The following is a 72089-nucleotide window of genomic DNA, read 5'->3' on the forward strand; positions in this document are numbered from 1 at the left end:
CCCTTTTTACTATTCTTTCAAATTTTACCCAATCAAGGCCATTTTTGTCCAAAAAGTTATACAATGGTTTAATTATCATTTAAGGATCTCCCATTTAAAATTTCATAACAATTTGATACCTCTAACATGTAGAACTCAACTTTTGTATTTTTTACAATTTAGTCTTTTTTACGAAATTGAGTGCCCAAACATCGAAATTTTCGAACAAAATTTTCATGAAATCATTTCGTGAAATCGTAGACCATAAAAATATAATAAAAATGAAATTTTCCTTATTAGATTTGTGGTCCCGAAACCACTGTTCTGACTAAGCCCAAAATCAAGATGTTACATTTCTCTCCCCTTTAGGGATTTTCGTCCCCGAAAATCTTACCAAAAAAGTGGTTTTGGTTTTTCCACTTGGATTCCTCAATCCTATAATCGAGGTCAAAGAGCTTTCACTCAGGCTAAACTTTTACTCCTTGTCTCTTTAAATTTTACATACAAAAATCATAAGTGGTATTCACTTTACAATACTTTTACTGAAACTCAATCTCTACTAAAAAGCTCATGTACTCAAAAGTCCAATCCATACCATCATGTTACATATACATTCGCACCCGAATCCTTTCGGATTCAAATAGTAAAACTAGTCAGTTCATCTCAACCTCATAATCTTTAAAATTTCACACAGTCCAATTATTTGTTAATTCAACCCTCAGCTACTTTTTATTTCAAGCCTCTTCTGGCTTTCCAAAGAAATCATGATATCAAACTCGGATCTCAATCCGATTAGTGGAGATTAAAATTCCATGATATCCAAAATTCATAAAGACACGAAATTCTATGAATCTGGTGAGCAGACATTCGGGTATACCAGCATAATTTACACATCTCAATACGTTTAACAACGCTACATATCACTTTCCTCTTTCAAGGACAGGAATGATCTAGACAAGAAAATCCATATTAACCTTTTCTATTTCCATTCTAATTTTGAAATGGCAAAAATAATTCTGATGATTCTTGCTATACATCTTTAAAGTTTCAACATTTCAAGAATTTGTAGTCAAAGATAAACAATGATCATTTCAGCATTTTTTAATACCCAGATTATCTTCACATTATCAATATCAAATCTTCTTACTGTATATGATTCTTCTAGGAAACATACACTTCTTAATTAGACTATTCATCTTTTTACCCGTGAAGAAATAAAATCTTATTCTCAAGTATGCACATCTCATTAAATTCTAGACATATACTCCATACAGATTGAACAATCAAGTCGACCTTATTCACCCGTAATTGATATTTCAAGAAATTCTTTCTTCTAGTCAACAGAATGATTCAACATGTATCATTCCAAATTCACTCATCATACCAATCGAATACCTTAACAAATGCATTAACATAAGTAATACTGATACCTCAACTGAATACATTAACTCTAATTAACTTTCTTGAGAAAGGAAATCCACCATACACAATTTCTCATCGAATCTCAATAGGCAGAATATAACAATATACCAGAGAAAAAGAGAACCATGCAGATCATAACCCAATCAGACTGACAATATATCCATCTAACATTAAGATCATGGAACATTTTCATAATATAAGAATTCATCAGGGATTAGATAGCCCCAATAATATTTCTAGTATCAGGTAATCTCATACAATATCTCAATAGAGACAGTCACAAACTGTTCACTATAATTACCATGCTTGAACATTTCATATTTCGAACATTATTCCTTTAACTATTTCTGTAGTCCCAAATTCCATAATATTCCCTTTACTAAGAAAACTAATTCATGAGGGAATTTCAATCAATACATTTCTCGACATCATACCAGGATAGATCGTTTTACCAAAATTAACCTTTTTCGCTAACTGTGATGTTGCGAAAATTAAACAATCTTTCGGTCAATCCGACATCTTTCTAGCTCATGTCTGTACTTATCAAATCATTCTCAATCTCTAATCATGCTTATAACCATTCCATCATTGAACTCTTTGGTTTCTCACCTGGAAACTCATTTAACATAAATCTCAGGAATTTCCCTTATAAAACACCACTTTGGTAAGGGGGAGGGGGTCGTAGGGCCTCTGACTCAACTCTCATATACATGTAACACAGTTTTCATCATACCAATCATATTTCAATCATGTTATTCATTTCGAGTAACTAAAATTCATATTGATTTTACACTCACTTTCTAGTTATCTCATTTAAACAAGTGTACTTATACATGTATTTCAATGTTTCCTAGATAATATTACTTATCCATAAGGGCCAAGAACATAATATCATATAAGGGCCAAGCAAACATGGATAAGTCTATCACAGTCTAAACTTTCATCTTACACATCATCATATACATATCATTACAATCATATATATCAGTCCAAGCAATTTAATACATTTACTCAAGTTATACGAGCTTACCAATCATAATCATCCCAACCAATATACATGAATATTCATCTTATCAATATTTTTAATAAGTTACTCAAACACATGCATTTGTTCCAATAAATCGATCATATACATCATGGAATTATTTTTAATGATAGAAGCTCATTTCACCATGTACACATTTCATGAATCCTCATTCGTACCTTTCCAAGTTTCAGTTCGTCATTACTATACTTTACTCAAATATTTTAGCATCACATTCAACATGGTCGGTGTAGCTCGGTTAGAGAGTACCTTTTTCTAAACAAAGTGACTCTCATACGCGTCGCAGACATCACACTATCACGGATCGGTGACATGTATAGTTGGACTTTTACACATGTTAGGTTAATCCAAGAACTGACTAAACCATAGCTCTGATACCACTAAATGTAACACCCCTCACTTGTATCCAGCATCGGGATAGGGTTCGAGGCGTTAACAGACTTAAACATTCACAACAACACATAACATATTACCAACCATGCATGGCAAACAAGCATATGCACATCACCAATATCAAACATAACATAAATAGCTAGATTTATAACTCAGAATCATTAGCTCACTAAAGACCAATATATTTGGCCAAATTATAATAATACATGTTATAAAACTAGGTCCCTATATATGCCACTCACTTGATAATTCTAGCATATGTGTTTATACTGTCAAGGTGTTGGCTTGATAGTGTGATGCTGCCTCTGACGATCTCCAACCCTGAGCTAACCTGACAACACTAAAAGAAATGGAAAGGACGGGGTAAGCTTTACACTTAGTAAGCTCGCATGAAATAATAATAAGCAATTTACTAACATGCTTTCCATAGTAAAACTAACCCAATTGTACATTTACACATGTTCTGGTTAAGCTGCTTTCTTGAGTCACAGTCACTAAATCATTTACATATGGAGTTACAGAACTTAAAATTAAGATCCGTAAATTTTCCTAGAAACTAGAATCATATATATTTCAAACATAAAAGTTTTAGAATTTTTTGTCTATCCAATAAGTACAGTTTATTATTCAAAGTCTCCCTTGTTTTGCTATTTGACAGTTTCGCCCTTTCTTCAATAAAATTTATTTATCTCATAGTATGAGACTTGGATAATGTTCCCGTTTGTTTCTATTATATTTAGACTCATCAAAGATTATAAAAATATATATTGTAACCCATAATTATTTTTCTAAAATATTTAATGATTTTTACAAGTCAGAACAGGGGATCTCGAATTCATTCTGACACTGTCTCACAAAAATTAGAATATCACATAATATACAACTCTTTTGCTCCCCCTGTTTCCTTTATATGAAAATAGACTTATTAAGATTTATTTATATAATTTATTTGAAATTTAATTCAACTAACACAATTTTTGGTGAATTTTTAAAGTCACACAACTGCTGCTGTCCAACACTATTTTACTACTAAAATTCACTTTTCCATAATTTCACTTAATCCATTTTGTCTTATCGAAGTTCACTCAAATATCGAGCATATTGCTCAAAATTTTCTTAAACATATACCTGCACTTATTCATCATATAATCATGCTCACATGTATTTTTACTTAATCGATTTTCCAGTTGAACTCTTCAGAATAATAACTGATACTCAGTTGCCTGCACATATTTTCACACTTGTAGCCAAAGCTATCTGGTACGCATAGTAGCCTGTACTTAGTACTACACATGCGACCAATTATCCAGTACACGTATTAGCCTGCACTTAGTACTACACACGTGACCTAACCATCTGATACACGTAGTAGCCTGCACTTAGTACTACACACGTGATCAAAGTTATCAGGTACGCATAGTAGCCTGCACTTAGTACTACACATGCGACCAATTATCCGGTACACGTAGTAGCCTGCACTTAGTACAATACACGTGACCTCACAATAGATCATTTGTATCGTTTCAATTCCGAATGCTCAACCGGGAAATTCCTCACTTTCCAATATGTTACAATTTATTCATAGTCCTTTTTCAATTTGCAATTTACAACAAATAATCATTCTATAGGCAGCCACATTTCATATGATAACAAGATATAATAAAATAAAAAGAATCAATAAATTATTTACGTACAAACTTACCTCGGATCCAGAAATGGCAATTTACCATTCTAGTCCATAACCTTGTATTTTCTCGATTTAAGCCCAAATCTCGATTTCCTTGATTATTAAACTTGGAAGCTTGTCTAAACCCTAACCATGGCTGCTCTTGTTACATTCTACTGTAGCAAGAAGAAAGAGACACATTTGGAGTTTAAAATTTGTCTTTTAATTCATTTTACCCCTAAATAACCAAAATGCCCTTTTTACTATTCTTTCATATTTTACCCAATCAAGGCCATTTTTGTCCAAAAAATTGTACAATGGTTTAATTATCATTTAAGGATCTCCCATTTAAATTTTCATAACAATTTGATACCTCTAACACATAGAACTCAACTTTTGTATTTTTTACAATTTAGTCCTTTTTTACTAAATTGAGTGCCCAAACGTCGAAATTTTTGAACGAAATTTTCATAAAAACATTTCGTGAAATCATAGACCATAAAAATATAATAAAAATGAAAATTTCCTCATCGGATTTGTGGTCCCAAAACCACTGTTTCGACTAAGCCCAAAATCAAGATGTTACAGACTGGCCATGAGCAGTTTCATGGGTCGAGGTCGTATGGGGCCATGATGGGCCCAAATGGGCCATATGGGCCTTACAGGCTTGTGGGCCCAAATGGGTAAACCACACGAACGTGTGGAAGTTATTTGGCCAAGCTGTGTAATCCACACGGCCAAGGCCATGAGCCCGCATTATGGGTCTTGGGCTCATTTTCTCTTTTGACTGTTAAGGTTGCACGGGTCGCCCAAGATGATTGTGGACCTACTGTTGGGCCGGTAAGTGTACCTAGACCCTTAATCGATAAAATGACTATTATGCCCCTATAAGATGTATGATTGTATTTAAGCATGTCACTTTAAATATATTGAATACACGTATGATGTTATGACACGACATGACATGTTGCATGATATGCTGCATATGGATGGGTTATATTATGATTGGAGGAAGTGTACTGTACTGGCAGCTCTACTGCAAATACTGTTTAGTGCCACAACTGGTATAGTTTTGGAGTGTAAGGATTGGTAGGTTGATTATATCCCCACATGAAGTGTAGGGTTGGACGGAGATGGAGTGTAGAGGCTAGTTAGGTAGGATCTTTCATTGCATATATGTACTATACTATCTCTGAAATGGGCCCTGACCCAACTGATACTGATACTGAAATTGATACTGTAATGGGTTAAGACCCTAACAGATACTGAATTGTCACTGGATTGGGCTTAGGCCCATCCTGTATATACTCACTATTGGATTATTTTATATGGGATTTCACACTGAGTTTTTCATAACTCACCCATCTGTTTGTCTGTACAAGTAATCCCCAAACTTAGGCTGATCGGTGCTACGAGGGACTCAAAGGTGGCCACACAACTGCACGTACTTCCGTATTTAATTTTAAAATTTAGCAGTAATTTTATCTTGTGTAATTTATTTGTAATAAGTCCTCTTTGGTTTTATTTTTAATTTACTTTGGTTATAACTACTAGTATTAGGAACTCGAGTTTTAGAAAGAAACAACGTTTTTACAAAATAAACACAAAAACGCAATTATTTTAGAAAACTTTCGCTATAAATGATATTTTGGCATTCAAAGAAACTTTAAGGTAATACCTTTTGATTGGGACGCAAATGTAAAATGAACGAAATATTTTCTAATCATTATTAAGATCACACAATGAAGATAACAATGGAAAGGGCTTTTCAACGATTTCACACTTTGTGAAAAACACTTCAATGTGACATCGCTAGATTCGGCCATAACATCCAAGCCGGGTTTGGGGTGTTACATTTAGTGGTATCAAAGCCAGCTTACAAAACTCAGCTATGGATTTGGGTTTATTCTAAAATTTGAAATTTTCAAAAAGAACTGTTTTCTAATCATCATCAAGACAACGAAGATAACAATGGAAAGGGTTTTTTCAATGATATCACACTTTAAGAAAAACATTTCAATGTGACATCGCTAGATTCGACCATAATGTCCAGGCCGGGTTTGGGGTCTTTCAGTGTGTCTCCTGTATTAATAAATTTTTTTAAAGTTTGTGAAAGTTTTTTAAGTTATCGGTTTAGTCCCAAACCACTCCCAATGTATGTTTAGAGCCTCGTAGGCTTGTATTAGGGACAAATTGATTGAGATTGAATGAAAATTGTATGATTGGATGAAATGTATGTGAAGAGTATGTTTAAATGTGTTGTAAGTCCGGTAATGCTCCATAACCTATTCTGGCATTGAATACGGGTGAGGGGTGTTACATTGCCTCCCGAGAAGTGCTTATTTAAAGTCTAAGCTGGACTTACCTCATAGTCGCACGGTCACGGTGCTTTGCGGAGTTGAGACTCCTCTTTCTTACTGTTAATTCTTTTATTAAAATAAGGGTTGAGTCAAGTAATATTTACCTTAAAAGTGTCGAATTTAGAATGAGTTACCTCAACTGTACCGTATGGGAAGACATTCAGTACAGTAAAAAGAGTTTCTCCATTTGCATTAAGCTCTGTAGTGGCAATTTGAGGGTCCGTTCTAATAACACCTGATCCCCAACCTTAAATTTGTTTATTCCATCCTTATGCTCGTCATGGCGTCGCTTTGGTTCTGCATGTGTATTCTCAGTTTCCCCTTGACATGTGTTCACCATTCATCTAGTTCATCGATCTATAGCATTCATTCTTCATGAATTGTTCTATTTTGTTGCATGATTTGGAACATGGCTCTATCACATTTTTTTGAGGTGTTTCCTGTAAAGAATGTTGAGCCATAAGGTTACTTATATTAACAAAACTTGTATATTCATCTCGATCACTAGATGTCCTAGCAGAATCACGAGCTTGGAGTTTAATCGTATCATCACTTACACGAAATATCAATTCACCTGTACCAACATCAATGATAGTTCTAGCAGTTGCTAAAAAGAGCTGACCTAGAATTAAAGGTACGTCGCTATCCTCATCCATGTCTAAGACAACAAAATCGACTAGGAATATAAATTTGTCAATTTTGACAAGAACATCTTCAACAATACCCTTAGGAAATCTAATGGTTCTATCTGCCAATTGATTACTCATCCTAGTTTGTTTGGGTTTCCCAAGACCCTGTTGTTTAAACATTTTATAGGGCATGACATTAATACTTGCCCTTAAATCAGGCAACACATTATTAACATTTAAACTACCAATTAAACAAGGAATAATAAAACTCCCTGGATCTTTCAATTTGTTGGGTAGTTTATTCTATAAAATGGCTGAACAAATAGCGTTTAGCTCTACATGCGACGAATTATCTAACTTCCGTTTGTTTTCCAAAAGCTCCTTTAAAAATTTAACTGAATCGGGCATCTGCAAAAGAGATTCAAAAAATGGTAAGTAAATATGTAACTTTTTGAAAAGTTTAAGAAATTTACCAAAATTTTCGTTTGTGTGGTCTTTCTTTATCACGTTGGGATACGATACACAAGGTTATAATCCTTACCGACAGGTTTTTGTTCACTGTGGCTCACCTCAACCTTACCTTGACTTACCATACTTTCTTGCCTTAGTTCTGGTTCAGGTTCAACTAACCCTTCTTCATCTCGAACTGTAATTGTATGAAGCAGCTCTCTTGGGTTAGTTTTAGTGTTTCTAGGCAAGCTACCTTATGGTCTTCCAGAAATTAACTTAGCACGTTTTCCAATTTGGTTCTCGAGTCCTTGGATCAATGCTTGTTGATTTTTAAGTGCTGTTTTGGTGTTTTGGAAGCGGGTTTCTGACACTGAAATGAATTTTGTCACCATCTCCTCAAGGTTTAGCTTTTTCTCTTGCTGGTACGGTTATTGTTGAAAGCCTGGAGGGGGTTGTGGTCATTGATTTCCTTGACCATCCCAAGAGAAATTGGGATGGTTTCTCCAACCTGCATTATAAGTGTTACTATAGGGATTATTCTAAGGTCTACAATTATTACCCATATAGTTGATTTGTTCTCCTCTGTGCTAAGGCTATAGGATAGACATTCTAGATTGTTCATCCCTCTTCCATTCGTATCGCAATGCATCACTAGATATATCTACGTAAAACCATATTAACTATCAATTTTCTTACTCAAAAGTTCTACGTTAACATGGTGACTTGGCACTGATAATTATTCAGTGACATTTCCTCTATAAACTCATACACCGCTTCAGGTGTTTTATTGTTTAGAGTACCACTAGCTGCTGCATCGATTAACTACCTAGTTGAGGGGTTCAATGTAACATCCTGAATTAGGGCCTAGTTAGAACAGTGGTTTTGAGACCACAAATCCAAGATAGAAATAATTATTTTATGATTTTTATGGGGTTTATGTTATGAATGCATGCTTGTGTGAAAATTTCATGAAGAAATTCTATGCATAAAATGTCTAATTGCATTTCAGGGACCAAATTGAATAAAGTGCAAAACTTGCATTCTAGAAGCTTTAAGAATGAAATTGCATTAGATATTGAATTAGAGGGTCCTAATTAGTAATTTTACAAATTTTTATAATTTTGGACAAAAATGGACATGCATAGGACAAATGTGAAAGAAAAACCCTAAGGGCATTTTGGTCATTTGGAAATAAAAGAATAAAAAGGGACAAATAAGTCAAAATTGGTTTCCATCTTCTTCCTTCATTGCCGAAATTTTTTAAGACACCATAGCTAGGGTTTGTTCAACACTTTCAAGCTTGATTGTAAGTGCATCCTAGCCCCGTTTTTAATGTTCTTTTCATTTTTGAAGTCCTTGAAGCATGATCTAACCATTTCTAGCTATACTTTGAGCTAGGTTTCATGTATAAAATTTGACCCATGTGTAACATGCATGTATTTTGATGATTAATGGAGGAATATGAAGGTTTGATGTATGATAAACATCTTTTACAAGGTGATTTTTAGTGAAAACACCTAAACAAGGGACTTGTTTGTAAAAGTGTAAAAGTGAATAGTAATAATGTGGAATAATAGAAAATATGGGCTGATATAAGCTTAGTAAAGGCTCGACTAGGCTTGGGTAACCAAGAAAATGCATACATTTCATTTTACGAGTCTAGGGACCAAAATGCAAATATGTGAAAGTTTAGAGGTCAAAATTTAAATTTTCAAAAGTATGATTTATAGACCCATTTGAATAATTTGAGTAATAAATAAATTAAATTTGGCATTATAGATCAAGAAAAATTGAACCGGGACTTGATCGATGAAAGAATAAAGTATACGACGATTAGACTCGATTATCATCATTTTATACCGATGTAATTATATATACAAATAATGTGGTGTTGTAGTATGTTTTAATGCTTTAATATATTGTAATAAATGTTTTATTGTAATTATGAATTATATGCTTGTTGAGTGTTATGAAACCATAAATGTTATTATGGTCATTATCCACGATGTTACGAGCAAGTACAATGGAAATATTATATGCAAGTGAGGAAAAATCTCATTTGAACCTTAGGAATAGTTAGGATAAAAGTGACATGTCACTAGGAACTAAGAAGTCCAAACTCGTTGAGTGGTTCGAGTTCGTGAGATATGTGGCATCCGAGCTGGTTGAGAGGTCTGAGTTCATTATGGATGCGAGCATTTGAGCTCTTTGAGTGGTTCAGGCTCATAATGGGTGCGATTCATGTAACATCTAAGCTCATTAAGAGGTTTGAGTTCATTATGGATGTGTTACATGTTATATGGTCGCTTCAGCTACGTTTGTATATGTGGCACTTATGTGCAAGGTTTCCGTGTATCCAATAGTATTTCGAGTGTTCAACGGGTAATGTAATGAATGTAATGAGAGCCCAAAGGAGGACATATGAAAGAGGTATGGTTATAGATGCTTTACGATGAGTACAGGCATGTTTGCTAAACTCATAAGCAATGCCTTTACGAAGAATGACTTATGGTGAGAAGTTTATGTATATGTATATGAACATATGATAGGTATACAAAAAGGTTTGAATGATGAATAGTCTTTATGTATATGTTGCTATGTTTCTGCATGTTGATTCCTTACTATCATTTCATATTATTTGTATGTGGACTTACTAAGCTTTAATGCTTACTCCCCTCTCTTTCCACTCTTTATAATTCCGCCAAGCTAGCTTGGGGATCGAAAGCTGTCAAAGTATTCGATCACACTATCAAAAGACTATTGGGTATAGTGAAATTGTTATTTTGAGTATGACATGTATAGAAAACTTGGTCATTTTGTGATATGTGTCATGCTATTTGGCCAAATTGTGAAAGCCTATGGTAATGATGATTCATTTTGTATTGGCCATGTGATATGGCTCATATTTGATCATTTGGGTTGTAATCTAATTACCCATGCATGCATGCGCTAGTGCTTTGACTGTAGGATATCCTATTGCTTGGTGAGTGCATGATCATGATGTGAGACGTTGTTGATCGATGAATGTATGGTAAAGTATGAATCTAGTGATAAAGGATAAGGGGTGACCTAATAGCTTAAAATGACTATATGCATGAATGCTAAATTTGAAGTTATGGTAACAAGTTTAATAATGCATGAGATTGGTGTGGAATGCCGTTAAATGGTACAACAAATGAATGGGATATAGAATGACATTATGAAGATGTGAGAGTGTCATGGTGGGGAGTATTTGAATGCCTAAGTATGTGATGTTGCATGTTATAAAGTATGTTTGAATGTATGGGTGATTGTGGGTGACTATTGGCTTGGAAAATAGCCTTTAAATTGTCCACATGGGTAGACACATGAGCATGTGTCTAGACCGTGTGTGACACACGGTCTACCCCATGGGTATGTTGAATGGTTGTGTGTCCCCTACACCAAAAATTTCTAAGTCAGTATGCATGGTAGTAAACACACGGGTAGAGACACGACCGTGTGTCTCAACTATGTAGAGGACACCACCTAGCACACGTGCATGTGCCTTGGCTATGTGTCCCTAAATGAGCGATGACGTCATAAATAGAATGTCCAGGATTTGGGGCACGGGCGAGACAGGCGTGTGTCTAGGCCATGTGAGGAGCAAGGGCCAGGGACATGGGCGTGTGCTTGGCCATGCAAAAACCCCTGTAGGTTTGAAATGAAAAATAAATTCTAGAAATTTCACATGGGTATAGGACACAGGCGTGTCCCAAAGCACACAGGCGTGTGCATTACCTCCACACGGGCGTGAGAGGCTTAAACCTAGAAATTTTTCTTAGAATTTTCTTAAGTTCTTAGTTTAGTTTCGGATTGCTTTTAATGTATGATTTGGTCCTCGCAAGTCCATAATAAGGATAATATGATCTTGTTTGATCGGTTTTAATTTAGAATGAAATTTTATGATCCGTATTTTATGGAGATGCCCTGTTTATGTATGGAAATGCCTTGTACCTTGTCCCGATCTCAGATACGGGTAAGGGGTGTTACATTTAGTGGTATCAGAGCTATAGTTTAGTCGATTCTCGGACTAACCTTGTAACATCCCAAATTAGGGCCCAGTCGAAATAGTGGTTTCGGGAGCACAAATTTGACACAATAAACTTTTTTTTATTATATTTTTATGGTCTACAATTTCACAGGATGATTTTGTGAAAATTTTGTTCAAAAATTTTGACATTTGGGCATTCAATTTGGTCAAAAGGACTAAATTGTAAAAAATGCAAAAGTAGAGTTCTACATGTTAGAGGTGTCTAATTGTTATGAAATTTTAGATTGGAGGCCCTTAAATGGTAGTCAGACCATTGGATAATTTGTTGGACAAAAATGGACATGAAATGGGTGAAATAGAATATTTTTAAGTTAGAAGCATTTTGGTAATCTAGTAATTAAAATGAATTAAAAACAAAGTTAAAAGCCACTTTTTGTCCATCTTCTACCCCATGGCCGAAACATGCACGGAGAAGACATAGCTAGAGTTTTTTGAGCTTCCAAGCTCGATTTTAAGTCTGTTCTAGCCCCGTTTTTAATGATTTTTATGTTTTTGAAATCCTCGCAACAAGATCTACTCATTTCTACCCATATTTTGAGCTAGGGTTTGTGTTTAAAAATTTACCCATGGATGACATGCATGTGTTTTGATGTTTAATAGTAGAAAATGAATGCTCGATGTGTAATAAATGACTTTTACTAAGTGATTTTCGGTGAAATTATCAAAAAGAACCATTTTGCAAAAGTTACCAAATTTGTCATAAAAGTGTGATTTAGTGGAAATTAGAGGCTTCTATAGTTATGAAAATGATTCAGCTTGGCTTAAAATGCAAGGAAATTAGATAAAAATCATTTTACGAGCCTTGGGGAAAAAGTACAAATATGTGAATTTTAAAGGGCCAAAATGCAAATTTGTGAAAATATGATTTTTGGACCCATATGAATAATGTGACTAATTATTAAGCTAAATGTGATATTATAAATCAAGGAAAATGAGATTTGGGCATAGATTGGGAATGAATGAAATTATGGACTAAATCGGAATAAATAGTCGTGCTCGCATTCGAAGTAAGTTTGTATGTAAATAATATAATGATTCTTTTTATATTATTATATTTCGTTATTATATGAGATGTGGCTGACAATAGAATGATCATTTGATGTAAATTACGAATCGAAATAGACTATGAATGAGTTTGTTAAATGTTGAAAAGTGAGGAATTTCCCGGTTGAACCTTCGGAATAAAAATGATACGAATGATCCATTGTAAGAACACATGTGTAGTACTATGTGCAGGCTACTATGTGTTTAAGATGGTTTTAGGTCACGTGTGTAGTACTAAGTGTAGGCTACTACATGTACCAGATAGTTAGGTCGCATGTGTAGTACTAAGTGTAGGCTACTACGTGTATCAGATGGTTAGGTCTCGTGTGTAGTACTAAGTGTAGGCTACTACGTGTACCAGATAGTTAGGTCACACGTGTAGTGCTAAGTGCAGGCTACTACGCGTACCAGATGGCTTCTGTTACAAGGGTGGTAATATGTGTAGGCAATCATGTATATGTTATTATTCCGATGAGTTCAACAGGAAATCGACTAAGTGAAAATACATGTGAATATGACCATGTGATGGATAAGTGCTGGCATATATTTGTGGAAATTTATGAGCAATGTGCTCGATTGTTGAGTGAACTTTCGGTAAGATGGAATAGAGTAAGTGAAATTATGTAAGAGTGAAATTTGTAATAAAACAGTTTTGGACAGCAGTAGTTGTGTAACTTTGAAAAATCACCAAAAATCGTGGAAATCGAATTAGACGTTGAATAAGATATGAAATTAAATATTTTTGAGTTTATTTTCATATAAAGGAAACAAAGTAAGCAAAATAATTTCATATTATGAGATATTTGAATTTTTGTGAGATAGTTTCAGAATGATTTGAGAATCCCCTATTTTGACTTGGAAATATCATTAAAAATTGTAAAAAAAATAATTATGGGTTATATTTTATATGATTAAAATGATTAATGAATCTAGTTTCAAGAAAAATAGACAGAAACATTAATCGAAACTTGTACTATGAGATAATTGCTTTTTAGTAAAGAAAGGTCAAAGCTGTCAAGTAGCAGAACAATGGTAAATTTAAAGAAGAAACTATACTTACTGGCCAGACAAATAATTTTGGAAATTTTATGGTAGAAAGATATATGAGTCTAGTTTCAAGGGAAATTTGCAGATCTTGATTTGGAGTTCTGCAGCTCCACATATAAATAATTTAGTAACTATGACTTGAGAAAATAGCATGACCAGAAAATAAGTAAATGTGTAATTATGATTATATTTCGATGGAATCATGTTAATAATTTGCTTATTATTTTCATATGGACTTACTAATCTTTAAGCTTGCTCCCTCTTTTCCATTTTTTTTACTGTTGTCAGGTCGGCTCAGGGTTGGAGATAGTCGAAGGCGGCATCACACTATCAAGTCAATACCTTTGGAATATTGTTACATATGTTAGAATTATCAAGTGAGTGGCATGTATAGGGACCTATATCTATGACATGTGTTATTATGATTTGGCCAAATGTATTAACCTATTTTGAGCTATTGTATATGGCCATGAGATATGGCTCATATTGATTATGGCTTGTAAGTATAGCTAGTCAAGTTATGATTTATTGCTTATGATGTGAAGATATGATTATGTTTGTTTGTCATGCATGGTTGGCAATATGTCATGTGTGTTGAATGCATGTTTTATTACCATGAATTAAATGTGTAATATGGAGATAAATAATAATGCTTTGAACATAGAAGTTTGATGATAAGTTGAAATAAATTGGCACAAAGATAACTATGGTATGGCTAGTCTTGGCTTAATGTGGGAAGGTGTAACACATGTATGTTGATAGGTAAATGATATGTTTGTATAATAATTCAGGATGTTTAATGCCACTGGATTCATGTATATGTGTGTACATGTAAGGGTAACAAAAAGGCTTGAAAAATGGCCTAAGAGTTAACTACACGGGATGAGACACGGCCGTGTGTCTCAACCGTGTGAGGGACACGGCCTGGTGACACAAGCGTGTGGCCTGGCCGTGTGGTTCAATTTATTTGCTGACATCATAACAGAGAGTTACACGACCTCAGGACACAGGCATGTTGATGGCACATAGGCGTGTGACCCTGTTTCATGAGAAATATTTCTAAGTTTTTCCCAGAGCTTTCCAAGGTTCTCGGTTTAGTATCGAACCCTTTCTAAAGTATGTTTTGGGCTTCGTAAACCCAAATAAGGGACTATGTGCATGTGATTGAATGTTTTAGAATATGAATGAAATTTTATGGCCTGGTTTGCATGATTGTTTGCGTTTAAGTCTGTTAATGCATCATATCCTTTCTCGGGGTTGGAGACAGGTAGGGGGTGTTACAAAACTAGCGTATTTTAGTCTAACTATACATGCAATACGTATATATATATAAGTAATGACAGTGTAATGACTCCTGAAAATATTAAAATGTGTTTTCATATAGCAAATGGATCCCGACAGAGCAGTGGGGGATGACGTAGAAAGTAACGCGCCTACTCCAGCAAAAAAAGAGGTGCCATCTAAAAGTAGGCTTGAAACTGTCAGTAGAGGAGAAGGTGGCAGAGAAGCCTTTCTCCACATTGATGAATGCATGGTATACGAAGTTTGTTTGAACGAACTTGAATGCTCAACCTCCCCCACCTTCCCCAAATCCTCAACCCGCACCTGTGATGCTTCAACATATGGATTTCATGAGATTTGCTAGAACACCTATTGATAGAATTCGGAAACAAGGTGCCAAAGAATTTAGGGCAAATGCTAATGATGACCTCGAAAGAGCGGAGTTCTGGTTAGAGAACTCGATACGGGTATTTGATGAATTGTTATGTACACTAAAGGAGTGTTTAAAATGTGCCATATCCTTGTTGAGAGATGCAGCGTATCACTGGTGGAGAACGCTAATATCTGTAGTACCACCAGTGAGGGTTACTTGGGAATTCTTTCAAGAGGAATTTTGAAAGAAATACATTAGTGAAAGATTCATCGAACAAAAGCGTAAGGAATTCTTGGAATTGAAACAGGGTCATATGACAGTTAGTGAATATGAGAGAGAATTTGTCAGACTTAGCAAATATGCTCGGGAGTGTGTACCTTCCGAAGCTAAGATGTGTAGAAGATTTGAAGATGGGCTCAACGAGGATATTAAGACATTAGTGGGTATTCTTGAGTTGAAAGAATTTATGGTACTTGTTGAACGGGCTTATAAAGTCGAAGACTTAGTTAAAGAGAGGAAGAAGGCCGAGTCTGATGTAAGAGATACAAGAAAGAGGTACATGTGTAAGTTATTGCCATCCCAGTCTAAGAAATCTAGAGAGATGTATTCTCGTTCACATGTGTCAGCTGGATATTCATACGGGAATCATAGAAAGCAAAATTTGGGTTTTAGATCTCAGGCTACGTTTGTGGCAAGCATAGGTAACGCTAAACCTTCCAAGGCTGAATGTCCATAATATGGTAGATGTCATTTTTGAAACTGTAGAGTGAGGGAAGGATCATGTTTTAAATGTGGTTCTTTAGGCCACTTTATTAAGGACTGTCCCGAGATGATGGAAAAAGAAAGATTTCAGAGTCCCAGACCGAGTGGCGCAGCTTCTAGGGGACGACCCTCGAGGAATGCCAAGGATGAATCAGGTAGTAAGAATGTGACGCGAGATACAGCAGTGAGGTTTGAAGCTAGAGCTCCGGCTAGAGCCTATGCCATATGTGCACGCGAAGACACAACTTCTCCTCATGTGATCACTGGTAAATTTTCTCTCTATGATACTAATGTTATTGCTTTGATAGACCCTAGCTCCACTCATTCGTATGTGTGTATGAAATTGGCATCAAGTATGAATATACCTATCGAGTCTACAGAATTTGTAATTAAGGTGTCTAACCCGTTAGGAAAGCATGTGATAGTTGATAAAGTATGTAAGAAATGTCCTTTGATGGTTAAAGATCATTGTTTTCCAGTCGACTTGATGTTGTTACTGTTTGATGAATTTGATGTTATACTGGGTATAGATTGGTTACATTACATGAGGCTATAGTGAATTGTAGATAAAAAGTTATGGAATTGAAACGTAAAAATGGTGAAATTCTTCGGGTTGAATCAGATGATGAGATAAGTCGCCAATGATGATTTCTTCAATGATTGCTCAGAGATACTTAAGAAAGGGGTATGAAGCTTATTTGGCATATCTATTGAATTCAAAAGAATCTGAATTGAAAATCAAATTAGTGTCGGTTCTGAGTATGCGGATGTATTTCTGGAAGAATTGTCAGGTTTGCCTCCAGTTAGAGAAGTGGAATTCAGTATTGAGCTAATGCTAGGGACGACACCCATCACTATTGCCCCACATAGAATGGCCCCGACTGAATTAAAAGAATTGAAGTCACAGTTGCAAGAGCTGACCGACAAAGGTTTTGCGAGACCAAGTTTTTTGCCGTGGGGTGCTCCCGTACTGTTCATGAAAAATTAAGACGGCTTTATGAGATTATTCATTGACTACTAGTAACTCAGTAAAGTGACAATTAAAAATAAGTATCCTCTTCCAAGGATTGATGACTTGTTTGATCAGCTGAAGGGTGCGACGTGGTTCTTTAAGATAGACTTGAGGTCCGGATACTACCAGTTATGTGTAGAAGAGTCTGATGTGGTTAACACTGCCTTTAGAATGAGGTATGACCACTATGAGTTTCTTGTTATGCCATTTGGACTAACGAATGCTACTGCTGTGTTTTTGGATTTAATGAACAGGATTTTTCGGCTATATTTAGATAAGTTTGTTGTAGTTTTTATCGATGATATTCTGATTTATTTTAGAGATGAGGCAGAGCATGCCGAGCACTTGAGAGCTATTTTACAAACTCTAAGGGATAAATAGTTATATGCCAAGTTTAGTAAAAGTGAGTTTTGGCTTCGAGAGGATATGTTTTTAGGCCACATTGTTTCAGGGGATGGTATACGAGTTGATCCCAGTAAGATTTCTGCTACTGTCAAATGGAAGCCGCCAAGGAATGTAACTGAAGTTAAGGGATTTTTGGGTTTAGCCAATTATTACAGACAGTTTGTGAAAGGATTTTCGATGATAGCCACCCCAATGACGAGGTTGTTGCAAAAGGATGTTAAGTTCAAATAGACGGAGAAGTGCTAATAGAGTTTTGAGAAACTAAAAGTGTTGTTAACCGAGGCACCAATGTTAGTACAACCAGAATCAGGGAAAGAATTTGTGATTTATAGTGATGCATCCTTGAATGGACTAGGTTGTGTCCTTATGCAATAAGGTAAGGTAGTACCTTATGCTTCGAGGCAACTGAAGCCCCATGAGAAGAATTATGCATGATTTAGAATTAGCCGCTATTGTATTTGCTTTGAAGATTTGGCAGCATTACCTATTAAGGGAGAAATGCCATGTCTATTCAGATCATAAAAGTTTTAAATATTTGATGACTCAAAAGGACTTGAACTTGAGGCAACGAAGATGGCTTGAATTGTTAAAATATTATGAGCTTGTGATAGACTATCACCCCGATAAGGCAAATATGGTTGCCAATGCCTTGAGTAGAAAGTCTTTATTTGTTTTGAGAGCTATAAATGCACGGCTAGCCCTATTTCATGATGGTACTATTCTAGCAGAGTTAAAAGCTAGACCGACTTTTCTTCAACATATTTGTGATGCTCAAGAAGTTGATAAAGAGTTGCAAGCTAAGAAAGCTCAGTGTGAATCGAGCAGTGAATCAGATTTCCAAAGAGATCCTGATGGTTGTTTGAGCTTTCGTGGAAGGATTTGTGTTCTAAAGAATGCTGAGTTAATTTGAAATATTTTGCATAAGGCTCATAATGGAGGTATGTCAGTTCACCTGGGTAGCATAAAATTGTATAATGATTTAAAGAAAATGTAATGGTGGAATGGCATGAAAAGAGATATATCGGAATTTGTATCGAGATGCTTGATTTTCCAGCAAGTAAAGGCCAAACACCAGGTAACTTCAGGTTTACTTCAGTCTTTCTTAGTTCCTGAAATTGTGACAGGCTTGCTGTTGACACCAAGAAAGAAAGATGCCGTATGGGTAGTGGTGGACAGATTGACTAAGTCGGATCATTTTATACCGGTATGTGTTGATTATTCACTTGATAAGTTAGCCGAGCTATATATTTTTGAGATTGTGAGACTTCATGGAGTACCTTTATCGATTATTTCGGATAGGGATCCGAGATTCACTTCGCGATTTTGGAAGAAGTTACAAGAAGCTTTCTGTACAAAGCTAAATTTTAGTACTGCTTTTCATCCATAGACTGATGGACAATCCGAGAGAGTAATTCAGACACTTGAAGATATGCTTAGATGTTGTGTTCTTGAATTCCAAGGTAGTTGGGAAAAGTACCTACTTTGGTTGAATTTGCTTATAATAATAGCTATCAGACGAGTTTAAAGATGGCACCTTATGAAACATTGTATGGACGTAAATGTTGTACACCATTGTATTAGACTGAGCTCAAGGAGAATAAGATTCATGGGATAGATTTGATTAAGGAAACTGAGGAAAAGGTGAAAGTAATTCGTGATTGTTTGAAAACGGCGTCAGATAAACAAAAGTCGTATGCGGATTTGAAAAGGGAAGAAAATGAGAATCAAATTGGTGACAAGGTATTCCTAAAGTATCACCATGGAAGAAGGTTTTGGGATTCGATAGAAAAGGCAAGTTGAGTCCTCATTTTATAGGACCGTATGAGGTTACCGAAAGGATAGGCCTGTTGCTTATTGAATGGATTTTTTGGCTGAATTAGAAAAGATTTACGATGCATTTCATGTGTCCATGTTGTGCCACTATAGATCTAACCCTTCACATGTGATTGTACCGGCTGAAGTTGAAATCAGACCGGACATGACTTATGGTGAGGAACCTGTTAAGATCTTGGCTAGGGAAGTCAAGCAATTGAGAAACAAAAGTGTTCCTCTTGTAAAAGTTTTATGGAAAAGACATGGGCTTGAAGAGGCTACATGGGAGCCCGAGCAGGCCATAAGGAAACAATACCCAAACCTTTTTACTAGTAACATTTTCGGGGACGAAAATCCCTAAAGGGGAGAGAGTTGTAACATTCTGAATTAGGGCTTAGTCGGAACAGTGGTTTTGAGACCACAAATCCGAGATAGAAATAATTATTTTATGATTCTTCTGAGGTTTATGTTATGAATGCATACTTGTGTGAAAGTTTCATGAAGAAATTCGATGAATAAAATGTCTAATTGCATTTCAGGGACCAAATTGAATAAAGTGAAAAACTTGCATTCTAGAAGCTTTAAGCATGAAATTGCATTAGATATTGAATTAAAGGGTCATAATTAGCAATTTGACAAATTTCTATAATTTTGGACAAAAATGGACATGCATAGGAAAAATGTGAAAGAAAAACCCGAAGAGCATTTTGTTCATTTGGAAATTAAAAGAATAAATAATGAAAAATAAGTCAAAATTGGTGTCCATCTTCTTCCTTCATTGTTGAAATTTGCAAGACACCATAGCTAGGGTTTGTTCAACATTTTCAAGCTTGATTGTAAGTGCATCCTAGCCTCATTTTTAATGTTCTTTGCATTTTTGAAGTCCTTGAAGCATGATCTAACCATTTCTAGCTATATTTTGAGCTAGGGTTCATGTATAAAATTTGACCCATGTGTAACATGCATTTATTTTGATGATTAATGGAGGAATATGAATGTTTGATGCATGATAAACATCTTTTACTAGGTGATTTTTAGTGAAAACACCTAAACAAGGGACTTGTTTGTAAAAGTGTAAAAGAGAATAGTAATAACGTGGAATAAGAGAAAATATGGGTTGATATAAGCTTAGTAAAGGCTCGGTCAGGTTTGGGTAACCAAGAAAATGCATGCATTTCATTTCACGAGTCTAGGGACCAAAGTGTAAATCTTTGAAAGTTTAGGGGACAAAATCTAAAATTTTAAAAGTATGAGTTATAGACCCATTTGAATAATGTGAATAGTAAATAAGTTAAATTTCGCATTATAGATCAAGAAAAATGTGAACCAAGACTTGATCGAGGAAAGAATAAAGTATACGACGATTAGGCTCGATTATCATCATTTTGTACCGAGGTAGTACATATGCAAATAATGTGGTGTTGTAGTATGTTTTAGTGCTTTAATTTATTGTAATAAATGTTTTATTGCAATTATGAGTTATATGATTGTTGATTGTTATGAAACCATGAATGTTATTATGGTCGTTATCCACGACGTTACGAGCAAGTACGATGGAGATATTATATGCAAGTAAGGAAAAATCCCGTTTGAACCTTAGGAATAGTTTAGGATACAGGTGACATGTCACTAGGAACTAAGAAGTCTGAACTCATTGAGTGGTCCGGGTTCGTGAGATATGTGGCATCTGAGCTGGTTAAGAGGTTCGAGTTCATTATGGATGTGAGCATCCGAGCTTGTTGAGTGGTTTGAGTTCATAATGGATGCGATTCATGTAACATCCAAGCTCGTTGAGAGGTCTGAGTTTATTATGGATGTGTTGCATGTTATGTGGTAGCTTCAACTATGTTTGTATATGTGGCACTTATGTGCAAGGTTTTCGTGTATCCAATAATATTCCGAGTGTTCAACGGGTAATGTAATGATTGTAATGAAAGTCCCGAGGAGGACATATGAAAGAGGTATGATTATGGATATTTTACGATGAGTACAACTATATATGCAAAACTCATGAGCAATGCCTTGATGAAGAATGACTTATGGTGAGAAGTTTCTGTATATATATATATAGGAACATATGATAAGTATTCAAAAAGGTTTGAATGATGAATATTCTTTATGTATATATTGCTATGTTTCTAAATGTTGATTCCTTACTATCATTTCATATTATTTGTATGTGGACTTACTAAGCTTTAATGCTTACTCCCCTCTCTTTCCACTCATTGTAGTTCTGCCAATCAAGCTCGTGGATCGGAAGCTATCAGAGTGTTTGATCACATATCAAAAGACTATTGGGTATAGTCAAATTGTTATTTTGAGTATGACATGTATAGAAAACTTGGTCATTTTGTTATATGTGTCATGCTATTTGGGCAAATTGTGGAGGCCTATGATAATGATGATTCATTTTGTATTGGCCATGTGGTATGGTTCATATTTGATCATTTGGGTTGTAATCTAATTACCCATGCATGCATGCGCTAGTGCTTTGACGGTAGGATATGTTATTACTTTGTGATTGAATGATAATGAAGTGATACGTTGTTGATCAATGAATGTATGGTAAAGTACGAATCTGGTGATAAAGGATAAGGGGTGACCTAATAGCTTAAAATGATTATATGCATGAATACTAAACTTGAAGTTATGGTAACAAGTTTAATAATGCATGAGATTGGTGTGGAATGCCTTTAAATGGTACAACAAATGGATGTGAAATAGAATGACATTATGAAGATGTGAGAGTGTCATGGTAGGGAATATTTGAGTGCCTAAATATGTCATGTTGCATGTTATAAAGTATGTTTGAATGTATGGGTGATTGTGGGTGACTATTGGCCAGGAAAATAGCCTTTAAATGGTCCACACGAGTAGACACACGGGCATGTGTCTAGACCGTGTGTGACACATGGTCTACCCCATGGGCATGTTGAATGGTCGTGTGTCCCCTGCACTAAAAATTTCTAAGTCAGTATGCATGGTAGTAAACACATGGGTAGAAACATAACCGTGTGTCTCAACCGTGTGAAGGACACGGCCTAGCACACGGGCATGTACCTTGGCCATGTGCCCCTAAATGAGCGATGACGTCATAAATAAAATGTCTAGGTTTTTGGACACGGGCGATGACACAGGCGTGTTTAGGCCATGTGAAGGACATGGGTAAGGGACACGGGTCTTCCACTGTACTTTGTTGACTCTGTCTTGCTTCTCTACAGTTTTTGCGAGCTATGCTTTCAATCTCACTATCGAATACTAAAGGTCCTAACGGGTTTCTTCTAGTCATAAACTAAAGGAACCTACCTGAAGCAAACAAAAGAAGAATTAGACAAAAAAACTAAAAACAAAATAAAATGCAATAAAAAATAAAAATGGCTGAATTAGTAAAAATCTAGTTTTCCTAATATTTTAGTTCCCTGGCAATGGTGCCAAAAACTTGATGAGTCACTAAATTAACTAAAATCACGACAAAGGCAAGTGCACCTATCAAATAGTAGTATAGCTATGGTGACTCGAGAATATCGTATCTACGAGGACTAAAAGTACGAGTAATTACTATCTTTTTATTATCTAGCTGATAAATTGATAGAATTGTTTTTAATCTAAAATTAACTAAACTAATTACTAAGAACATGACAAAGAGCAAATTGGGAAAATATTTGAAGAAAACCAATGAGATAGACAATACCCAGGAAAGAATCCACCTAGACTTCACTTATTATTCTGAATCTAAATTAAACGATTTATTCATTTGTGCCTTGATCCATAGAAATCCCTAAATTATGTTAATATCTCTTTCGAGAGTAAGAACAATTGACTCTAGGTTGATTAATTGAAATCTCCTTCTAATTAAAACTCCTATTGTCATATTAACTCGATCTATGGATTCCCCTATTAGATTTGACTCTAACCTGGTAGATTTATGTCATCCTATTTCTAGGATTACATGCAACTCCACTCAATTATGCCGGGTCTACTCTGATGCAAGGATTTTTGCTCCATTAAAATAAACACATCACACTTGAATTAATATCCTGAAAATATTAAAGCAAGAAATAAGCATACATAATTGAGAACAAGAAATCAAGTATTTATCATGTAATTTAGAAATTAAATAACAAGATCCATCATAGGGTTCATCCTTCCTAGGTATCTAGGGAATTTAGTTCATAATCTGGGATGGAAACATCCCAAAATTAGAATAACAACAAGGCATAAGAAACCCAATAAAACTTCGAAGGAAATTTTAAATGGAGATCTTCAATCTTGAAGAAGATCCGATTCTAAGTTGATTCCGACGGTGTTCTTCGAGTAATTTCTTTGTTCTAATCTGTGTCCCCTTTAAGTCCTCTTCTAGTGTGCATTTATAGACTTTAGAATGCTTAGAAAACCTAAAAATTGGGTTTTTCAACGTGTTTGGGAAACAGTGGGTGATATCGACACGAGCCGGCACATGGGCGTGTGCCCAGGCCGTGTGGTTCCTGAAAATAGCTCTTTTTGTCCTATTTTAGCGTGTTTTTCTCTTCTTTCACTTCTCTATGCTCACCTAAGTATAGAAACATATATTTAAAGGATTAGGAGCATCAAATTCACTAATTCACATAATAAATCATCCAAAAACATGCCAAGCATGAGATTAAAACATGTTACTTTTATGGTTTATCAACGGAGGTGTAGCTTGGCCGTGTGGGTCAAGTCAGTGAGTTACAGGGGCACAGACACGGGCTGAGACATGGTCATGTGTCCCTATTTCGAATGCCCACACAGCCTAAGACACGGCTATGTCTCTTGGCCGTGTGAGTCACATGACCTGGCCATATGGCCGTGTGACCCCTGTAGCTTTGAAAAGTTTCAATGTTTTTTGAAAAATTCTCTAAGTTTTTTATTTAGTCCCAACTTCTTTCTAATGCAAATTTTAGGCCTCAAGGGCTCGTAAATGGGACAATATGAATGATTTTGATTCATTTTTTATATGAAAATTGATATATTATGACATGTTCAAAATTTTGTTTGTTTGTACTGTAAACTTCGATAATACTTCATAACCCTATTTTGGTGACGGATACTGGTTAGGGGTGTTACATTTATTAGTATCAGAGCCAGGTTTAGTCGATTCTTAGACTGAACATAACATGTATGAGTCTAGCTATACATGTCATTATATAACCTGTGATAGGGTGATATCTCCTGACCGTTTTAAAACATGTTTTTTTATAGCAATGACATCCAACCGAGCTAATTCTGATAAAGTTGTGAGCAACACTCAAGCCTTTGTTCACAGAGAAGCTTCGAGTTGTACGAGGCCCATATCTGATCGCCGGGGAGGAGAGGCTAAGGAAGCCTTCTTATAAAGGATGAATGAATGGTTCACGGAGTTCGTACAGATGAACTCGACTGCTCAACAACCTCCACTCCCTCCTATTCCCCAACCAGTTCTCGTTATTTCTCAAGGTATGGAATCAGTCCAAGTTAGTAAGCCTCTCGTTGATAAGATAAGTTGAAAGGTACTACAGTACTCTCGAAGACTCATCTTTGATCTGGCTATTATCAACTACGAGTGAAAGATTTGGATGTGCCGAAAACTACATTTAAAACCAGGTACAGACTGTAACAGCCCGATTTTAGGCCTAGTCGGAACAGTGGTTTCAGAACCACTATTCTGAGGCCAGAGAAAATTATTTTGATATTTTTTATGTGATATAACATGTTTATAAAGGTGCATGAAACTTTTGGTATATTAATTTTAGCGATATCTAGTCCAATTTTGAAAAAGTACTAAATTGCGTAAAAGGTAAAAGTTGTATTTTAGTACCCCAATATGTCTAGTAGCCAGATTATTAAAATTGGGGGGCTTTAAAGTGAAACTAGACCCCTAAATATGGCTTGGCCGGCCATGGGACATGAAATTTCAAATGGTCAATGTATTTGGTAAGGTTATGTCATATTAGGTGATAAAATAGTACCCTAAGGACTTAGCTTCAACTTTTTCATTTTATTCCTTCTTCTTTGACCAAAAATACCAGAAACATAAAGGTTATGTCATATTAGGTGATAAAAGCTTTTAACTTTTATCAAAGAAACTCCCTTGAGAGTAAGTGATTTTAATGCTTTTTCTTGAAGATTTTTACATTTTTGGAACCCCTAAAGCACGAGCTTTCATAAGAGTGGATTATTTTGCAAAATGATTAAGAGTCTAGGATTTTTCCATGAAATAATATGTGTTGTTTTCTGAGCTTTTATGGAATAAAATGAGTCTTGGTAGTGTTATAAACATTTTTTTTGTGAAGGAAGATTGCATGAAAACTCGTAAAAAGGGGATATTTTACAAAGTAGTATAATAAGTGTAAGTGTATGAAATAGTTGATATTGTCAGTTTCTATAGTTATGAAAATGGTTCATCTAGTCTTAAAGAGTAAAGAAATTGAATAAAAATCATTTTACGAGCCTAGGGGCAATTTGGTAATTTTGGCAAAATAGAGGGGAAAAATTTATAATTTTGCCAAAGTGTGTCAATGGACTAATTTGATCAGTAAATTGTTTTAATTAGTTAAATGTGATGTTTTAGATGTTGAAAAATGCGATTTGGGCCTAGAACGAGAAAAATCAATTTATGGACGATTACGCCTTTTTCACCTTTGTGGTATCGAGGTAAGTTCCTATGTAAATAATACCATGCTATCCATGTATTTTTAAATGCTATCATCACATGAATTGTACAAATATTAATGTGTATGTGATTAATATAAATATGATGAGACAAAGCCTTGATAAGCGAGGAAACATCTCGTTTGAACTTTAGGAAAAAAATAGGATACGAGTGACATGTCACTAGGAATTATGAGTCTAGATGACTAGCTCGAGAGTGAACATTTAAATGTCATGAGATATGAGGTAGCTTTAGCTACAGTTGAGGCACTTATGTACAAAGGTTTTTCCGAGTATCCAATTAGTATTCTAAGTGTTCAATGGGTAAGCCGAGGAAAGAGTTGATGATGGTCCCAATGAGGTAAGTCATTGGTGAGTATGCACCTGAGTTATGTTACGAGTTGTGCAGGTATATACACTAAGCCTATGAGAATGCCTTGGTATGTGATGATCTATGATGCATAAATATGTGTTCTTACCATGATGGATAAAATGATGTTGTATTAAATTTGTGAACAACGATCATGAATGAGTAACTTATCCTTGACATATTTAAGTTACTGCAGTAGTGTAACTTTGAAAATACACTAAAAATAGTGAAAATGAGTTAGAAGCTGAATAAAATATGGAAATAAATCTTATTGAGTATAGTTTCTGATAAAAGAAACCGTGTAAGCAAAAGAATTTCATATAATTAGCTATTTGAAGTTGCATAGGATTGAGTTAGATTGACTTCGAAATCCCCTATTCTGATTTGAGAAATCATTATAAATTGTAAAAAAATGGTTATGAATTATGATTTATATTTCTAGAATTCTTAATGAGTCTAATTTCAAGAGAAATAGACAAGAACATTATTCGAGTCATGTGCTATGAGTTAATTGAACTTTAGGCAGAAGGGTCTGAACTATCAGACAGTGAATCAGGGGTAAATTTGAGGAATAAACTATACTAATTGGCTGAACCAAAAATTCTGGAAATTTTATGGTAGAAAGATACATGAGTTTAGTTTCAAAGAAAATTAATGAAACTTAATTTGGAGTTCCGTAGCTCCAGATATATATAATTTAGTGACTATTGCTCAGGAAGACAACTTGTCGTGAATTTGAGAATATGTTGTAAACATTGATAAAAACATGTTAATGAATTGTTTATTGTTTTCATATGAACTTACTAAGCGTAAAGCTTATCAACCTTCCTTTCCCATCCTCCCTAGGGTTGCCAGGTTAGCTCGGGTTGGAGGCCGTCAGAGATATTATAACACTATCGAGTTAACGCTATCGGCGTAAGTAAATCCTAGTGTTTTGAGTCTATGGCATGTATAGGATTTTAATGTTGAGTATGTGATATTATGATATAGCCAAAGGCATTGGCTTGTTCTTAAGTTAGTATATAGTCATGTGAATGGGCTTATGTCGGCTAATGACATTATGGGCCTATATGATTATTCTTATGCATGTATGTTATTATCTCTTGTGATGTGGCTTACAACATGTATGCCTAAAGATTGAATTGAGATTTATTGATGAGTTAGTAACTGATGCAAGATTAAGTGATTGGTAAATAGTTAATAATGCCACATAAATGGTTTGTGGATATGATTATGCATGCCTAGTGATGGACATGAGGTTTGTGACATAATGATACTTATGACAAGTATGTGGTAATGATGTGAGTAAATTCTATGATATTTATTGCATAAGAAATTGACATGAGCATAACATGTTTGTAGATGTTTAAGAGCTCATTTATGCCATGTTGTATATCTTGGATAAGTATGTGTGCATATGTTGTGAGGGTGACAAATGGCTTGGAAAATAGCCTTGTAATTGTCTACACGGGTAGACACACGAGCGTGTGTTTAGACCGTGTGTGACACACGGTGTGCCCCCATGGGCGTGTGCCATGGCCGTATTTTAAAGTCAGTGTTGCACACGGGCTAAGGGCACGGGCGTGTCCCAAGCCACACGGGTGTGTGTGACTACACGGTCTATATCCACACGGGCGTGTGGAGCCTTAAAGCATGAAATTTTTCAAGTTTTCCTTAAGTTCTTGATTTAGTCTCGAATCTCTTCTAATACATGTTTTGGGCCTCATGAGCCCGTTTAAGGGACAAAATGTATGTGAAATGAAAAGTTTTAAATTGATCAAAATTTTACGACCCGATTTTTGTGTGATTTTTGAGTTTAAGTCAGGTAACACCTCGAACCCTATCCCGGCATCGGAGACGGGCGAGGGTTGTTACATTTAGTGGTATCAGAGCATGGTTTAGTTGATTCTTGGACTAACCTAACGTAAGAGAGTCTAGCTATACATGCCATACTATTACTCATAATAGTGTGATATTTCCCGGCTTTAACAAAACTATTGGTTAAAACAGAAATGAGTTCCAACCGAGCAAACCTTGATAGAGATAAGAGTAAAGTTCAGATTATTGAATCATGCTTGTGATATGCTGAAAATGGGAAAGGTATGAAAAGAAATTCATGATTTTTACATGAACTAGTATTCATTATATGAAACTCTTGAGTTAAAGAATGTGAGATAGTGGAATAAAACAAAGATAAGTTGTGAAAAGCTCTTATATGCATGTTAGTATTCATACGATGTTAAATGTCCAACTTGATTGGCCAAGTGTTTATAAAAGAAAAAAATTGCTTGAAATGACAAAATGTATGTATGAATGCTTTTATTGCATGATTAATAATCAGTATATACATGAGGTTGACATCTATGTCTAGATTAATGAAGTCAAGATGCCGTAATGTTATGCTTTATAATCTCAGTTACAAAATCATAAATGTCACAATAGCATGAAAGTTGTAATGAAAGATCAAATTGGGTGGAACGTAGGGAATGGGTATGATCGTTCACTAATGAATTAACAGAAAAGACCATGTTTAGACCATGGCAATACATGAGGTATGTGCGCCAGTGTTAGACATGTCTGGGACATGCATCGGCCACATAATGAGAGCCAGTGTAAGACCATGTCAGGGACAAGGCATCAGCATTGACACGAGTGCTAGTGTAAGACATGTCTGGGACATGCATCGGCCTCGAGATGTTAGCCAGTGTCAGACATGTCTAGGACATGCGTCGGCTACGAGATGTGCTAGTGACAGACATGTCTGGGACATGCATCGGCATGGTTACATGTGTCAGTGTGATAAACCGTAATTTATACATATTTTTACTCCATGTCTAACGCACTTTATGGATGATTTTCCATTAAAATTGGTGAATTTGATGCTTCTAATTCTTTAATTTCATGTTTTATACTTAGGAGAAAATAGGAGAGCGAAAGGAACGAGAAACGGGCTAAAAATGGAGAAAATGGGCCAGAGTACGAAATCAACACGGCCTGGACCTCCTCACACCGGCAGACCACACGGTCGTGTCAATTTTGCAGGCTTGAGCACACCTAAAGTAATCGAACACGGGTGTGTGCCACATGCGTGTCCCTACCGAGCCCAAGTTGAGTCCAATTCAGAGAATGCCACTTTTGAGGGCTCATAGGCATTCCAAAGCTTATAAATACACCCTAAAAGAGGAGAAAATGGGGCACACATAATAGGGAGTAAGGAATTACTCCAAGGAAGCCGATTGATTCATCTCAGAAGCCGGATTCATCATCAAGACTAAAAATCTCTCCTCAATTCCCCTTCAGGAGTTTTTAGTTTTCTTTATGTTTTGTATTCTTTATTTTTCTAAGATGTTTTCTTATTTAGTTATAAACTAAATCCCCTAAATACCTAAGGGGAATGAAACCTAAGACGAATCTTGTTATTATTTTCTAAATTGTATGATAAATATTTAACTTGTTCTTAATTATGTGTTCTTAATTCTTGTTTTGATATCCCAAGATTCTAATTCAAGATAAGCTCTTATTCAGAGGGAATAGACCCTGGCTAAGAGTACATTTATCATAATTAAGAGGAGTTGATTTCACGCCTAGACATAGGGATCCATAGATCGAGTTAATGCAACCCTAGAGTGTTAATTAGAGAAAAGTCTCGGTTATTCAATCTAGGGATTAGACGTTATTAGTCTTGAATAGGGACAATAACGTAACTTAGGGATCTCTACAGAACAAGTTGAATGAATAAATCGTCCGATTCGGAGCCAGAATAACAAGTAAAGTCTAGGTGAATTTTTCCTTGGGTATTGTCTTCATTCAATCGATTTTCCCAAAACCAATTCCCCAATTCTATTCTCTGTGAGTTCTTAGTTTAGACAATTAGTTAGTTAAAAACAAAACCCCATTATTCTTAGGCTAGATGATAAAAAGACAGTAATTACTAGTACTTTTAGTTCCTTTGGGTTTGACAATCCGGTCTTGCTAAAACTATACTACTGTTCGATAGGTACACTTGCCTACATCACGATAATAGTTAGTTTAAGAATGAGTAATTATAAATATTTAAAACCTATCACGAAACAACGCGATCATGTTTTTGGCGCCATTGCCGGGGAACTAAGATATTAGGAACACTTAATTTTTATTACTTTAGCTATTTATTTTTCTTGCAATTTAATTTAATTTTATTATTATTTATTAACTTATTTTTTCCTTCTCTTGGCAGGTTTTCATAGTTTATGACTAGAAGAAACCCGTCAGGGCCACTGCTTTTTGGCGAAGAAATCAATCTCACAGTTTGTAGAAACCAAAGAGAAATATGACAAAGCTTAAGATACACAGAGAGCGAGTAAGAAGACGATACTCAACCCCCAACCGAAGAGATGGCTAAAAACCAAGGCAATCAGCTACCTCCTGCAATTGCGGTTAATCAAAATCCTACTCCACGCACTATGTATGATTATGCTAAACCCTCTTTAACAGGAACTGAATCGAGCATAGTTAGACCTGTTGTAGCTGCAAATACTTTTGAATTAAAACCTAACACTAATCAAATGATACAACAATTTTTTCAGTTTGATGGTTTGCAGGATAAGGATCCCAACACTCATTTAGCCAACTTTTTAGAACTATGCGATACATTTAAAATCAATGGCGTTTCTGATGATGCCATTCGTCTTTGGTTATTTCTATTTTCATTGAGGAACAAAGCTAAACAGTGGTTGAACTCGTTACCACGAGGATCAATTACTACTTGGGAACAAATGACCGAAAATTTTTACTAAAATGTTTTTTACCGGCTAAAACGGCTAAATTACGTAATGATATCTCTTCTTTTGTGCAGATGGATTTAGAAACACTCTACGATGCATGGGAGAGATACAAGGACCTTCTGAGAAGGTGCCTTCACCATGGGTTACCGCTATGGCTCCAAGTACAAACATTTCACAATGGTCTGAATCCTTCAACTCGGCAAATGGTTGACGCAGCTGCTGGCGGAACCGTCAACAATAAAACACCGGAAGATGCCTATGAGTTTATGGAAGAGATGTCACTAAATAACTATCAGTGGCAAGTCATGAGGACAAAGCCAACGAAAATAGCCAGCGTTTATAACGTCGATTCGGTCACCATGCTCTCTAATTAGGTAGAACTCTTAAATAAAAAGATTGATGGTTTTCTTAATTCTTCACATGTTCACCCAGTAATGCAGTGCAAAGCAAGTGGAGGTGGAACAAACCATTCGGAATACCAACCTTATGGCTACAACATGGATAACAAGCAATTAAATTATATGGGTAATAATCCTCGACCTCAAAACAATCCATATAGTAACACTTATAATGCAGGTTGGAGGAACCACCCAAATTTCTCGTGGGGCAGTCAAGGAAATCAAAGACCATAACATCCTCTAGGCTACCAACAACCACCCTACCAACGGGAAAAGAAGCCAAAGCTTGAAGAGATACTCTCAAAGTTTATTTCGGTGTCAGAAACTAGTTTTCAAAACACTGAGACAGCACCTAAAAATCAACAAGCGTCGATCCAAGGGCTCGAAACTCAGATAGGCGAGCTTTCCAAACTGATCTCCAAACGACCACAAGGTAGTTTGCCAAGTAATATTGAACCTAACCCAAGGGACCAACTCAACGCAATTAATATTCAAGATGACGAAGGAGTCGTTGAGCCTGAACCAGAACCGAGGCACGAAACTGTGGTAAGCAAAGGTCAAGGTAAGGTAGATTATAATAAAAACAAACCAGTGACTGTCGAATATAAACCTCGTGTGCCATACCCCAACGCGACAAGGAAAGACCGCTCAGATGAACAATGTGGTAAATTCCTTAAACTCTTAAAAAAATTACATATTAACTTACCGTTTATTGAAGCTCTATCGCAGATGCCAAACACAATGAAATATTTAAAGGAGCTTTTAGCAAATAAGTGAAATTTGAACGAGGCGTCGCATGTGAAGCTGAACGCAGTTTGCTCGACCATTCTCCAAAATAAATTATCCAACAAACTAAAAGATCCAGGGAGTTTTACGATTCCTTGCTTAATTGGTAGTTTAAACATTAATTATGCATTGGCTGATCTAGGGGCTAGTATCAACGTCATGCCTTACAAAATGTTTAAGCAACTAGGTCTTGGGAAACCCAAATAGACTAGGATGAGCATTCAATTAGCAGATAAAACTATAAGATTCCCTAGGGGTATTATTGAAGATGTCCTAGTTAAAATCGATAAATTTATATTTCCCGTTGACTTTGTTGTTCTAGACATAGAAGAGGATAGCAACACTCCCTTAATTCTAGGAAGGCCCTTTTTAGCAACTGCTAAAACCATCATTGATGTTGGCGCAGGTGAACTTACACTCCGAGTGGGAGACAAAACAATCACCCTTCAAGCTCGCAATTCTGGCAACATATTAGGAAATGAAGGTGATCATTTAAATCATTCTACTAAAACTAACCACATGATACAATCCACTTTGCAGGAGATAAGTCTGAAGGAAGTACACGAGTCATTCTCAAGTAAAGGACCTGTTCATGAAGATCGAAGACTACATATTGAGGAGCTCGATGAATGGCGAATGCACAAACCAAGAACACCCGACAAACCGAAACTATGCCAAAATAAGCTCGATACCACTCAAAATCAACTTAAGGTTGATGATAAGGTCTTATTAGATGCCGCAGAGCCCCACATTATCACTACCACACCGAATGAGAAAATCCCTCTTACGGTAATTAGTATTTTTCCATTTGGTATGGTGGAGGTGAGTCATCCCAAGTTCGGCACTTTTAAGGTAAACAACACTCGATTAAAACCTTATTTTGATGAGATTGACAACATGAATGACGAGTATAAAATCCTCGAACCACCATGATCATACAACGAAGCGGTAAGTCGAGCTTAGACTATAAATAAGCGCTTCTCGGGAGGCAACCCGAGCACTAACAATATTAATTTCTTTAAATTTTGGTATTTAACTCCTAACTTACTAATAGAAATCTTGAATACAGGTATTTCCACAAAGACACGGCCAAGCACACGGGCGTGCTTAAGGCCGCGTGAAAGCAGGGTAAGGATTTCCCCAACACGGGCTATGATAAAACGCCATGGCCATGTGATATGGCCGTGGTCGAGCCTGCCAAAATAGCATGGGCATGTGACATGCCCGTGTCGAACACCCGTGGTCGAACCTGCCCAATTAACATGGGTGTGGAGCTTGAACACACGGGCATGGGAGAAGCGAACGAAGCTAGACACAACCGTGCGACACGGACGTGAGAACCCATACGCCCGAGAAACACGGGTTTGTACTAAATGTCAAACACGCCCAAATTTGAAATTCGCGAATCACACGGGCTGGAATTGGAGGACACGGGTGTGTGCCTTGGTCGTGTGCCCCAAAATCTATAAATACCCTGCACTATTCACTTTCTTCTCCATTCAAAATCCCTAATCCTAGCCGTTGCAACTCCACGCGGCCCCCCCTGCCACACCCGTGCGCCACCTACAACCCCATTCTCGATGCCCACTCGCTTCCCTTAGCGTTTTTTACTCCTTTTTCTTTTATTTCACTAATTTATAATGCTATTTATCATATTAATCTATGTTATTTCCATATTGATAATCACAAAAATTTCATTTATCAAGCAAGTTATCATCTTTCTCATGTTTAAAATCTTACTCATTACATGAGTCCTACACTTCATGTAATTAGTTAGAAGTAAATATTCATGGCTAGGATAGTTGCAATAATTGTGCATATTGTGTTGACATCTCTTTTTATTCATATAGTATATTGCATTCCATTCATTGCCATTTTTACTTATATCACCATGCTCATGCCACATCGAAATGGGTCATTAAACTTATTATTTTAATTTAGTAATTATGGCTGAATATATTCATGCATTTTCCTTTTCGAATTTAGTCGCATTCCTCTTATATATTATAAATTGTCCACTCATCAAAAAGACGAATTGATGTTTCCACTTGTAGGTACACAATGTCGTCTTCAAGGGGAAAGAAAACTGCCGTACTAGCCTCGAACAAGAGGAAGGGAGCGTTATCTTCTGCGAGTCCAACCGTGGAAATTCGTCACCCTCTCCTACAGTTCCCCTGAGGGCCCCAAGAAGAGCTTTTTCAAATACTTCAAGCCTGACCCTTAATTGCGGGCCGCTGCATCGACTGGGCTGCCATAGAACAAGTTTAGATGGCTGACGCGATTCGGGCTCTCCTAACCACCGACCCTTGGGAGCTATTCTTCAGGATTATCGAGCTGACATACCTCGAACTCACAATGGAAATTTGCTCAACGTTCCATCTTCAGACCATAATGACAAGGTACAATGATCCCGACACGGTCCAGTTTTGCTTAGGTGGGTTATTCCACCAGCTAAGTGTCCCAGAGTTTGGTGCTGCACTAGGCTTATATACATAGGAGTTCAAGGAGGAGAATGAACCACATGCTCTCAATCGCCACATACATTTCTCTCCCTTGAAGTGTTGGCACACTTTGGCCCCTAGCACGGCCTCCTATAATCCTATCTGCTCAAAGGTATCAGTTCTCCCACCATCCCTGAGGTACTTACACGCTATTTTAGGTCACACGATTACATGGAGGCGAGAGAGCATTAGCGTCATCAACACCCATGACGTCTACTTCTTATGGTGCATGTCACAAGGGCTTGTCATCGACCTTGCCTACTTCATCACCCTCGCGATTCAGCACCAGACAGAGTGGCATAGGAAGGGGGTCATATCCATTGGTCCCTACGTGACCTGGCTGGAGCGACACTTCGGGCTCCTTAACACCGCGGCCCAAGAATCATCCCTCACCCTCATCGGCCAAATGTCTTCACAAAACATCTCGAGCATGCTTAGTATGAAGAAGATCAAGAGGCGCCGAGGAACCTACCCTCCCCAGTATCATCTCACCCAATCTACTGAGGAGGAGGCCTATGAGGACATTCCTGATGATGTCCCCCACAACACGAGGGCCCAATCTAGTTCATGCGATGGCTTCATATGCTGACATCTCTGAGCGCCTCACCCGATTCGAGCAGCAGTGTTTTCAACAATTTGACAACATTGATGCTACTCTTCAACAGATTTGTCAGCACCTCCACATCTCATCGTCAGTCCCACCTCGCGAACCATCCAGCGATGAAGATGTTTAAAAACATTTATTTATTATTTTATGTTTTTAATTTTTATTATATTTTAGAAATTTTATTTTTAATTATTAAATTCGGTTATTCCTTTTTGAGTAATTATTCTTCCTAATATCTCCTAAAAAGTTCCTGATTTTATCACAGTTATATAGAGTTCTTAAGCTCATCGTCACATAGGAACTAAAACTCCACTGGGAAAGGTTCTCCACGACTGCCATATCCTGATCAACCACAACCATAGCTACCACTAGATATAATATTCTCTTGGCACAAGACTTATGGACTAATGAACCTCTACGACCACCGGAGTATCCTTCTCCACTCTCGAACCAATTACTCTCCAAAACTCCAGTTCGAGAAATTCATTATACAGGAAGTTTCACTTCTCTCCCTATCTTATTTTTATATTCTATAATACCTATCTTTGTATATTGAGGGCAATGTACATCTTAAGTGTGGGGGGGGGCATTCATTTCATTAATCAGAAAAATCCCTGAATGATTACCTTATTCTCTTGAAAAACTCTCATATCATATTTAGGAAGAATTTTAATTGATTTATGATTTTGATTGATATATCTTGAATTAAAACATAGGGATTTATGCATTGATGGTTTAAACTTTAAGACATTACAGAATCAAGCATGATAAGTTGATTTTTAAGAATTTAAAATTATACGTTGTTTCCCCATGTAACATCCCAAAATAGGGCCTAAACGGACCAGTGGTTACGAAACCACAAATCTGAGGTAGAAAAATTTATTTTATTATTATTTTGAGGTTCATGATATGATTGCATGATTGTGTGAAAATTTCGTGATGAAATTCTATGCATGAAGTGCTTAAGTTGAGATTAGGGACTAAATCGAATAATTTGCAAAACTTACATTCTAGAAGTTTTTAGTATGAAATTGCTTTGGAATATTAATTAGGAGGGTTTAAATAACAATTTGACCAATTTCTAAGTTCATGCACAAAATAGGACATGGATGGAATTTTTGAAAGTTTAATAAGGAAGGGCATTTTGGTCATTTGGATATTAAATGAAATAAAAAGGGAAAAATAACACAAAATTCATCAACTTCTTCATTAGCACAAAATTTCAAGGGTTCTCCATAGCTAGGGTTTGTTTCAAGCTTTCAAGCTCCATAGTAAGTGATTCCAAGCCCCGTTTTTAATGTTCTTTACGTTTTCGGAGTCCCGGTAGCTCGATAAAGCTTATGCTAGCAATAATTTAAGTTAGGGTTCATATTTGGAAAAATACCCATACGTGAAAAGTGTTTATTTTGATGTTTTATGATAGAAAATGAGGTATTAGATTATGTTAGACAACTTGTGCTACTGATTTTAGGTAAAAATGAGTAAAAGGGCTTAATCGGTAAAAATACCTAATAGTCATCAGTATATATTAGAGTGAGAATTTGATTTTGCTATACATGGGAAAAATGATCAGTATGTCATAAAACATAAGAAAATAGGCTGAAGTTTAATTTATGAGATTTGGGGCAAAAGTGTAAATATGCAAAAGTTTAGGGGAAAAAATGTAATTTTTCCAAAGTTTGTGTAACACCCTTCGCCCGTATCCCTCGTCGGAATAGGGTTCGAGGTGCTACCAGATTTAAACTCATCCATTTATATAAAACCAGACCGTAAAAATTTTTGATCCATTTTAAACTTTTCATACACACGTATATTATCATTTAATCGGGCTTACAAGGCCCAAATATTCATGAGGCATTATTAAATATTTACCAATATCTTAGTCTTGTATCATTTACTTACTCAACTTTACAACCCTATACATGCCATAGACTTAAAACACTAAGATTTATTTACGCCGATAGTGTAGACTTGACAATGTGATAATATCTCTGACGGCCTCCAACCCGAGCTAACCTGGCAACCCTAGGGAATATGGGAAAGAAAAGGGGAGTAAGCTTTACGCTTACTAAGTTCATAAGAAAACAATAAGCAACTCATTAACAAGTTTTATCAATGTTTACAACATAATCACAAATTCACTACAAGTTGTCTTCCTGAGCAATAGTCACTAAATTATTTATAACTGGAGCTACAAAACTCCAAATCAATTTCCGTTAATTTTAACTGAAAATAGACTCATATATCTTCCATCCATAAAATTTCAGAATTTTAGGTTTTTCCAATAAATACCATATTTTTCTTAAAGTTTCCCCTATTTCACTGTTTGACTAATCTGACCACTCTTCACTACGAATCAAATTTCTCATTGTACAGAATTCAAAATATGTTCTATTTGATTTCATTTGAAACTAGACTCATTAAGGAGTCTAAGCAAATAAATTTTATCTTATAATCATTTTTGTAAAAATTATAATGATTTTCTAAATACAGAACAGGGGACCCCGAAGTCATTTGACTCTATCCCACGCCACTTCAAATATCTCATTATCAGAAATTTTTTTGCTTACACGGTTTCTTTTATAAGAAACTAGACTCATTAAGCTTTAATTACATAATTTATTCAGCTTCTAACTCAACTCCAACAATTTATGGTGATTTTCCAAAATCACATTACTGCTGCTGTCTCAAGCAGATTTATTACAAATTTACTCTTTCACACATTCTTTGCATTCACATTATTTAAACATGTATATCACCAATCAATTTCGTCACATATCTATAATTTCACTCAAGCATAATCTCAATACAATACATCATGCTCAATGATTCGCACACAATCGTTCAAATTAGCAATTATAAGATGGTTCCGCACATAGTCCACCCTTATCGATAATTTACGATGGTTTTGCCCTTACTCACATATATGACATAGGCATTTTCACCTATGCTTCTCATTTCACACTCATGATTCAATTCCAATCGATCTAACATGCATAAGAATATATCACATACCTGGCCAACTTAATGCATTGAACAAATTCAATTGCCGATTTAACACAAGGTCTCATAGTCTTAGACTTTTATCAAATACCGGCATTTAGCCTGCTAGGTTTTAAACCCGATAATATTATTCACCAGCTTAAAGCTTGCTAGGCTCAAAGCCCAAATATCACCATTATAAAGTCTTCTCATAAACAATTCATATAATATAGCATGTATACCTGTTCACTTTGCTCTATTTAATCATTCAATCACAATTTATAATTTCTCTTTGAATCATTCAATATTTTGCACACTAAGTGTCATTCTCAATATCTCGCACACTAAGTGTCATTCTCAATATTTCGTACACTAAGTGCCATTCTCAATATTTCGTACACTAAGTACCATATTTGATTGCCCCGCACACTAAGTGTCACATTTTGTCGATATGTCATCAGACGTTAAAATATTCACGTATATACAATTTATACGATATTAAAGCATTAGAAACATAAATTTAACAATGCTTATTGCATACGAACTTACCTCGTTCGCGGTAACGATAAATTAGATCGATGAATCCGATACTTCGTTTTTCCCTCGATATAGACTCGTACGAGGCTTAACTTGATCTAATCAATCAAATTCAACTATTACAATTCATATTCTATTCATTTTAACTCAATTTCATATTTTGGTAAAATTACTAATTTACCCCTAAAGTTTTACTTTTATTCAATTTAGTCACCGAGCTCAAAAAAATGCAAATTAACAATTTTTAACCATAATTAAGCTTAACCGAATATTCATGGTATTAAATAGCCCATAAATTACTTTATGGCAAAATTACATTTTTGCCCCTGATATTTCAACTTCTTTACAATTTAGTCCCTAAGCTCGAAAAATTAAATTCATTCAATTTTTGGCCAAAGCCATGCGTAGAAAAATTTACTACTACTTCATAACAGCCCATATTTTCATTTATTCACACTTTCAACCACATAATTTCAATAATTCACAATTTAATCCAAAATTGACATATTTACCAAAATTCACTTTACAAAACATGTATATCCAACAACAATAATTTATTTTCCATCATCAACTATCAAAATACTCATGCACTCAACAATGGCAACATTTAAATACTTTAACAGTTTTGAAATCAGAGATACAGGCTAGCTAAAATACGAAGCAACGATCTCAAAAACATAAAAATTATCAAAAACCGAACACAAAACATACCTAAATCATTCATGCAAATGCCGGAACTAAGGAAGCTTCAATGGCTTTCTTTTCTCCTCCATATTCGGCCAAGAGATAAAATTTGCATGGCCATTTTATGTTTTATTTTTATTTAATACATTTTAATATTCCATTTACCTTTTTGGCCTTTATAATAATACATAATTTCATATATGCCAAACCACCAATCTCCACTATCATAAAGTAATGGTTTAATTGATAAATAGGGACTTATACTTTAGTAGATCATGGAAAATAAACACTTAAACAATTAGAATGTAACTTTTTCATTTTCCGCGATTTAGTTTTTTTTGCTTAATTAACTATCGAAACGATAAAATTTTTCAACGAAACTTTAATACCATCTTTTTACCACTCCGTAAATATTTATAAAAATATTTACGACTCGGTTTATATAAATGAGGTCTCGATACCTCATTTCCTAAACCCACTTGACCTTAGGGTCATACCACTTGAACTTAATAAATCACTTATAAAACAAATATCACAATATCAAAAACATTTTTAAAATCACAATTAACTCGTAAATATTAAATATAATATTTACAAACCTACTCGTCGGATTTGGTGGCCCCGAGACCACTGTTTCAATTAACCCTAAAAATGGGCTGTTACAGTTTGAGTAAAGGACTGTTTTGATAAATGTGAATATTAAATAAGTTAAATTTGCTATTATAGATCAAGAAGAGTGAAATTCAAGAGTAGATCGGGGAAAAGAAAAAGTAAAGGACTAAATTGTAAAATTTAGTCACATTTTGTATCGAGGTAAGTTTATAGTAAATAAATGCAATATTCTTTTATTTTACATTATTATTGTCAATTTCCAGCATTTATATACTTATTTTTTGAGAATATTTAAAGTCGAATTAAAGGCGAAGTGACAGAGAAAAAGCATTAGGAAGCCCCGTTTGAAGCTTAGGAATGTTAGGATATTGGGGTTGATAGGACAGGACAGGACAGAAATGAGCCATGTAAGTCCATATCAGATATATGGCTTTGGAGACAGGAATGAGCCATGTAAGCCCATATTAGATATATATATGGCATTAGAGACAGGAACAATTCATGTAAGTCCATGTTGAAGACATGGCTTTGGCAGGATATTAATAGACAGGAACGACCCTAGTATCCATAGTATTCCGAGTAGTTCAACGGGTCATTGTACACGTTAAATTACAGTGAATTATCAGCAAAAGGGAAGGTAGATTATATTTATGAATAGTTAAAGGTCAGGTAAGAAAGAAGGTAAGTGAGTAAAGAAGAAGGTAGAAAATGAGAAGTAAAGAAAGTTTATGAGGCTAGGTGACATTATGTATAATTATTCATTATGTTGAATGTTGTAATTTATTTGCTTGTAACCTTACTAAGCCTAGTGCTTACTCTCTTTATTTTCTTTTTCTTATAGTTTTTATCTAGCCACTCGGGGATCGAAGGAAACGTCGGAGACCCGATCACACTATCGAAGAAATCACATTGGTATAGTTAGACGTTTCGTTTTGTGTATGGCATGTATAGGAACTTGGTTTCTTTTGATATGATATGATCAATGAATGATGTGTAAATACTTGCTAGTGATTAGCTAATAGAGTGGCTGATGATATACATGCTTAATAGTATGTATGATTAAGTAGTAACTATCACATGAAAACTAAGAAAAATGTGAAAGTAACTTAAAAACAGATTCAAGTATCAGAAATAACGGGATTTTGAAAAATCACAAGAAATTGTAGAGACATGGGTTGATGGTCAATAATATATGAAATTAAATCTCGTTGTGTCTATTTTCATATGGAATAAGAAAAACAGGTAAAGGTTTTGTATTTTATAGGGTATCTGAGTTTTGGTGAAATAGGGCTAGAGCGATTTCTGGATCCCCTGTTCCAAATTTAGAAATTCACCATAAATTTTACAAAAATAATTAGGTGGTGTACTTCATATGGTTAGAATCCTTATTTAATCTAGTTTTAATAGAAACAAATGGTATAGTCATATGATTTTTGTACAGATAGAAAAGTGGTTCGTAGTAAGTAGAGGCCAGTGCAGTCAAATTCTAAAACAGGTGTAAATTTAACTAATAAACTGTACTAATTGGCTAAGTAAACAATTCTAGAAAAAAATTAGTAGATAGATATATGAGTCTAGTTTCTGTAAAAATTTACGGATCTTAATTTCGAGTTTTTAAACTTGAGAAATGAATTTTTAAGCAACCATGATGCAGAAAAATAGTTTATTCCGAAAATTAAAATAAGTGGTTTAGAGTTGTTTAAAAGGTAAGATAAGTTTAGTAACACCTTAAGCTTGACTCCGGTGACGGTTTCGGGCGTGGGGGTGTTACACCCCAAGTCTAGGTATTACTTTGAATTGCAATTCACGAGTCTAAACATCAAAAAGCCATAATTTTTTGTGAGATTTTTGAGCCTTTTGAGCATCTATTAATTCTTTCATGCTCACTTTTATTATTGCTTTGAGTGCGTCAGGATTGAACTGTTATTTTAGAACTTGCCTGATTATGCATGTCGAGACCACACCATTTGATTTGGTATATCAAAATGATTAAGGCACTTAGGATTAACCCACTTATGCCATGAAAAGCCTACCTCCACGATTAACCCCTAGTAAACCCCCTTGAGCCTAACAAGCCATTTCTTATATTACCCTTAATATTGACCCTTAACCCGTTATTGTTGAAATCCCCTAAATTAATTTGATCCTTTTTTTTGTTGGGATTTGAGTTGAAGAAATTGCTTAGCTATGTGTTGTTTGTAATAAGTTAGCCGATATATTTAACTTGTTCTTAAAAAAAAACTATGTATATATATTAGTAATTCCATATTCTGAGAAGAAGCTCTGTTGTATGCAAGTGAAGATTAACTCTTTTTCTAGTTAGACAATTTTTCAATTCAATCTCGATTCTAACATTTTCTTTCAGCTTGTGACCACACCCCCTAACCAAGCCACACTACAACCCTCTAAAGACCTTTTGATTGATGTATCATCTTAAATTATAGTGGTGGAGATTTGATTTTCATGCAAGCCTATGGTAATGACTTTTCATTATTGACTATTGAGTGATTCATTTATTGTCCTTAAGCACCTCGAGTGATTTGAGTGAATCTTTAGTGAGGATGTGGAACTCTGTGATATTCTGAATCAAAGGTAATTACTTATATGCGGAGAGACACCTATGTTTGCATGATTAAATACTCAACTTGGAATGTTTGAAACTTTTATGTTCTTTTAGTTGACTTCTCAATGTATGATTACCTATGGATTATTTTAAGATATTATTCATAAGAATTATAAGTTGTGGAGAATTTATTTTGATTATGAGTTGAGGATTTTGCTTGAGGACAAGCAAATGCTTAAGTGTAGGGGTATTTGATAAACCGTAATTTATACATATTTTTACCCCATGTCTAACGCACTTTATGGATGATTTTCCATTAGAATTGGTGAATTCGATGCTCCTAATGCTTTAATTTCATGTTTTATACTTAGGAGAGCATAGGAGAGCGAAATGAATGAGAAACGGGCCAAAAACGAAGAAAATGGGCCAAAGTACAAAATCAACAAGGCTTGGACCTCCTCACACGGGCAGACCACATGGCCGTGTCAATTTGGTAGGCTCGAGCACAGCCTGAAGTAATCGAACACGGGCATGTGCCACGGGCGTGTCCCTGCTAAGCCTAAGTTGAGTCCAATTCGGAAAAGGCCACTTTTAAGGGCTCATAGGCATTCCAAAGCCTATAAATACACCCTAGAAGAGGAGAAAATGGGGCACACAGAATAGGGATTAAGGAATTACTCCAAGGATAAGGAATTACTCCGAGGAAGTCGATTAATTCATCTCAGAAGCCGGATTCATCATCAAAACTGAAGATCTCTCTTCAATTCCCTTTCAAGAGTTTTAGGTTTTCTTTATGTTTTGTATTCTTTATTTTTCTAAGATGTTTTCTTATTTATTTATAAACTAAATCCCCTAAATAACTAGGGGAATGAAACCTAAGACGAATCTTATTATTATTTTCTAAATTGTATGATAAATATTTAACTTATTCTTAATTATGTGTTCTTAATTCTTGTTTTGATTACCAGGATACTAATTCAAGATAAGCTCTTATTCAGAAGAGGAATAGACCCTGGCTAAGAGTACATTTATCATAATTAAGCAGAGTTGATTACGCGCCTAGACATAGGGTGACAAGATTTTGCCGTATTAGGGTAAAACCTAATAAGGGGATCCATAGATCGACTTAATGCAACCCCAGAGTGTTAATTATAGAAAAGTCTCGATTATTCAATCTAGGGATTAGACATTATTAGTCTTGAATAGGGATAATAACATAGCTGAGGGATCTCTACGGAACAAGTTGAATGAATAAATCGTCCGATTCGGAGCCAGAATAACATGTAAAGTCTAGGTGGATTTTTCCTTAGGTATTGTCTTCATTCAATCGATTTTTCCAAAAGCAATTCCCCAATTCTATTCTCTGTGAGTCCTTAGTTTAGATAATTAGTTAGTTAAAAACAAAACGCCATTATTCTTAGGCTAGATAATGAAAAGACAGTAATTACTAATACTTTTAGTTCCTTTGGGTTCGACTCCGGTCTTGCTAAAACTATACTACTATTCGATAGGTACACTTGCCTACATCGTGATAATAGTTAGTTTAAGAACGAGTAATTATAAATATTTAAAACCTATCACGAACCAATGCAATCACAGTATAAGACCTGTTTGGGACACGTCATCAACACAGATGGACGAGAGCTAATATAAGACCATAGTTGGACTATGGCATCAAGTAAGCGATATACTCAAAACCGTAAGACGTTCTCCAATTTGATAAATACTGGCAAGTGATTTAGAATAAATGTAGGAACTTGATAAGACATTAATGATAGTTCGAGTAAAGGAAATGAAAATTTGTATTGTGATAAATTCATTGATGTTTGGCTAGTATTCATGTGTAATAAAGTTGCATATGTTACTACAATATGTGAAAGTGTGTTTATAACAAGTTATAAATTTGAAATATTTGAATCAGACGTGCATGATGCTGTGATGCTGTTAAATGTGTATTTGTGTAAGAGATGAGAAGTTTAAGGCTTTACAATCTTCACTCCCTTACAAGAATAGAGTTATATGACAAAATTCAAGAGAGATAAGTTGCATGAGTTTGCAAATGTGAACTAAAGAATGCAATAATAGTTAGTGAGGACAGGATTAATTAGAGGAATGAGGTTGGATTTGCAAAGATGCCTGTGTATGACGTATTCAATTAAGTAAAATTTTAGCTACCTCTCTCTTTTAAGTATTCTGTATTTTCCTCTATATTTGGGAATATGTATGGTTGTCCATTCCTAGTGAAAATTTTATTGTATGAGATTGTTAGCAACTGTGATATTAGACGAGAATTTTTGTTAATCCGGTTGGTTATGATCAACATTCATTATATTTCGAAATTCTTTTCTGATATGATGGAAAGAAGTCGAAGACGAAAATTTAGGTGAGATCATTCTGTTGTTTCTATTGATTATGATTTTAAATATATATGGAAATATATTCTCCCTATTGTGATGGAATTCCAGAGCGTATAGATGGTAGTTTCCTTCTGGTTTTCTCTGAGGGATTTTTTAGATTTTCCTCATTATTTTCTTCTGGATTATATTCTCAGATTTCTGGTATAGTCTTATATCTTGGAATTTCTTATATTGGTTTTTCTCTCGTTCTTATTTCGAGAATTATCGAGCTTGGCTTATCTTTACGAGTAATCTTTGACTTGCGATATTAGAATCTGTTATGATTATACTTCTTGGTAGACTATAGATGTGCGGGGATTTCAGTGTCGAGATTTCTTTAAAATTCTTGGGGTAAAGAATGGTTATTCTGCAAAAGTAAATCTGAGTTATGTGCATCTAAGTTTATTCTCTAGCCCGGGAATAATGTTGCACATTCATTGGTAAGTAAATGTGTAGTCGAAAACGAAGGAATTGTATTCTTAAAAGTATGATATAGAAATATATTAGTTGGATTTTTCTTATTCAAGTGATGTGATTATAAGTATAGTTGTCCTGATTAATAAAGAGACTACATCTATGAAGTTGAAATCATTTGATTCATGTTAGTAAAGTTTCTACACAGTTGATGACTAGAGTATAAAAATGTGGCTATAAGTGGTAAATTAAACTAGTACAGCATGATTCAACTTTCAATTTGGAATTTTAGAGAGGATCTAATTTTTGGTTTCTGTTATTATTATTTCCGAGTAAGAATTGAGTACAAAGTTCACAACAGTATCTTATCTATTTTTCCAAAGGATGTTGAATTGTCTATCGAGTAAACCCAAATATTGAATGTATTAGAGATTATTACTATCAGTGATGACAGTGGAAAGAAAATGAGAAAGGGTTATTACGAATTTCGTATTGGGATATCTCTCATCCCCAAGAAAAAGGAGGGATGCAAGTTGAATTATGATAGATTGATGATGAAATTCCGCATTGTTATGGTATGTACAAATATGTTATTCGACAGATGTAACTGAATCATATGTTTTTGAGTTTATAGTTCCTAGAATGTCAGCCTCTAGTGTTGCAAATTAAGTCGAGGTTTATGCTGCAACTATAAAAAGGCTACAAGAAATCTTGAGTATGAGACTAAGTTGATTTGTAGTCTTGAGAAAAGAGTGGTAGTAACTTGTGAAAGTTGAAAGCAACTTCTTCTGGTAAGATTTTCGGGGACGAAAATCCCTTAGGGGGAGAATTGTAACAGCCCGATTTTGGGCCTAGTCGAAACAGTGGTTCCAAAACCCTGTTTCGAGGCCGGAGAAAATTATTTTGATATTATTTTATGTGATATAACATGTTTATAAAGGTGCATGAAAATTTTGGTATATTAATTTTAGCTATTTCTAGTCTAATTTCGAAAAAGCACTAAATCGCGTAAAAGGTAAAAGTTGTATTTTAGTACCCCAAATGTGTCTAATAGCTAGAGTATTAAAATTGAGGGCCTTTAAAGTGAAATTAGACCCCTAAATATGGCTTGGCTGGCCATGGGACAAGAAATTTCAAATGGTCAATGTATTCAGTAAGGTGATGTCATATTAGGTGATAAAATGGTACCCTAAGAACTTAGGTTCAACTTTTTCATTTTCTTCCTTCTTCTTTGACCAAAAACACCAGCAAAGAAAAGGTTTTTTAAGCTTTTAACTTTCATCAAAGAAACTACCTTGAAAGTAAGTGATTTTAATGCTTTTTCTTGAAGAGTTTTACATTTTTGGAACCCCTAAAGCATGAGCTTTCATAAGAGGGGACTATTTTGCAAAATGATTAAGAGTCTAGGGTTTTGCCATGAAACCATATGTGTTTTTTACTGAGTTTTTATGGAAGAAAATAAGTCTTGGCAGTGTTATAAACACTTTTTGTGAAGGAAGATTGCATGAAAACTCGTAAAAAGGGGATATTTTACAAAGTAGTATAATAAGTGTAAGTGTATGAAATAGTTGATAGTGTGAGTTGCTATAGTTATGAAAATGGTTCACTTAGTCTTAAAGAGTAAAGAAACTGAATAAAAATCATTTTACGACCCTAGGGAAAATTTGGTAATACTGGCAAAATAGAGGGGCAAAATTGTAAATTTTTCCAAAGTGTGTCAATGGACTAATTTGATCAGTACATTGTTTTAATTAGCTAAATGTGATATTTTAGATGTTGAAAAATGTGATTTGGGCCTAGAACGGGGAAAATCAATTTATGGACGATTACGTTTTTTTCACCTTGGTGGTATCGAGGTAAGTTCGTATGTAAATAATACCATGCTATACATGTATTTAAATGTTATCATCACATGAATTGTACAAATATTAATGTGTATGTGATTAATATAAATATTATGAGACAAAACCTTGATAAGCGAGGAAAAATCCCGTTAGAACCTTAGGAATAAAATAGGATACGAGTGACATGTCACTAGGAATTATGAGTCTAGATGACTTGCTCGAGAGTGAGCATTTAAATGTCATGAGATATAAGGTAGCTTTAGCTACAGTTGAGGCACTTATGTGCAAAGGTTTTTTTCGAGTATCCAATTAGTATTCCAAGTGTTCAATGGGTAATCCGAGGAAAGAATTGATGATGGTCCCAATGAGGTAAGTCATTGGTGAGTATGCACTTGAGTTATGTTACGAGTTGTGCATGTATGTACACTAAGCCTATGAGAATGCCTTGGTATGTGATGATCTATGATGCATAAATATGTGTTCTTACCATGATGGATGAAATGATATTGTATTAAATTTGTGAACAATAATCATGAATGAGTAACTTAGCCTTGACAGATTTGAGTTACTACAGTAGTGTAACTTTGAAAATACACTAAAAATAGTAGAAAATGATTTAGAAGCTGAATAAAATATGGAAATAAATCTTATTGAGTCTAGTTTCTTATAAAAGAAACTGTGTAAGCAAAAGAATTTCCTATAATGAGATATTTGAAGTTATGTGGGACAGAGTCAGAATGACTTCGAAATCCCCTGTTCTGATTTGAAAAAATCATTATAAATTGTAAAAAAAATGGTTATGGATTATGATTTATATGCTTAGAATCCTTAACGAGTCTGGTTTCAAGAGAAATAGACAAGAACATTATTCGAATCCTGTGCTATGAGATAATTGAACCTTAGTGCATAAGGGTCTGAACTGTCAGATAGTGAATCAGGGGTAAATTTGAGGAATAAACTGTACTAATTGGCTGAACCAAAAATTCTAGAAATTTTATTTTTGTACGACTAAGTAGATTATTATGATATATATACATATGTGTGATGTTATGAATATGTTATCAAAGGTTGCTATTGCCTAAGCCAATCCAAGGGTTTATAACCACCTATGCATGTAATGGTATGCCTTGTTAAATGATGAATTTGCCTACTTTAAATGCTTGAATGGTTGGTATTGGTTGTGTGTTCAAATGCAGGTATTGGGAAAAATTTTGGGTGAGAAATGAGGCTACAGATGGTTTCAATTTGCCCACATGGGCAGACACACGGACATGTGTCTATACTGTGTGTGACACAAAGTATGGTAACATGGGCATGTGGTTAGGTCGTGTGTTCTCTGCACCTTAATTTTGAGAAACAGAATTCTTAGAATTGGGAACATGGGCAGAGACATGGGCGTGTGTATTGGCCGTGTGAAATTTGCATCTAATTTTGTATTGAACTAATTAATCACATGGCCTAGCACACGGGAGTGTGGCATGTCCATGTGTACAAGTCAGAGAGTTACATAGGGTCGAACACAACCTCTAGCACGGCGTGTCCTAGGACAACACAGGTGTGTCCCTTGGACCACATAGGCGTGTCCCACGGTCACACCGGTGTGTCCGTTGGACCACATGGGTGTGTGAGCCCTGCACCTTGGAAAATTTTTATAATTTCAAGGAACTTAGAGGTCCAGATTAAGTCCCGATTCGATTCTATTGCTCATATTAGCCTTGAGGGTCCAATCAAGGGGCGTTATATATGATCTCGGTAAATTAATAGCAATTTACATAAATTAATTGAAAAATGTTCTGAATGTTTTGGTAATGCTCTGAAACCCAGTTCCAGTGACGGGTACGAGTTAGGGGTGTTACATTTAGTGGTATCAGAACTACGATTTAGCCAATTTTCAGATTTTACGTAGCGAACATGAGTTTAGCTATACATGCCATTTTATTACTTGTGATAGTGTGATGACTCCTGATTATTTTAAATGTGTTTTTATATAGTAATGTCATCCAACCAAGCTAGAGTTGAATCCGAGGAAGCTGAGAGCAATGCTTCAGCTTCAATTCAAAGAGTTGCGTCTGCGTCTAGTAGTGAAAAGCCTGTGTCTGAGGGTCGAAGTGAGGAGGCAAAGCAAGCATTCTTTCAAATGATGAATGAATGGTTTACCCAGTACTTGAGAACAAACCCTACTATACAACGACCTCCCCCACTTGCTCTCTAACTGATTCTTGACGTACCACAAGGTGCCAAACCTTTTAGAATTAGTAAGCCTTTGATAGATAAAATCTAAAAATATGGAGGAGAAGAATTTAGAACTACCGCAAATGATGATCCAAAAAAGGCTAAGTTTTGGCTAGAAAACACTATCTGGGTATTTGATGAATTGTCTTGTACACCTACAGAATGTCTGAAATGTGCAGTATCCCTATTGAAGGATACAACTTATCATTGGTGGAAGACCATAACTTTACTATTACCAAGGGAGAATATTACATGGGAATTCTTCCAGGCTCAATTAAGGAAGAAGTATGTTAGTCAAAGATTCATGGATTAGAAAAAGAAAGAATTTCTAGAGCTTAAACATGAAAACATGACTTTTTCTGAATATGAATGGGAATTTTTTCAGTTGAGCAAGTATGCTAAAGAATGGCTTCTAACTGAGGCTGAAATGTGTAAATGCTTTGAAGAGGGCCTAAATGAAGATATCAAGTTATTGATTGAGATTCTCAAAATAAGAGAATTTGTGGCCGAGCACACAAAGCTGAGGAACTAAGTAAAGAAAAGAAACAAGTCGAAAGAGAGGCTTAGGTTTCAGGAAAAAGAACTATGAGTAGGTCACAATCATTTGCTTCTAAGAAATTAAAAAACTATTATGATCGTGTGACCACTTTTACGGGATATTCTAGAAGAGAGCGGGGCTTTCAATGTTCTAACCCGAGGTCTTCATTTCCGTCTATGACAAGTGTGGGTAGTGTCGGTAATCCCAAACTAAAATGTAAATATTGTAACAAATTTCATCATTTGGAATGTCGATCTAGAAGTGGAGTTTGTTTCAGATGTGGTTCACTTGACCATTTTCTCAGAGATTGTCTAGAAAGAGTTGAAAAGGAGATAGAACCAGCTCCAAAGCCTAGTAATCCTATTGTGAGAGGCAAACCACCCCGTCACCCTGGTAATGTTAGTGGTAGTCGAGGTACTACGAATGATACATAAATTAGATCTGAGGCATGAGCACCTGCAAGGACATATGCTATTCGTGCTAGAGAAGATGCCTTTGCGCCAAACGTCATTACTAGTACATTTCCTCTACTTGATACTGATATTACTGCATTGATTGATCCTGATTCCACACATTCATACAGATGCATAAACCTAGTGTCTGTTAAAAAATTACCTATAGAATTCACTGAATTTGTGGTTAAAGTTTCAAACCCCTTGGGCCATAGTGTTATGGTGGATAAAGTTTGTAAGAATTGTCCATTGATGGTAAAAGGTTATTGCATTTCGGCTTACTTGATGTTATTTCCATTTGATGAATTTGATGTGATCTTGGGAATAAATTGGTTAACCTGATATGATGCAGTGGTGAATTGTAAACAGAAATATATTGTATTGAAATGTGAGGATGGTGAATTACTTCATGTTGAATCTGATGAACTGGATGCATTACCTAATGTGATGTCAGCAATATCAACACAGAAATATGATAGAATGGGTGTATGATGCCTATCTTGTATATGTGATGGATACCAAAGTATATGAGTCAAAGATTCAGAAAATGCCAGTTGTATGTAAATTTCCTAATGTATTCCTAGAGGAATTACCTGGTTTACCACTGGATAGAGAAGTGGAATTCTCTATAAATCTTGTTCCGGGTACAACACCTATATCTATAGCACCTTACAGAATGGCTCCTACTGAATTGAAAGAGTTGAAAGTACAGTTGTAAGAGTTGATTGACAGAGGTTTTGCTCGACCTAGTAGTAGTTTCTCATCTTGGGGTGCGCCAGTTCTATTTGTAAAGAAGAAGGATGGATCGTTGAGGTTGTGTATTGATTACAGACAGCTAAAGAAAGTTACAATAAAGAAAAAGTATCCATTTCCTCAGATTGATGACTTATTTGACTAGTTAAAGCGTGCTACTATATTTTCGAAGATTGTTCTCCATCTTGGTTATTATCAACTACAGGTAAAAGAATCGGATGTACCAAAGTCAGCTTTTAGAACTAGGAATGGACACTATGAGTTTCTTGTGATGCCATTTGGCTTGACAAATGCACCAGCAATGTTTATGGATTTGATGAACAGAATTTTTAGCCCGTATTTAGACAAGTTTGTGGTGGTATTTATAGATGATATTTTGGTTTACTCTCGAGATGAAAATGAACATGCTAAACATTTAAGAATAGTGTTGCTAACCCTGCGAGAGAAACAATTGTACGCCAAATTCAGTAAATGTGAATTTTGGCTACGGGAGTATCCTTAAGCATATTGTGTCTGCTGAAGGTGTCAGGGTAGACCTAAATAAAAGTTTAGCCATTGTTAATTGGAAGCCACCGAAGAATGTGTCTGAAGTCTGAATTTTTTTGGGATTAGTTGGTTATTATTAGAGATTTGTAAAAAGTTTTTCAATGATAGCTTCTCTGATGACTTATTTGTTACAGAAAGATGTGAAATTTGAATGGACTTAGAAATGTCAGTAGAGCTTTGACAGATTAAAGGCTTTATTGACAGAAGCACCTTTGTTAGTCCAGCCTGAATCAGGTAAGGAATTTACTGTTTATGCATCATGTAATGGTTTAGGCTGTGTTTTAATGCAATATGGTAAGGTAGTAGCCTATACTTCACGATAGCTAAAGCCACATGAAAAGAACTACCTGATACACGATCTTGAATTGGCAACCGTAGTGTTTGCATTGAAGATTTGGCGGCATTAGTTGTTTGGAGAAAAATGTCACATATTCACTAATTATAAAAGTCTAAAGTACTTGATGTTATAGAAAGATTTGAATTTGAGATAGTGCAGATGGCTTGAATTGCTGAAATATTATGATTTTGTTATTGGCTACCATCCGAGGAAAGCCAATGTAGTGGCAGATGCTTTGAGCAGAAAATCCTTGTATACTCTGTGAGCAATCAATACCCAATTATCATTTTTTGATGATGGTTCAATCATAGCTGAGTTAAAAGCTAGACCAATGTTATTGCAACAGATCTCTGAAGCTTAGAAAAATGATAGTAAGTTGCAAGCAAGACGTGTACAAAGTGAATCGACTCTTGACTCAGAATTTCACATTGGGGTTAATGGTTGTTTGTTATTTAGAGGCAGAGTATGTGTACCGAAAGATTCAGAACTAGTATAGAAGATCTTAAATGAAGCTGACAATGTTAACATGTTTGTACATCCTAGTAGTAATAAAATGTATAATGATTTGAAAAAGATGTACTGGTTGCCAGGAATGAAAAAAGATATTTCTAAGTTTGTATCTAAGTGTTTGATATGTCAGCAAGTAAAAGCTGAACATCAATTGCCTTCTGGACTATTCCAGCCAATCACGATACTAGAATGGAAATGGGAAAGAATTACCATAGACTTTGTAACGGGATTACCCTGTCTCTAAGGAAGAAAGATGTCATTTAGGTAATTGTTGATCGTTTGACTAAATTATATGTTTCTGAGATTGTCAGATTGGATGGAGTGCCTGTCTCCATTATTTCAGATAGAGATCCTCGATTTACGTCTTGATTCTTGAGCAAATTGTATGAAGCTCTGAGAGCTCAGTTACACTTTAGTACTGAATTTCAGCCCCAGACAGATGGTCAATCTGAACGGGTGATATAGATCTTGGAAGATATGTTTCAGTGTTGTGTACTTGAGTTTGAAGGTAACTGGGAAAAGTATTTGTCTTTGGCTGAATTTGCTTATAATAATAGTTATCAATCTAGTATTAAAATGTCACCGTATGAAGCTTTATATGGACGCAAATGTAGAACTCCATCGTACTGGACAAAACTCAATGAGAAAAAGTTACACAGAGTTGACTTGGTCCGAAAGACTGAGGGAAAAGTGAAGGTAATTCGAGACAGCTTGAAAGCAGGCTCTGATCGTCAAAAGTCCTACGCTGATTTGAAACGAAAAGAAATAGAATTTCAAGTCGGTGACAAAGTATTCTTGAAAGTGTCACCTTGGAAGAAAGTTCTTTGATTTGGACGCAAAGGAAAACTGCGTCCAGGGCTCATTGCCTTATGAGATTACAAAAAGAATTGGATCGGTTGCATATCGGTTAGCTTTACCCCCAGATCTTGATTGGATTCATAATGCTTTTTATGTGTCTATGCTACGGTGGTATCGATCCGACCCTTCACATGTTATCTCTCCGGCAGAGGTAGAGATTCAGCCTGATCAAAATCTTAGCTCGGGAAACAAAATGGTTAAGAAATAAAAAGGTAGCATTAGTTAAAGTTCTTGGCAACGACATGGTATTGAAGAGGCTACCTGGGAGACTGAAGATACTATGAGGAAGCAATACCCGAATCTTTTTACTGGTATGAATTTTAAGGACGAAAATCCCTAAATGAGGGAGAATTATAACAACCTATTTTTCAGTAAAATTGAAACAATGGTTTCGGGACCACAAATGTGACACAAAAATATAATATATTTTTATTTTATTATATAGTCCGTAATATAGTAGACATGTCGTGCAAAAATTTTGATATGAAAATTTTATCAATTAAGTGTTTAATTACGAGAAGGACTAAATCGCATAAAATGCAAAAGTTGAATTCTAGTAGCTATAAGGATCAAATAGCTATGGATTTCAAATCTATAGGCCCTTATATGGTAATTAGACCATTAAAGAAAAGTATGTAGATTTTTGGTGACTTATTCATGGAAAAATTAGAAAAGGTCAAGGATTAAATTGGAATTTGAAATAATTAAATTAATTAAAAGATGATAAAAGAAAATATCATCTTGTTATTGTGATCTTCAACCTCAAATTTTATGGAAACCCTAGGAGAGAGAGGGGAAACTTTCAAGGCTTAATTGGCTAAGTTTTCTTGTCTCGTTTTTAGTAATTTCGATATTTTTGAAATCGAGATAGCTTAATCTCTCTATTTGAGGGATTAATTTGAAAATTTATCAAGGTATGAAAATGAGTCATGGATGTATTATGCTGGAAATTAGATATTCTAGGTAGAAAATGAAAGATTGTTTGTAATATCCTGAATTAGGGCTTAATCAGAATAGTGGTTTTGTGACCACAAATCCGAGATAGAAATAATTATTTTATAATTATTTTGATGATTATGATATGATTGCATGATTGTGTGAAAATTTCGTGATGAAATTCTATGCCTAAAGTGCTTAAATTGAAAGTAGGGACTAAATCGAATAAGTTGCAAAACTTGCATTCTAGAAGTTTTTAGTATGAAATTGTTTTGGAATATTAATGAGGAGGTCTTAAATATCAATTTGATCAATTTTAAGTTCATGGACAAAATTAGGACATGGAAGGAATTTTTGCAAAGTTTAGTAGTAAGGGTATTTTGGTCATTTAGTTATTAAAATGAATTAAAAATAAAATTAAAAGCCAATTTTTGTCCATCTTCTTCATTAGGCCGAAATTTCAAGGGTTCTCCATAGCTAGGGTTTGTTTCAAGCTTCCAAGCTCCATAGTAAGTGATTCCAAGCCCCGTTTTTAATGTTCTTTACGTTTTTGGAATCCCGGAAGCTCGATTAAGCTTATGCTAGCAATAATTCAACCTAGGGTTTATATTTGGAAAAATACCCATAGGTGAAATTTGTGTATTTTGATGTTTTATGATAGAATATGGGGTTTTAAATTATGTTAGGCAACTTGTGCTACTACGTTTTGAGTGAAAACGAGTAAAATGGCTTAATCGGTAAAAATACCTAATAGTCACAAGTATATGTTAGAGTAAGAATTTGATGTTGCCATAGAAGGAAAAAATGATCAGCATATTATAAAACATAAGAATAAGGAATAAAGTTTAATTCCCGAGCCTAGGGGCAAAAGTGTAATTATGCAAAAGTTTAGGGGCAAAAGTGTAATTTTTTTAAAGTTCGTATTAAATGCTGTTTTGATAAATGTATGGATTAAATAAGATTAATTTGGTATTATAGATCAAGAAAAACAAGATTCAAGTCGAGATCGAGGAAAAGAAAAGATTGTGGACTAAATTGCAAAATCTTTATATTTTGGTACCAAGGTAAGTTCATGTGTAAATAATGTAGCATAATTGTTATTTTTAATTTATTGATGTTAATTATATGATATGCTGATTTTTATTATGAAATATATGCTTTGTGGTTATTTTCGAATAAAATGCAAATTATGTGTATTAATTGTTAAATATAAAGTACTACCGAGTATTGGTTTTGGTATTTTACGGAAGATGGCAAGGATATGTGTTCGAGGAAAATCCCGTTTGAACCTTAGGAATAGATTAGGATACAAGTGACATGTCACTAGGATGGTTGAGCATCCGAACTCGTTGAGTTGAGTCCGAGTTCACTTATGGATGCGAATGTCCGAACTCGTTGAGTTGAGTCCGAGTTCGTGAAATGTAACTAGGCATCCGAACTTGTTGAGTTGAGTCCGAGTTCACTTATGGATGCGAACGCCCGAGCTCGTTGAGTTGAGTCCGAGTTCACTTAGGGGCGGGTTACATGATTTCTTCATTACATATGAGGCACTTATGTGCAAATTATCCGTGTATCCGAGTTGTATTCCGATGTGTTCAACGGGTGAAATTTCTAGTGAAATGGAAGAACACTTAAGATGCAAGTGACGTTTTGGTAAGTGTTATGAAATGGACACTTTGGACAGGTATGTTCTTAACCCTCGGGTTGAAAATAGATACAACAACGATAAGGTGGTAAGATGATGAGTGATGTTTAGAAATGTGATATATGTTTTGGTGATACCATGCTAAAGTTGTTTGGTATATTTGTGTTGTTATGTTACTTGTTATTTACATATGAACTTACTAAGCATTTATGCTTACTCCTTCCTTTTCATTCACTGTAGTTTTGAACAAGCCGGCTCAGGAATCGGGACAGGTCGAAAGTTCGATCACACTATCCAAAGGACTTTCATCTGGGTAAATGGCTTGTAAAACTTAAGTATGGCATGTATAGCAATATACTTATTTTGTGTAAATAATTTTATGATATGGCCATGTTTGGTTGAGAAAATGTTTGATATTGATAAGTCATGGTGATGGCTAATTTAGATCATGTTTGATATTATGGAAGTTTAATAGGTTATCTAGTTCATAAAAATTCATGGAAAGATGAAACTTGCCTTAAAACAGAATATTGCTGCAGCAATGACATGAATTTGAAAAATCACTAAAAATAGTATAAATGGAACTAAATAATGATTAAGTTGTGAAATTGAATCTTAATGAGTCTGTTTTCATGTGGATTGAACAAAACAGGCATATAAATTATATTTTATGAGATATTTAAACTTTTGTGAAACAGGGCCAGAGTGATTTCTGGATCCCCTGTTCTGACTTTAAAAATTCATAATACATTTTAAAAAAATAATTAGAAGTTGTTATTTATATGTACAGATTCCTCATTGAGTCTAGTTTTAAGAAAAACAACCTCGTAGTCATTGAAATTCTTTATAGAGAGATATCTGACTCGTAATACACAGATGTCAGAGTAGTCAAACCCTAAAACAGGGGAGAATTTAACTAATAAACTGTACTAATTGGCCCAACAAAAAAATTCTAGAAAAAAATTAGTAAATAGATATATGAGTCTAGATTTAGGGAAAATTTATGGATCTTGATTTCGAGTTTCGTAACTCGAGATATGATTTTTCTTGTAACTGTGACGCGGGTAGTTAGAAAGCTGTGAATGTAGAAACAAATGATTTGAAGTTCTTAATTTGATAAATTATGTTCCCTAAACCCCTCAAGCTCGACTCCGGTGACGGTTTCGGGAGTGGGGACGTTACATTTGGTGGTATCAGAGCAGGTTTAGTCAGTTCTCGGACTACGTGTCGTATGTACGGATTTTGCTATACATGCCATATGTATGAATTGTGATAGTGTGACGACTTCTGACCTTTTTAAATGAATTTTTATATAGTAAATGGATCCCGATCCAGCTGTGGCAGATGAAGTAGAGAGTAATGCGCCAGCTCCGGCTGAAGGGGCAGCGCCGACTGAAAACCCACCTCCTACTGTTGGTCAGGGAGGAGGAGAAAGGGATCGAGAAGCCTTTCTCCAAATGATGAGTGCATGGTACACTGAGTTCGTTCATACGAACCCAAATGTACGACCTCCCCCGTCTCCCCCAATTCCTCAACCTATGCCTCCGATGCCTCAGGGAGTGGATATGATAAAATTTCACAGAACCCCCGTTCACAGAATTCGTAAACAAGGGGCTGAAGAATTTAGAGCAAATATTGATGATGATGCAGAGAAAGCAGAGTTCTGGCTTGAAAATTCTATCCGGGTATTTGATGAATTATCTTGTACACCTGAAGAATGTTTGAAATGTGCTACATCTTTGTTGAGAGATTCAGCCTATAATTGGTGGAAGACTTTGATTTCAGTGGTACCGAAAGAGAGGGTAACCTGGGAATTCTTTGAAGAAGAGTTTCGGAAGAAATATATTAGTGAAAGATTTATTGATCAGAGATGTAAAGAGTTTCTTGAGCTGAAGCAAGGTAATATGACAGTCTCAGAATATGAAAGAGAGTTTGTTCGATTAAGTAAGTATGCCAGGGAATATGTTCCTACAAAAACCGAGATGTGCCGACGATTTGAAGACGGGCTTAACGAAGACATTAAGGTATTTGTTGGGATCCTTGAACTAAAAGAAATGGTGGTACTTGTCGATCAAGCTTGCAAGGCTGAAGAATTACTGAAGGAAAAGAAAAAGGTAGAATCTGAAACACGAAATTGGAAGAAAAGACCAATGAGTAATGCACCCTCACAACAAACCGGAAAGTCAAGAAATATGAATCCTCGTTCCCAAGTTTCAACTGGGCAATCATATGGAAATTTTAAGAAGCGAAATGTGGGTCCTAAATCTCAGACTACTTCTGCGGCTAGTGTGGGAAATACGAGATTTGTTAAACCCGAGTGCTAGCGGTGTGGTAGAAATCATTTTGGTCCGTGCAGAGTAAATGAATGTTTTCGATGTGGTTCTCCAGATCATTTTATTAGAGACTGCCCAGAGAGAGCTGAGAAAGAAAAATTTCAGAATGTAAAATCTAGTGGTGCAGACTCAAGGGGAAGGTATCCGAGAAAAGCTAGAAGTGAAACAAGCAGTAAGAATGTAGCCAGAGATGCAGCAGTTAGATCTGAAGGAAGAGCTCCGGCTAGAACCTATGCTATTAAAGCGCGTGAAGATGCTTCCTTACCCGATGTGATTACCGGTACATTTTCTCTTTATGATACTAATGTTATTGCTTTGATTGATCCCGGTTCTACTCATTCATATGTATGCATGAAACTGGTGTCTAGTATGAATATACCTGTTGAGCACACAGAATTTATGATTAGAGTGTCGAACCCGTTAGGCAAATGCATGATAGTTGATAAAGTATGCAAGAAATTCCCTTTAATGATTCGGGGTCATTACTTTTCGGCTGACTTGATGTTGTTGCCGTTTGATGAATTTGATGTTATTTTGAGTATGGATTGGTTGACATTGCATGATGCTATAGTAAATTGCAAAGAAAAGGTTATAGAACTAAAATGTGAAAGTGGTGAAATCTTGCGGGTTGAACCAGACAAATCAGAGGTAATATTTAGTATGATTTCTTCGATGTCGGCTCAGAGATATTTGAGAAAGGGTTATGAAGCTTATTTGGCGTATGTAATGAATACAAAAGAAGTTGAAAAGAAAGTTGAATCAGTGCCGATTGTGTGTGAATTTGCGGACGTATTTCCAGAAGAATTGCCGGGTTTGCCTCCAGTCAGGGAAGTAGAATTTGGTATAGATTTGATACCGGGAACAGCTCCGATCTCGATTGCTCCATATAGAATGGCACCAACAGAGTTCAAAGAATTAAAGTCGCAGTTGCAAGAGTTGACTGATAAAGGCTTTGTGAGACCAAGTTTTTCACCTTGGGGTGCTCCCGTGTTATTTGTGAAAAAGAAGGATGGTTCTATGAGATTATGTGTTGATTATCGACAGTTAAACAAGGTGACAATCAAAAACAAGTATCCGTTGCCGAGAATTGATGATTTGTTTGATCAGCTAAAAGGAGCGACATGGTTTTCAAAGATTGACTTAAGATCTGGGTATTATCAGCTGCGAGTAAAAGAGTCAGATGTGCCTAAAACTGCTTTTAGAACAAGGTACGGTCATTATGAATTTTTAATTATGCCATTCGGGTTGACAAATGCTCCTGCTGTGTTTATAGATTTAATGAATCGCATATTTCGGCCATACTTGGACAGATTTGTTGTGGTGTTTATAGATGATATTTTAATTTATTCAAAAGATGAGATAGAGCATGCTGAGCATTTGAGGATAGTTTTGCAAACTTTGAGAGATAAGCAGCTGTATGCTAAGTTTAGTAAAAGTGAATTTTGGCTCCGGAAAGTTGGATTTTTGGGTCATATTGTTTCAGGTGATGGTATACGGGTTGATCCTAGTAAAATTTCAGCCATTGTTGATTGGAAACCACCGAAAAATGTAACTGAAGTTAGGAGTTTCTTGGGGCTAGCTGGGTATTATCGGCGGTTCGTAAATGAATTTTCTATAATTGCTGCTCCTATGACTAGACTACTCCGAAAGGATGTTAAATTTGAATGGACGGAAGAATGTCAACAGAGTTTCGAAGAATTGAAAAAGTTATTAACTGAAGCACCAGTGTTGATACAACCCGAATCAGGTAAAGAATTTGTGGTGTATAGTGATGCTTCTCTAAATGGTTTGGGGTGTGTCCTCATGCAAGAAGGAAAAGTGGTGGCTTATGCTTCGAGGCAGTTAAAACCTCATGAGAGGAATTATCCTACTCACGATTTGGAATTGGCTGCAGTGGTGTTTGCTTTGAAGATTTGGTGACATTATCTGTATGGTGAAAAGTGCCGAGTATATACCGATCACAAAAGTCTTAAATACTTGATGTCACAAAAAGACTTGAATTTGAGACAGTGAAGATGGTTAGAGTTATTGAAAGATTACGAGCTTGTTCTTGATTATCATCCGGGAAAAGCGAATGTGGTTGCCGATGCTTTAAGCAGAAAGTTGTTGTTTGCTTTGAGAGTTATGAACACTCAGTTGAAAATGTCAGATGACGGTTCGATTCTAGCAGAGTTAAGAGCAAGACCGATGTTTTTACAAGAGATTTCTGAAGCTCAAAAAAATGATCAAGATTTGCTAGCCAAAAGAAAACAGTGTGAAGCTGATACGGGATCAGATTTCAGAATCGGTTCTGATGGTTGTTTGATGTTTAAAAATCGGATTTGTGTACCGAAAAATTATGAGTTGATTCAAAAGATTTTGCATGAAGCACATAATAGTTGTTTGGCGGTTCATCCGGGCAGTACGAAGATGTATAATGACTTAAAGAAAATGTACTGGTGGAATGGAATGAAAAGAGATATTTCTGAGTTTGTATCAAAGTGCTTAGTTAGTCAACAAGTGAAAGCTGAACACCAGGTACCTTCGGGATTACTCCAGCCTATTATGGTTCCTGAATGGAAATGGGATAGGATTACTATGGATTTTATATCAGGGTTGCTGTTAACTCCAGGGAAGAAAAATGTCATCTGGGCAATAGTTGACAGACTGACTAAATCGGCTCATTTTATTCCGGCACGTACAGATTATTCTCTTAATAAGTTGGCTGAATTGTATATCCGAGAGATTGTTAGACTTCATGGGATACCTTTGTCAATCATTTCAGATAGAGATCCGAGGTTTACCTCAGGGTTTTGGCAAAAGTTGCAAGAGGCATTAGGTACAAAGTTAAATTTCAGCACTGCCTTTCATCCACAAACTGATGGACAACCAGAGAGAGTAATTCAGATTCTTGAAGACATGCTCAGATGTTGCGTATTGGAATTTAGGTACTTACCATTGGTAGAATTTACTTATAATAATAGTTATCAGACGAGTTTGAAGATGGCACCTTATGAAGCATTATATGGTCGTAAATGTCGGACGCCATTGTATTGGACTAAACTCAAGGAAAATCAGATTTATGGAGTTGATTTAATAAAAGAAACCGAAGAAAAGGTGAAAGTGATTTGAGATTGTTTGAAAGCTGCTTCAGATAGACAAAAATCTTATGCGGATTTGAAACGAAAAGAAATGGAGTTTCAAGTTGGTGATAAGGTATTTTTGAAAGTGTCTCCATGGAAGAAAGTCCTTAGATTTGGACGAAAGGGCAAGTTAAGTCCGCATTTTATTGGACCGTATGAAATAATTGAAAAAGTTGGACCGGTAGCATATCGGCTAGCGTTACCACTCGAATTAGAGAAGATTCATGATGTGTTTCACGTATCTATGTTACGCCGGTATCGTTTGGATCCTTCACATATAATTTCACCGACAGAAATTGAACTGCGACCGAATATGACTTATGAAGAAGAACCGATTAAGATTTTAGCTTGAGAAGTCAAACAACTAAGAAATAAAAGTGTTGCACTTGTGAAAGTGTTGTGACAAAAGCATGGGGTAGAAGAGACTACATGGGAACCTGAAGAAACTATGAGAAACCAATATCCACACCTGTTTACCGGTAAGATTTTCGAGGACGAAAATCCTTAAAAGGGGGAGAGTTGTAATATCCTGAATTAGGGCTTAATCGGAATAGTGGTTTCATGACCACAAATCTGAGATAGAAATAATTATTTTATAATTATTTTGATGATTATGATATGATTGCATGATTGTGTGAAAATTTCGTGATGAAATTCTATGCCTAAAGTGCTTAAATTGAAAGTAGGGACTAAATCGAATAAGTTGTAAAACTTGCATTCTAGAAGTTTTTAGTATGAAATTGTTTTGGAATATTAATGAGGAGGTCTTAGATAGCAATTTGACCAATTTTAAGTTCATGGACAAAATTAGGACATGGAAGGAATTTTTGGAAAGTTTAGTAGTAAGGGTATTTTGGTCATTTAGTTATTAAAATGAATTAAAAACAAAATTAAAAGCCAATTTTTGTCCATATTCTTCATTAGGCCGAAATTTCAAGGGTTCTCCATAGCTAGGGTTTGTTTCAAGCTTCCAAGCTCCATAGTAATTGATTCCAAGCCCCGTTTTTAATGTTCTTTACGTTTTTTGAATCCCGGAAGCTCGATTAAACTTATGCTAGCAATAATTCAACCTAGGGTTTATATTTGGAAAATACCCATAGGTGAAATTTGTGTATTTTGATGTTTTATGATATAATATGGGGTTTTAAATTATGTTATACAACTTGTGCTACTCGGTTTTGAGTGAAAACGAGTAAAAGGGCTTAATCGGTAAAAATACCTAATAGTCACAAGTATATGTTAGAGTAAGAATTTGATGTTGCCATAGAAGGGAAAAATGATCAGCATGTTATAAAACATAAGAATAAGGAATAAAGTTTAATTCCCGAGCCTAGGGGAAAAAGTGTAATTATGCAAAAGTTTAGGGGCAAAAGTGTAATTTTTTAAAGTTTGTATTAAATGCTGTTTTGATAAATGTATGTATTAAATAAGATTAATTTGGTATTATAGATCAAGAAAAATGAGATTCAAGTCGTGATCGAGGAAAAGAAAAGATTGTGGACTAAATTGCAAAATCTTTATATTTTGGTACCAAGGTAAGTTCATGTGTAAATAATGTAGCATAATTGTTATTTTTAAGTTATTGATGTTAATTATATGATATGCTGATTTTTATTATGAAATATATGCTTTGTGGTTATTTTCGAATAAAATGCAAATTATGTGTATTAATTGTTAAATATAAAATACTACCGAGTATTGGTTTTGGTATTTTATGGAAGATGGCAAGGATATGTGTTCGAGGAAAATCCCGTTTGAACCTTAGGAATAGATTAGGATACAAGTGACATGTCACTAGGATGGTTGAGCATCCGAACTCGTTGAGTTGAGTCCGAGTTCACTTATGGATGCGAATGTCCGAACTCGTTGAGTTGAGTCCGAGTTCGTGAAATGTAACTAGGCATCCGAACTTGTTGAGTTGAGTCCGAGTTCACTTATGGATGCGAACGCCCGAGCTCGTTGAGTTGAGCTCGAGTTCACTTAGGGGCGGGTTACATGATTTCTTCATTACATATGAGGCACTTATGTGCAAATTATCCTTGTATCCGAGTTGTATTCCGATGTGTTCAACGGGTGAAATTTCTAGTGAAATGGAAGAACACTTAAGATGCAAGTGACGTTTTGGTAAGTGTTATGAAATGGACACTTTGGACAGGTATGTTCTTAACCCTCGGGTTGAAAATAGATACAACAACGCTAAGGTGGTAAGATGATGAATGATGTTTAGAAATGTGATATATGTTTTGGTGATACCATGCTAAAGTTGTTTGGTATATTTGTATTGTTACGTTACTTGTTATTTACATATGAACTTACTAAGCATTTATGCTTACTCCTTCCTTTTCATTCACTGTAGTTTTGAACAAGCCGGCTCAGGAATCGGGACAGGTCGAAAGTTCGATTACACTATCCGAAGGACTTTCATCTGGGTAAATGGCTTGTAAAACTTAAGTATGGCATGTATAGCAATATACTTATTTTGTGTAAATAATTTTATGATATGGCCATGTTTGGTTGAGAAAATGTTTGATATTGATAAGTCATGGTGATGGCTAATTTAGATCATGTTTGATATTATGGAAGTTTAATAGGTTATCTAGTTCATAAAAATTCATGGAAAGATGAAACTTGCCTTAAAACAGAATATTGCTGCAGCAATGACATGAATTTGAAAAATCACTAAAAATAGTATAAATGGAACTAAATAATGAGTAAGTTATGAAATTTAATCTTAATGAGTCTATTTTCATGTGGATTAAACAAAACAGGCATATAAATTATATTTTATGAGATATTTAAACTTTTGTGAAACAGGGCCAGAGTGATTTCTGGATCCCCTGTTCTTACTTTAAAAATTCATAATAAATTTTGAAAAATAATTAGAAGTTGTTATTTATATGTACAGATTCCTTATTGAGTCTAGTTTTAAGAAAAACAAACCTCGTAGTCATTGAAATTCTGTATAGCGAGATATCTGATTCGTAATACACAGATGTCAGAGTAGTCAAACCCTGAAATAGGGGAGACTTTAGCTAATAAACTGTACTAATTGGCCCAACAAAAAAATTCTAGAAAAACATTAGTAAATAGATATATGAGTCTAGATTTAGGGAAAATTTACGGATCTTGATTTCGAGTTTCTTAACTCGAGATATGATTTTTCTTGTAACTGTGACACGGGTAGTTAGAAAGCTGTGAATGTAGAAACAAATGATTCGAAGTTCTTAATTTGATAAATTATGTTCGGTAACCCCTCAAGCTCGACTCCGGCGACGATTTCGGGCGTGGGGGCGTTACATTTTTGATAGATAAACAACTTTTACAAAGTGATTTTTGATGAAAACATGATTTAGGGATTAAAATGAAAAGTTGTAAAATTAGATGAAAATTTCTGAAATTTTAGGAATACATGTGCTGGAAAATTTGTAATGGGCCTTTGTTTAGGCTTAGAATAGGGAGTAATTTGCACAAGTTTCATTTTCCTGGCCTAGGGACAAAATTTAAATTTATGGAAAAGTTAGGGGCAAAATGATAATTTTGCCTATGACGTAAATTGAGTCCATTTAAATATGAAATGTGTGAAATTAATGGTTAAATTCATTTATATAGATCTGAACAACACTAATTCGAGGTTAGATCGAGGAAAAGAAAAGATTTTGGATTAGTAGATTTTTATACGAACAAATGTCGAGATAAGTTCGTGTAACTTAATCCGGCATGTAAATATGTTTAATTGGATGTTGTGTTGTGTGAAATGTGATTTAAATTGATTTACATTACTTGAATGCTATCATGAGAAATTTGATACATGCTTGCAAATGGTGTGTAACACCCCAAACCCGGCGTAGACGTTATGGTCGAATCTGGCGGTGTCACATTGAAGTGTTTCGTAAAGCGTGATAATGTTTGAAAAGCCCAATCTTTATTAAGCCTCTCTGTGTGATCTAAATATGATTTTAAAGCTTGTATCGCTATCAAAAGTATTTTCTTTAAAATGTTATTAATTTCCAAAATTTCGTTTGTAGCGGAAGCTTTTTAAATCAGCTGCGTACTAGCATTTTACTTGTAAAACGTTGGTTTCTTGTGGTAGCTCTTAAAATCATTTGCGTATTTGTGGTATTTTTGGAAAATATTTGTCCTTTTGAAAACCCAAGTCTTTTTCTTACTGCTAGTAGTATTAAAGCAAATCAAATATAAATCCCCAAATTAAAAATAAAATCCAGAGAGGCCTTATTACATAAAAATACCCAAATTAAACTACTTATAAATTAAAAGATAAATATGAAAGCGTAAGCTATTGTGTGGCCACCTTCAAGTCCCTCGTAGCACCGGTCCACCTAAGGATTACCTGTGCAAATAAGTAGAAGGGTGAGTTTATGAAAACTCAGTGTGTAATCCCTTATTAAACAAACAATTAGAGTAAACACAATTTGGGCCTAAGCCCTTTCAGTTTAAGTTAGGGCCTTAGCCCATTTTAGAATGAGAAACAGTGTAGGCCTAAGCCCATTTCAGTAACAGTAACAGTGGGGCCTAAGCCCATTACAGAATCAGTACAGTATGCAATTAGAAAATCCTACCCAATCCAACCTCTACACACCATCTTCGTACCAACCCTACACACCATGTGGGGATAAAATCGACCCACCCATCCTTACACACCAAGTAGCACCGGTTGCGGCACTAAAGTAGTATTTGCAGTAGAGCTTCCAATAATAGGCTTATAGCCTTTCAGTACACTTCCTCCAATATCATATACCCTATCCATGCAATGTAACATAATATAAATGTGTATACAGTAAAAATGGCATGCTTAAATAGTCATACATCACATAGGGGTAGATCACTCATTTATAAAAAATAAGGGTCCAGGTACACTTACTGGCCCACCAGTAGGTCCACAGTCGTCTTGGGCGACCCATGCAACTTTAACAGTCAATCGATGATAATGGGCCTACAGCCCATATTACAGGCCCCGGTGGGCCCATACGCTCGTATGGCCCACATAGCCCAGAAAAGGCATTAGCCGTGTGAATTACATAGCCTGACCCAATAATCTCTACACGTCCGTGTATTTTACCCGTGTGGGGCCCACGAGCTCGTGGGGCCCACACAGCCTATTTCAACCCAACATGGCCCAAAACAGCCCAAAACGGCCTAAGCCCATGAAATCGCTTATGGTGGACTCTACAATCAAACACCCACATTTATGCATTTGGATTGCCACACAAGCGAGTGCACGCTCGTGTGGGGTTGACGATCACCTATTCCGGCTTTTTCCAATTTATGAATATGGTAATGTGATTACACGCCTGATTGCGAAGAGTGCTAAAAGTTTACAAGCGCCACAGCCTACATTCATACATGACAAACAATCAATCTTTTAAACACTAGGGTTAAACACCCTCTTAATAACACTTAATCCCAACACGGTCATTATTACCTACCTTGATTGAAAAAAGCGTTTCAATCCACTTATCCCACTGACCAAGATTAACTTTAAGATCCTTGGCGAAGATCTGCATTGAAACCTAATCTATTAACTAGAACCCTAAATGTAAACAACTTGAACCCAGTATGCAACTTATCGAAACGAAGAACTAAAAGTGGAAGGTAGCAGAAATCGGCTTACACAAATTACACCTAAACCGAGGCACAAGATGGTGTAATCACTTCTGACAGCAACCGGTAGAGAATAGCAAATGTTAGAGGGGAAAGCTATTGACAAAGAACAAAGAGAACAAGCAACTGCACTTGCACCCAAAATGGAATGTTCGACTAACCCCATAAAGTAAAAAGAGAAGAAAGTCGAAAGCAAGAAGTAAAGAAAAGAGAAGTCAAGAGCACTTACCCAAAAACTGAAACTAGAGAGAGGTGAAGAGAAATGATGAGGTTTTCGGCCTAAGAAAAAGGTGAAAGGAAAAGAAATATTGAGAGGAAGAAGGAAGAGAGAATCAACCAAAGTATACTAAAGAAAAGAGGGAAGTAATAATTTCAAAAAAATTAGAAGGAGGGGACAGAAGGCATTTGGCCAAAAGGGGTAGGAGAAAGAACGACGAAAAGAAAGGCAAGGGACCTCCAAACGCTAGCCTGAAATGAACTAAAACACGGCCAATAACCCTTTCACTAGATGGTCTTCAACAAACAGAGAAGAATAAAAATAAAAGAAGTGACAAAAATGAATCAAAGAGCAAAACATCCAAAACCAATCCCCAAACTCCCTAAAACCGAACTCAGAAGTGCCTACATTCCCCATTTGGCTCCAACACTCTCTCTACTTCCCATCCCCATGATTTTCTCCTAAATTCCCTCCTGTCTAACAATTCAAACAATCGAAATCCCCTATAATCCTCTCCTCAAATTTGGCTAATAGCAAGTTTATTCAAACTTTTGGTGTTTCGGTCAAACACAACCTCCTCCTTTGGCCCTTAATAAAAAGATATGATCCTCAATTGAACCAGCAGGGATTCAAACCTCAAACCCCTTACACACTCCACATGCCACACGCCACTTATCACTAGACTAGCAGGCTTTTTATGACAAGAATTAACCATATTTATTTAAGAAGCCTACTGACTAGAGATAGGTTTTTTTTTCCTTTTAAAACAAAATTTTGTAAAAGCTAAGGCTTGAACTCAAGACTTCTCAAACTCTTCCCAGAACACTGAACCACTGAAGCAAAGATGCATTTATGTCACTTTCTTGCACAACTAAATATTTATGTGCAGTCTCCTAGCTATACCCATTCAAGACTTGAAACTTCTAGGCCCAAAATTCGAGGTGTTACATGGTGAAAAAGGGTTGAGTCCAGATTGAATGTTGAATTCCGATGATTATATGCACTTTCTCAAAACTAATAAAGTCTTGCATTTGTTGCGGATGGGATTTAGCTTAGACGAGTAATCCCAATGACCTTGTTATAGAAAGGATTTAGCTTGGACGGGCAATCTCGATATAATATCTCTTGAGTATATGCTATGGTTAGGGTTTAGCCTGGACTGATAATCCTAATCGAGCTCCTCTGAGCTTATGTTATATAAGAAATTTAGCCTGGACTGGTAATCTTGTTATATGATGCGTGGCTTGAGAGAACGTTTCTTGGTTAAGTGCTTTAATGGGTACCCTTGAATAAGAAATTGATGGATTATCGAATCGTACACTTCAAGTGTACTACTTAAGCATCCATTGGAATTCAATAATTCAACAGACATAAAACTCTTGACATGGCATGAAAATCTTGATATGATATGATAATGACTTGAAAGAATATTCCTTAATGAGCTCATCTATATTACTTGATTGATATGAAGATTTTGGTGACTAACTTCCTTAATGAGCTCATCTATATTACTTGATTGATATGAAGATTTTGGTGACTAACATGTTTGATTGAATGAATGTGATTAGGAAATTTAGCCAAATGAATGGAACATAACATTGTATGCCTAGATTTAATAAGCAAGATTGGTAAGTTTAGTTTCCGTTATGCGAACTTACTAAGCATGTAATGCTTACTCCGTTTATTTTTCCTGTTTTATAGTGCTCGAAAGCTCGTGAAGGTTGAAAGATCACTGGAGCATCGTCACACTATCAACTAGCTATTTTGGGTATATAAAGTGAAATCATTTTGGTATAATGGCATGTATAGGATGTAACAGCCCGATTTAGGGCCAAAACGGAATAGTGGTTTTGAAACCACAAATTCGAGATAGAAATAATTGTTTTATTATCATTTTAAGGTCTATGGCATGATTTCATGACTGTGTGAAAATTTTGTTTAGAAATTTTATCGATAGAGGGTCCAATTTGATATTTAGGACTAAATTGCAAAAGTTGTAAAATATGTGTTCCAGTTCAGAAAGGTACTAAGTACTTGTGAGTAATGGGTTTTTAAAGTGGAGGTCCTTGTATAGTAATTAGACCATTATACTAGTTTGGACAAAATACCTAAAGGAAGATAAAACATCATAGTTTTTAATGAAGGGTAATTTAGTCATTTGGTAAATAAAATAATAAAATGGGAAAACAAAGCCAAAATTTGGATCATCTTCATTAAGTTGGCCGAAACTCTCATAGACACCATAGCTAGGGTTTTTCCAAGCTTTCAAGCTCAATAGTAAGTGCATTCAAGCCTGCTTTTAATGTTCTTTACATTTTTGAAATCCTCGTAGCTCGGTTTACCTATTTCTACCATTATTTCGAGTTAGGGTTTATGTTTAAAAATTTACCCATGAATGATATGCATGTATTTTGATGTTTGATGGTAGAATATGAATGTTTGAGGTTAGGAGAACGATCTTTTCTAAGCGATTTTTAGTGAAAATGAGCAAAACGGTATAATCGGTAAAAATACTTAATGCTCATAAGTACATGTCAGAGTGAGAATTTGATGTTGTTATAGAAGAGAAAAATGTTCAACATGTCATAAAACATAAAAATAAGGGCTGAAATTAAATTTCTGAGCCTAGGGGCAAAATCGTAATTTTGTAAAAGTTAGGGGGCAAAATTGTAATTTTTGAATAATGTGATTTTTGGATTGAAATAAATAGTATGAGTGTTAAATGAGCTAAATGTGTTGTTATAGATCAAGAAAGGTGTGGAGTCGACCTCGAACGGGGGAAGGAAAAGGTTTTGGACTAAATTGCAAAATTTCCATATTTTTGCACCGAGGTAAGTTTGTATGTAAATAATACATTAACTTCATTTACATTTTTTTATTTCAGCCTATTTTATATATTTTAGTTGATTTTGAATCATAAATCGACTATTGGAAGAATGGAAATAAATAATAGTGAGAGAAATCCAGGTTGAACTTTTAGAAAGATTGAATAATATAGATGAAATGTATCTAGGTCACATGTATGGTGCTGAGTGCACATCATGTGTACAAGAGAGCTACGAAATACTATTTAGTAGATAGGTCACATGTGTGATACGGTATGTATCCCGTGTAGACAAGAGAGCTACGGGAGAGGATAAATGTAGCTAGGTCGCATGTGTGATTCCAAGTGAAAGACACCATATAGACAAGAGAGCTACAAGGTAAATTGGCTAGGTCACATGGGTGGTACTAAGTGTTCACCATGTGTACAAGAGAGCCAAATTATATGAAATATGATGGTCGAGCTGTGTACTAAAACCACCAAATATCGATGATTGATCCGAATTGTTCAACGGGATGATTTTATAGTGACATTGTAATCATGAACCTACACTTGTGATGTATGAAATGTGGTGAAAGTGAATTGTGATATGTAGGCTAAATGAGGTTAAATACAAAGAAAGCGTGAAAGAGTGAATTAGCAATAATACTGCTTTGGACAGTTGCAGTGACGTGAATTTGAAAACTCACCAAAAATAGTAGGAATTTAATTAGAGGCTGAATGAGACATGAATTTAAATCCTAATGAGTCTATTTTCATGTAAAAGAAACAGAGCAAGTAAAGGAACTCTATATTTTGAGATATTTATATTTGTGCATGAATTGCTCAGAATGACTATGTGATCCCCTGTTCTAACTTTGAAAAATCATTAAAAATTGTACAAAACTAATTAGGAAATATAGTTTATATTTCTAGATTCCTTATTGTGTTTAGTTTTTAAAGAAACAAATTTCATGGCTATTTGAATTTTTTACTGGGAGAAATTCAATTCGTAGTGAACAGAGGTCAGATCAGTCGAGCTGTATAACAGGGGAAATTTTAACTAATAAACTGTACTAATTGGGTGGACTAAAAATTCTAGAAAAACTGTAGTAAGAAGTAATATGAGTCTAGTTTCAGGAAAATTTTACGGATTTGAATTTTAAGTTTTGTAACTCGAGTTATGATTTATTTAGTGAGTATGATGCAGTAGAGACAGCTTGACCAAAGTGGAGTAAATGATGAAATTAAAAGTAGATACACTTGAGTTATTGTGTAAACATATTAGATTCTTTATTCATTATTTACATACTTGCTTACTAAGCTATAAG

At 35.4% G+C, this 72089-nt stretch overlaps 1 non-coding gene across 1 annotated transcript; it reads right to left on the minus strand.

Moving 5' to 3' along the window:
• Positions 1–31571: 31571 nt before the first annotated feature.
• Positions 31572–31678, minus strand: LOC121230990 (small nucleolar RNA R71). The gene has a single exon (XR_005929060.1). It is a non-coding gene; the product is annotated as a small nucleolar RNA R71 (small nucleolar RNA).
• Positions 31679–72089: the final 40411 nt, after the last annotated feature.

Source organism: Gossypium hirsutum, chromosome A06 (genome assembly GCF_007990345.1).
Source record: "Gossypium hirsutum isolate 1008001.06 chromosome A06, Gossypium_hirsutum_v2.1, whole genome shotgun sequence".
NCBI classification, from domain to species: Eukaryota; Viridiplantae; Streptophyta; class Magnoliopsida; order Malvales; family Malvaceae; genus Gossypium; species Gossypium hirsutum.